Source organism: Python bivittatus, unplaced genomic scaffold (assembly GCF_059951505.1).
Source record: "Python bivittatus isolate LINGU-HERP-01145 unplaced genomic scaffold, Pbiv_v1 ctg000080_np1212, whole genome shotgun sequence".
Taxonomy (NCBI): Eukaryota; Metazoa; Chordata; class Lepidosauria; order Squamata; family Pythonidae; genus Python; species Python bivittatus.
This window is the reverse complement of record NW_028277035.1, coordinates 68,226,371-68,298,459: the sequence shown is the minus strand read 5'-3', so window position 1 is coordinate 68,298,459 and position 72,089 is coordinate 68,226,371. Positions and strand designations below refer to the sequence as shown.

Below are 72,089 nucleotides of genomic sequence, written 5' to 3'. Positions count from 1 at the left end.
TCTGCATAAACCTTGTGTTCATGCCCATTTCACCTCAATCCCTTGTCTCTGTGAAAAGCTTAAAAAACCATGGCTTAGTGACATAGATGATGAGAGAGAGAGAGAGAGAGAGGGAGAGGGAGAGAGAGAGAGAACAGGCAGAAAAAATCAGTCCTGAATTTATTAATTAAAAGATTTTTACTGCCACCCATCTTGTGAAACACAGCTCTAGGCAGCTAATAGCAATAATAACAACATAACAATAAGGCAAAGAAACAAGAAAAACCTAGCACCGCTCTAGAGCATCTATCCAACTGTATGACTGTTGATGTCAGACATAGTCTGCCTTAACTCAGGATGGCTAAGGTTATATTATAATGTAATCTGTATGTCTCACAAAAAGCATAAACCCCACCAGTGTCAGGTGTGTGCTATGCTGGTTGCAAGCACACTGGTAGCATCCTGCGTGAGTAGGTAACCCGCCATTTCCCAATCATCAATGCACCTAAAGGGGTATTAAAAGAGAGCACTAATGAAATGGGATTGAATTTTGGCCAGCAATCAATCTAAAGGTGGGGAAAGGCAATTTATGGCCTGAATGGAAAGCTTTTGTTCTGTTAGTGCCAGAGATTGTGCTGTTAGAATTTGGATCAAACTGGCAGTTGAAAGGAAGGAAAATGCTAGTGTGAATGGTTCAGGCTCTAATATACCTTAAAAAATAGAAGAGGGACCTGTATGCCATTCAGAACAGGAAGGGAAGGTCAGAACTTTCTACCCCGACTTGTTCCAATGAAATTGATCTATCAATTGACGCGATTTTATGCTGCTCAACTCCAACCAACTCTGGTAGCTATCATTTTGTCATGGATAAACCATTTTTAGATGAGCCTGAACATATCATTTGAGATGCACTTGAGTACCAGCCATTCTAGAGAATCACAATATCTCTAATCTAAAGCCATATAGGCAATAATAAGGCTGTCCAGATAGATTGGGAGAGACTGAGAAGCAGAACAGATGTACAGCCCTGTTTTATAGACGATAAGCTCCTTTGAAGCTAAACATCACCGAAACCTTATTGGGGTGCTGCAGGACTTGCCAAAGCTGAAAGTACTGTATTTCATCATAAAACCAGCAAAAATGTATTTCAGAAGCCTAGATTTCTGAGAGTTTTACCTCTTATGGAATTAGGAAGAAATGCTATTAGTTACCTAAATAAGTACCTCTAAGGTATTAGATGAGAATTTTCTGTCCTTTAACAACTTGTAATTCTGGATAAAAATGGATGTCTTTGATGTCAGGCATTATTAATATTTTTTTGCTTTGTATTAGGGGTATCTGCACCGTATGGTCAAAAAAGACAATGGTGGTGAGCCCAATGGTGCAACTGAAGCTCTATCTTTTTTAAAATATAACTTTATTAAGATTTTTTTTAATTACAATAGTAAAAACAAATACAAACTAAACTTAGAGAAAGAGAAGAGAAAAGAAGAACAAAAAGTGCAGGAAAAAAAGAAAAAGAAGAAAAAGAAAAGAGAGAATATAATAAAGAAAAAGAAAAGAAAATCGTTGCCTTTAAAACTCAGGCACCCCGAGTGGTGTGGAGCTGAAGACCTATTCCCTGAATGTGGGAGAGAAAAAAATTTTACCTTTGCAGAGGTGACTTCGTAGTCTACCTGAAGACACAAACCGCCCAGTAATTCAGGCAAAGCAAAAAGCGTTTATTAAGAGGGATCAGGTCTTTCTATAGGGTACAGAAACAAATGATACACACATTTGGCATATGTGATATGTCAGAAAGCAAGTCATCAAACAAAAGACCTTGATTACATGAGAAAATTGAACCACAGAAAACATTGGTTACAGGTAACATTCCACAAGTGGCAAATTTATAGGTTGCATCATTCTCTTTCCCAGCCAGGTTTGTATTTTTAAAACTTGCAAGTGTATTCAAGGACTCTTTTGTTTAGCTGCTGAAAAGGCAAGTTCTCAGATACCAAAAGAAATGGCCTTGGCCCAGAAGAAAAACATGCTTTCCTAAAGTTAGAAAAGAGACCTAGACTGCCATGTTGAGAATGCTAATGTCACCTTTATTAAAAAGCTAATAATGACGCCTAAAATTCCAGGTAACAAATAGATAAAGAAATTACTTCCTACCTTCATCACAACAAGTATAAACAAATTTAATACCTCTTCACCCCCATAAGGTTAAACAGGTATCTCTTCATCCCATAACCCATACCTGATCTATAAGCAAATCCTTAAACATCAACTTTTCAATCCTGGTGTCAGCAAAAAGTCCATAAAGTTCCCCTAGTGTCCAGTTTCTAAAATCATTACTTATCTTTTTTTATGACTTGCAATTGCCAGGATAACTAAAATAAGCCTGCTTCCCATGAGAAATTGTTTATTTTTAATACTTAATTCCAAAATCTTATAGTAAAAGTCAATATTTCAAAATGATCTGGACCCTTAATCTGTTTATAACTTTCTTAGATCAAAATCTTATGTAGTTTTTTGCTGTTTATTTCAAATTCTTTAAGTTCTTAAGCTTGGAATTAATTTTTCTTTCGTTCAGAGTTGAAGATAAACTCACCTGATAAAGAATGATTTTCAAACCTGTCATTCTGAAGGTCTCTAATAGCTTTAGAATGGTTAATTGACAATTTCTGAAAGTGATTAGAAAGGGAGGTTTGCAAACCTAGTGTGCTTTAAAAGGCTCCACTGTGATTGCAAGCAAAATAGCTGATCCTGTCATCTTCTGATGCTCAGACCCACAGAAGACCACTGTCCTGCGGTCTTCTCTCAAGGAGCAGCCCTTGGAACACATGTGGGCAATCTCCAGTCCTCTCCTTATCCAGAGAAGTTCCAAGGAACCGGTCTACTGATCTTTGCTACCATTCAGTTCATCATACCTCCCCCAAAAGCTGAAGCTCTATCTGTTTTATACATGTGTTGTACCCCTGCCTCCATAAAACCTTGTTATCTGTGCATGCCATACAACTGTAAAATGTGTGTGTAAGATGATCAGGCATTTAAGGAGGGACAGCATATTCCAAGGAAACATGCACATGTCCAGTCACCTGCCTACCTTCCAGCTGGACATCAAATAGTTATGCATAAATAGATGTAAATCCTAAGGGCCACCTGTACTGTGGCCTTTCCCCATTAAAAAAGTGCCTGTTGAAATGTTGGCACACTTAGGCTATAGCACACAATGTTTAGCTAACTAGCCTGTTAGCATCTTCTCTATCATGAATCTGTCCAGGCACAAAGATTTGAAGAGGGTCCTTCTGAAATTGATTTTTATCTCACATACAGCAGAAGGACTTCTCTTCGGAATTTGGTCCCCACTTCCTTTGCTGTTAGAAAAGTAGTTAAGACATATCTTTTGAGGCAAGTGTTAAATGTTGATAATTATATTATTTGTATTTATTTGCTTTAAAATGGAAGCTGCCATGAATGCTATATTTGAATAGGAAAGTGAGATATAGATAAAACAACACAGTAGGGCTATGCATTAATTTAAATATGTATGTTTGGGGGCAGTACCTAAAACATCTAGAGAAAAAGCTGTAACTAACCTGGGGATATGTATTACGAATTTGTTTTATAATAATGGAATTTCAAAAAGGCCATAACTAGGTTCTCTCCCTGTGTCCTTTGTATATTTTATATTAAACCTAATCTTAATTGTATAAGATCTTACCATCTCAATTTTCAAGCAGAAATAATTTGAAGGTTTTTATTTAAAAAGATGAACACATGCAGAAAATGTATTATTTTTATTTACTGAAAAGCTGCATGCGTGGAATAGAAAACACTAGAGTCACATTCAAGTAGAATCTTTTCAAAGAGAAAGACATGGAAATTCCTGGAAACACACTGCCCTGTAGATTGCCGGTTTTATTTTGAGTGTTTTGTTTTGCTATTTTTCTCTGCATTCACCTGCCTCATTGTTTATATCATAGATAGAAACTGAGTTTCAGGATGTTTCAAAAACATTGTAGCTGGCTTCAGTTGCAGGATTATGGTATTATAATGGAAATAACCTACCAAAATGTATTTCTTTCAGAATGAAAACGATAAAAATTCCTACAACATATAGACAAACGTAATAGCTGATCCCTAGAATATGTGATACTTTAATGAAGAATGGCTTCTTTATCAACCACTGATAAGCCTATAGAATAGAAGCTGTTGTGCAAATCTAAGGCATGTTCACCAAGGCTGGTTCTGGGGATCCTGGTTGACCTCAAATGAAAAGCTAATAAGGGAAAGAAGAACAAATTCATTCCGAATGAACAAAATATTGAGTGTATTTGCTAATACAGGTAGTCCTCATTTAGTGACTAGAGTTGGTACTGGGAACCTGGTCACTAAGTGAAGCAATTGCTAAGTGAACTGCAACTGTGCTTATAATCTTACTTCAACTTTCCTTTGCTTTACAGACCTGCAAAGGTCATAAATGCAAAGATTGGTCACAAAGTTACTTTTTCATCACCATCGTACCTGTGAACGGTTGCTAAACAAGGTAGTCACTAAATGAGGACTACCTATATAGAATCTTTACAAACCTTGTATTTTAGCTGTGCTTGCAAACTGATATTAATGTTGTTCAACAGCATTTTGGGAAATTTGCTTTCAGGAAAATCCACTGCTGATTCATTGATTGATTGATTGAAATTACATGGCTGGCTATCTTATCCACAATAATCCTAGAGGGCTCACAACAGAACCAATAAAATGGCAATAAAACAATTGTATCACGCTTACAAAGAAGCATCACACTGATAATGCATATCAAATTTTAAACATTAGAAAAAGGCATAAGGTTGGTGTTGTTACATTATGTAGATAGATAGAAACTACAATTTAAAACACAAGTAAAATGAATAGGATGTTGTTCATTTTGGGTGAACTAATAGATGCTAATTCTGAGCTCTCAGGAACACCTTCGCATCTGGTTTTATATTTAAATTATATAGTTCTATTCTTTTTAGTAACTTTCCTGTTACTGGGTCAAAACAAAAATGAATTTTTCCTCCATTTCTGCTCTGTGTAATGTTCACATTTTTAGACTGGGTTCATGCTAGACATTTATTCAATAAACCATGGTTAATCATAGCTTATGAAATGTCTTAATTGGCTGAGTTCACACAACACACTAATCTGAAAATCAAATAACTCACAAGCTTTTAGCCTTAGCGCAGTATAGAAACCCATTCAAAGGCAAAAGAAAAAGAAAAAGAAAAAGAAAAAGAAAAGAAAAGAAAAGAAAAGAAAAGAAAAGAAAAGAAAAGAAAAGAAAAGAAAAGAAAAGAAAAGAAAAGAAAAGAAAAGAAAAATCTATTTAGGCCATGAACAGTACTGCCTTATTAGTTCCTAAGTATAAAATCTGAAGTAGTAATTCCATAGTCAGGAACCATTTTATTTGTTTGTTGATTCACATTTCTAAGGCCACCCAGTTCATCAACAGTGGCAATGAGCAAGAAAGGAATTCAACAGAATGTACATGTCTTTCAACTACCGAACAGTAAATACGGTATCAGATAGTAACCCAGATTCAGTGTGTCTCAGTGGTGTCCATGGGGTGGGAGGCAGGACGTAAAAAACTCCTTAGGGTAATTGTGGCAGGGCAGGCAATGCCCTGCCCCTTTTGTATATGCGTGTTGTACATTCCAAACAGGTATAAATGGAAGGGGCTTTGATCACACTGCTGCAACTGCCATCTCATTGGTTAGTTACACCAGACATAGTTTCAGTTGCACAATGAAAGCATTATTATCATCATGTTGGAGATAAGGATCTAAGGTATGGGTTAGGATCCCTAAGAACACCACAGGAAAGTTGTGTTGTATTGTGTTGTGTTTTATCATGCCTGGCAATTAGATACTTGCCACCCTTTATGTTTTTAAACTCAAGACACTGAGTGAATCTATAAGATGTCAGACTGCTGCGAGCTGTTCAACCCACATTTTTAAAACCTGCATTCTGGGTCTTCCAATGTACAATAGTCCCAAAGCGTCTTTATGTTTGGAATCAGGGTGCAGTCTCGATTTTGATTAAGCAAATCTTTTTTGACTGAATCACTTTCCTTCCCCACCCCGCCTCAGATTCCTGGATGGTTATCTGTCATCTTGCAGAAAGAAAGTGGAAATGATTTTCTTTTTCAAATGTTTATTTTATTGCCATTTTTAAAAAGAGAGATACAGGAAAAACAGTACTCAGAAATAAATTAAAACAAAAAGAGTAATATCCAATGAATTACTTAGTTGTGAAATTATAATACCAAATGAAATTAAAAGAAAAATTAAACAGAAACACAGAAAAAGAACCCTAACAAATTAACATACTAAATTTATATCACGTACTCCCTCAATCATATAACAACTTATTAAATTGTACATTAAAATTGTCTACTTGTAAAATATGAAATCTATGCCAAAGTGAAATATACTGCATTAGTGGAAAATAATATTTTCAAAAATGGATGAATTACACATTTCTTGAACCCAATATTGATAAACAGGATAATAGCACTTTGCCAGCCTCTCAACCTAATTCTCTTGACTATTCCCCACTCCCAATATAACCAGTGCTCCTCAAAAATGGTCAGATTCCACAGTTTTGGAATATACTTTGAAATAACATTGACATTGTTAACCTGAAAACATTTTCTCAGACATCTACTTATTATATATGTTACAGCATTCTTCCAAAAAGACTCAGATATGACCAAATTGGAAATGATCTTCGGCACTGCAGGTTGTTAGGGCATTTTGTGATTGCCTTAGTTTTGAGAAATCAGTCACTGGATGTTGGATTGAGACCATCAAAAAAGATTTGAGTATAATCCTTCTCTGGGAAGAAGCAACAGAAGGACATTTACACCTGCTAACTATCTCTTCAATGTTATCAGTCTATTGCATCTATTTTTTGAAATAGGTCCAGGGATGCACCATGAAATGATGTTCTCCTGGAGTTATATTTTTAAAAGCCTAGTGGGAAATATGAAGATTAGAGAAAGAAAATAGTAATTTAAAAGGAAAAAAAGAAGCATTCTAACCACCATGCCACTGAAATAACAATGTAATACAGACAACAAAAGACCTTGATGAAACATTTTGAAAATGCAAGAAAGAAACTTATAAAGCTGGTTGTTGTGACTGCATACATGTGAATAATGGTGCTTTTGTATATATACATTTCATTACAACATAATTATAATTTCTTAATTAATGCATGAGTGTGTAATAAGGAGTGCCCACAGAAAGGAAAGCATTTGGCTCTTGGTGTCCTGGACAGAATGTTGGGAAGGCACAACAGCAGGACAATTGTGGCCAAGTTTGGACAACACTGGTCTAAGGAGAGGATGTGGTAGCCTCCAGTCTGGAATGAACCCTTTTCTGAATGTTCTCAAACCATCACAATCTGGGCAGGTTTTTCTTAAGATGGCTTAAATGTAAACTATCCTGAGCGCAGAACAGGAGCAGCTGAAAAGTACAGATTTTTAAAATCTTCATAAATAGGCATATTTAGTTTCATTAGCTATATGGCTTCCTAGTGGTTAAGGCAAATCATTAAACTGTTTTTGTTAATTGGCATCAGGGTCTCTTGGAAGACTTGTTCTGAATTGAGTAAGGTCCTTAGTGTGTAACTGCTGTTGAGTGATATTGCTGTTAACTACATGCAACTATACATTTCTTCCAATTGTATTCCTACAAACAGAATGATTCTCAAGAAATGGTAGTAGGTCTCTTAAAATCTCCACATCTACTGTATTTCCAGAATCCTCATCTCTCGCCATGCTGTCTGGACATGTCTGTAAATCTATGAGGGTTCAAGTTCACTTGGAGAGTGAGACCTATGGAAATAGACCTGTATCTTTTTCTATATAACAAAAATATGTGGAAATTTTAGCAAACTCCCATACATTGTTTAAAATAATCAGACTTATGGGAGACAAAGTCCAGACATAAGAATAGGAAAGACTAGTTAATAACAAATATCCTACAGAGGAATGGATTAAGAGTGAGACTGTATCATTTTTAACAAAACGATTGTATTATGTTTTGTCCACATGTAGAGATGATTTCTTCTAAAATTCCCTTAATGCTGCTCAGTTTGGGGATGGTATTCTGTAGATAAATAGACAATAAACCACGTATGCAGGAGAGGCAATATGGTCAAACATTTTCAATACAGTAGTCAATTCTGAAATAATTGAACTATCTAATTGCCAGGCTTAAAAATATATCTGCTGGAAATATCAGATTTTGTTTAAAAAAAGCTTAAATTATTTTCAGTATTCTTCACTAGGATAGGTCATTATCAGTGTTATAGACTGATTATTTCATTTTATGTATTGTTATAATGAAACCTATCTAGTAAGACTGTGTAGCATTTCAGATTCAGTCTCTAAAAATTGCATCATCAGCCTGCCTGAAAAATCTTAAAACTGCAGCCATGGTGTCTGTAGGAGTCACACGCATAAACGTCAGGGGCAAAGCTGGCATCACAATATTGTGATAGTGGTTTCTGAAGAAACGGTCCGATTCTGCAGATGCCTCTGGCAGCTGCGTCTTTTCTCAGGATCACCTTTTGGAGATCAAACCTAACGTGCTGCCCAGCCCCACTGTTTCATATGAAAGTAACACTACTTTCATCAACCCATAAAATGGCACACAAACCTATCAGCTAGAAAGCCTTTGGAAAGTCCATACGGTAACTTTTTTTATAGAAATCTGCAGGTAGTTCTACAAAGCCAAAACATTTACCAATGTTTTCTATTAACAATTATTGTTCTAAATACTGGAACTAGCTTTGTCAGAAGGAGGAGGCTGTCGGGACAAAGAATTCTTGTATGTGTGTCTATGCGTGCAAGTAAATGCTGCTGTGTACATGCTGCACACATATCTTTTCAGCACCTATCTTTCTCATCACACAGAGGAGATCCCATTATTAATCCCAGTTTTTATAAAAACTAGTACCACTCATTTCACAACCAGATCCCAACCTAGATAAAATAACAACCATCAGTACAGTCATCCCATGGGCTCTCCCATGCATTCCAACCCCGATGCCCAGTGACATAGCCAAGTCTTCAAGGCTTTACAAAAGGCCAACAGGTTTCAGGATAATCTAATCTCCAGGGAGATGATGTTCCAAAAAGCCAGTGACACCACAGAAAAGTCTGTCTCCCTGGGTCCCACCAGGTGGTACTCTTTAATAGATGGGAGCCACAGCATGTCTCTGCTGAGTTAATAGTTTTATTAGTATTTCTTTGAAAGTCTTACAGTATATTGCAGAAAGTCTGCCTGGTCCTGGAGATTTACTCACCTCTGTATAGTATTGCCTCTTTGGTCTCTTCTTCTGTAATTGGCTTATTAAGTACATCCTGTTGCTGATCTTCAAATGTTATGATTTGTATTGTCAAGGCCTGTGTTATCTTCTCTGAACCTAGTGCCTGCCTTCCATACAACTGAATAAAATATTGAACAAATTGATTTGTCATCTCATTTGCAGTCATGATTCTACTTACTCTTCTCTTTACTTGACAAGCATTGGATGATTTTTAGCTCATGAATCTCCATCTCTTTCTATACCAGCCACTGCTTGCCACTATTGAATAAATACTTCTTGGGCTGAAGTGGCAAAGACACTAAGGAAGTGGGAGACAAAGTAAACTGTTTGAAGTCCCGTACTGTTGAATTCATTCAGCATGATCAAAAACCAGTTCAACAGTGTATTCACATTCAACGGTCTAATCTACTTTATTCCTCCAACTGAGATGCTCAAAGCACCTAGCAACTAAAGCAAACTCAGTATTTTCACTATTAAAACAACTTAACACAACAAAGTAAATATCAAACAGATATCAGAACCACCGAGAGCATAAAAGTGAGCTCTCCAAAGCTTCCCTTCCCTACCTACTTGGATTCCAATGGAAATCAGTTCTTACCGTGCCAAAAAGCCAGATTCAACACATTTAATCAGAACTAGGTATGGCATATTCTGTGTAATCACTTTCCTCTGTAACACAAAAGAAGCTCTAGAAGAAGCAAGTCTCTTGCTCCAAGAACATAAAGATGCTCTGCAAATAAAAATGCCTGACAAGCAAAAGAGAAATATACCCAGTACTTTGCTCTAGTTGCTCATGCTCCTGTCCATATCTGCTGATTAATCTGTTCTTCTGTTTTGCTGCTCAGTGGATTTTATGCAATGACATAATGTAACATCCGTATCTCTCTGCTCTGAGAACTTAAGGGAAGGTGGACTGTATTTCTTCCCTTACCTACCTACCCAGATCTTAAAGTTTTCATCCAAGTCCATTTTTCCAGAAGTTCCATCAGATGACTTACAAGGAGTAACCACAAAAGAAACCTTTTCACAATGTGATCACTACATTTGTGAAATATCCTCCTCTAAGACACTTACCTGGAAACCTGAATTATGGTCTTTCCTGTGCCTGGTAACTAGTACTTTCTTCCAGGCAAGATTCTTATTGCTGTTAACACCTTCACACTAACTGTGGTTGTTGGATAGTTAAGAAGTATAATTGTAAGGAACTAAAAGAATAGAGTGACATATAAGAAATAGGTCTGCAATATAAAACAATACTCATTTTATCAGTGATACGGCCCTGAACACATATTTTATTGATTTGACTCACAAATAGTAGTAATTATATATTATATTTGCCTCCCTCCATTGTGCCTCTGGAGACGTTTTCCATATCACAGGATAGAAAAGCAGAAGGTTTTAGGTTGTCAGTCATGTTATAATTGTAAGGTTTGCCCCGTTCGACAGAGAAACTCTCGTGACACGTGTGGTTCACAAAGAAGGTTTACTCATGCGTAACGTAGTAGTCACAAGCAAAGCCAGGACTGGCTTGGTACAATTGCATCACTTGTTATATTCCCCCCTTCCCGCGCTTTTTTCCCGCCCCGCGATCACGTTGCAGCTGCGGATTATGGGCCCCCAATAATCCCCCTTGATTGTTCATGATGGCAGGATCGGTCAGGGTCCATTGTCCTTGATTGCCAGTCCCCCTCCGGCTGGGTTGGTTCCTCCCCGTTACGTGCAAGCCCGCGGGTTCTGTGCTGCGTTGCGATCTTGTTTCGCTGCCTGCGGCCCCGTTCATTGTTGGCTCGCGCCGTTATCAGTGTATAGTTAAAAGCTTCCGCTGCGGTTTTCCTGTTTGGCTGGGCGCAGGTGGCCCGTTAATTAGCGGCGCTTTCAGTTCCTCTTTTCCCCGCTAGCTACCGCCGGTGGATTCCGCGTGGTCTGGCTGCGAGCTTCCCTGAAGCCCCGTGCTGACCGAACCTGACAATAATGAGAAGTTGCAGTTCCTTCCTAAAACGAATTTGCAATACCAAAAGAAGAAGGAATGAAATGAATTTGCGATACCAAAAGAAGAAGGAATGAAATGACCCGAAAGTGGTTTTCCTTCCTTTCTCACTTGCTACCAGTTGGGAAATATTCTGTCCTGGCCCTGCCAATCCAATTGGAAGCTATTCTCAGCACTCTGAAACTGGACTCAATGCTGGCCAGCCTAGCACATACTTGTGGGTTAACCTTACTTTGACTTTCTGAATGACTGGCGCTTCAGGTTGAAATATCTCAGCAAAGAATAAATGATTACCAGGCCATCATTTACAGGCGTCAGCCCTGAAGGGGGTCTAAGGTTATGAATGCTGTTTTCTCTCTTCTTCTCTGTGGTCTGCCTAATCTTCTACCACTGTGCCTCAGTGCACCACCATGCTTCTACTGTCTCTGACAACTATCATAAGGTATTGCCAACAAGCTATAATCCTGGTACAATCCAGTCCTGATGGTGATGATAAAGAAGTCATTTCCAGGAGGGACCAAGTTTGCAATCACCTGTGCCAATCCTCCCCATGCCCCAGAAAATCCAAAGCTGCACTAGCCACAAGGAAAATCAGAGATCATTCTTCCAATTCCTGCCCAGATGAGTCCACACATTGCCCATATTCCATGCCCAGCCTGGCAACACACCAGAGCCAGTAATAAGGGGACCCTTCTCAGGAAGGGCCAAATCTACCAACCAGCCATGCCAAGCTTCTGGCATCTCAAAAAATCCAACGATCAGAGAGAGCAAAACATGTTAGCCTACAAGGGTAAGTCAGTGGCCACTTTTCAGTGACCTGTTAAGCCTGGCATCTCAGAAAGCAAACAGAAAAGCAGGATCTTCCTTTTTAAACATTTTTTGAAATGTTTTATTTTAAATCTGGGATAGGATACTTGCTGCATTGGTTCAGCACAACTTAGCCTCCTTGTTGGACAATTTAGAAACTGATGTACTGTCTTTTTCTCCTCCTGGCTACTGCTGCCTTAAAACAGGAGCAGGGAGGAGACATTTTGAAGTAAAATTCCTGAAGATATTGAAGGGCATTATTTTGATACACAATTTTATATTCTATATATACACAATTTTATATATTATATATATATATATATATATATATATATATATATATATATGCTTCACATAATGTATAACCATATCTGTAACAGTGCACTCTATTTTATTTCTAAAGGGTTAACTTGCTTTTGTTTTGTAAAGAGCACTGGTTCCCCCCCCCCCTTATCTCTTTGCTGAATGCCCGATTGTCTTCGAATAAGCAATTAGCCGAATACAAGCTCAATGTTATACCAAGCTTTTTGCAACAGTTGTGAGGCCCTACATTCTAGAGAAAGATAAGAAAAATCTGGTATGCCATTCCCTTGGTAACCAGAAAAAAAAGTTACATTTAAGTTTACCTTCCTAAGCCTATGGGCAGGTTGTTCTTAAATTCATGGTTTACCAATACAACCTGCCATCTAGATGTGACTAAAGTGTCTCTGAAACTGGAACGCTAGCATGATTTTGGGGGTGATGGAAGCCTAAAGAGTCTGCAGCCTAAGCTTTCAGAATGCTAAAGTTTGGATATTGACAAAAAGATGGCCTGTAGTCTGCCTGTCCAGATGCTGATTTGTTTCATTGATCACTTCTGCTGTCGTCAAAACACCTCAATTTAGGTCAAGCTAAGCTACAATCCAAGCACACACTTAGATATGCTTTTAAGTAAGGACATTTACTTAATGGATTTTGATCATAACCATTCAGAACTCAGTTACCATTGCATTTAATGGAATTTATTCATACTTAAGGGTAAATTTGCTGAAACACCATTCTTTTCCAGCCTAGCCTTTCCTAGATGCACTGAACTACAACTCACTAAAATTCCTAGCCAGCATGACCAGTTATGTGCTTAAGTAAAGTCTCACAGATCTGAATAGACGTGTTCAGGATTGCAGTACAATATGTTTCCATGGTTTACTATTCTCAGTTATTTGCTTACAATGAAACATAGCCTTTTTCTATTCACCAGTTTTCTTCTATGAGATTTGTTTCTAAGTAAACATGCAAAGGGTAGAAAACTTCACCCCAGCTAAACTGAGCTGCATTGCAGCAGGTGTTACAGCATTCCAGAGGACTGAAGTTTTCAGAAGCTCTTCAGAGGTAGACCCCAACGAAGTGCACTGCATTTATCCAAACTGTAGCTAAAGTATATATTGCCAAGCTAGATTCCCACAGGCTTGGGTGGAGTCGGTACACTCATAAGAGGTGCCTTTGCTGGACAAAGGTACAGTGGTACCTTGGGATATGAACTTAATCCGTTCCGTGACGCTGGCCGTATCCCGAGTTGGTCGTAACCCGACGCAAATTTCCCCATAGGGTTCAATGTAAATCCGGTTAATCCGTTCCGCCCTCCGAATTTGGTCGCACCCCGAAGCGAATTTTCCCATAAGGTTCAATGTAATTACTGTTAATCCGTTCTGGCACCCGCGGACCACGCGTCAGGGGCGGGAAAACGGCCAGGCGTGGCGCAGCGGGAAAACGGCCGGGCGCAGCGCGGCGCGGCACGACGGGAAAACGGCCGCGGACCACGTGTCAGGGGCGGGAAAATGGCCATGGACCACGTGTCAGGGTGGAAAAATGGCCGTACCCCGAGGCGGAGTTCGCACATCGAGGTAAATTTTTGTGGCCCGAGCTGGTCGTAACCCGAAAAGTTCGTTAGTAGAGGTGTTCGTATCCCGAGGTACCACTGTATACTTATGCAGAGCTTCAACCTGCTACTCCATCTGAAACAGATCACATTCCTGGAATCCATATCCTTCACAATGAGGAGCACCATCTTGTTGGATTAAGTCTTGATTTATCATTTATTATTTAACTTTTTTCAGCCTCTAAGCACTGGTTCAGAACTTTGTCAGCATCTTTGGTATTAAGCAGGAAAGAGAAAATGCTATCCAGTAGCATTGTCTTACTATTCCCAGGTCTCTGTGAAGCTGCAGTAGTGTGGAAGAAAAGGAGGAGTGCTATAGAACATTAAAGAGATTATTAGAATCACCACCCTACCCAGTCACAAATAAAGCACTCCGTTTGGGACTTTGGGCTGATCATTATTGTAAAACCAAGCAAGGGACAGAAGTAGCATGCATGCATGTTCTACATTTTTAATCCCAATTGAAGATTCAGACTTGATCCTCTCTGCATCTTTTGTTTTTCAGAGAGAGATTTGGTCTTAACTGGCCAGAACAAATGAAGTCTCAATCTAACACAATGGATGCCACTTCCGAATGTTGACACTTTATAAACAAAGATATGCTCAAATTCCATGGAATTTTTATAATACAGCATACAGTATAGTATAAATTAGCTGTATTGGGAAGCTATGTTTGGGGCTACTTTTTCTGCTTTGAGAAATGCCTTGGTATCTCAGAGGATATTGAGATTCCATAAACACAAACAAGTCTGATTAACAGAGAGTATGAATAGACTGCAGTTAATTTTGACCACAGATGGGTTTCATTGTAACAATTTTATGAATGGAAAATTAAGGTTGACACAGATTTCCTCAAGGTTCTGAAAGAGGGGAGTCCCAAGTTGACTTGTAATACTTGTACTGTTGACTTGTAACTTCCTTCTGCGCAGGAAGTAATAAAACACACATGCTGTTCAGGGATAGTATTATCTAGGCCAAACACATTGCTCTCTCCTTTGTCTGAACTAATAACCAGGAATGAAAAACAGGGTGTGTCTGAACTGATCCTTGTCTAGTTGTGTGCTCAAACTGGAGGAAAGATTTCTTTCTCCTACAAGCAGACTGATCATTTTGATGACTGAATAGTACAGTGTTGTCCAAACTTGGCCACTTTAAGATGGGTGGACTTCAACTCCCAGAATTCCCCAGCCAGCATGGGGAGTTGAAGTCCACTCATCTTAAAGTGGCCAAGTTTGGACAACACTGGAATAGCAGGAAGGCCCATTTCAAAAGAAGCCTACCGTACTGGTTTTGACAGGTATTCCATCCTTAATTTTCTAATTGCTGAAAATATTTACAATTTTATTTGAAAATATGATCTTCAGGTTTAAAAAAATCAGAATGATACTTTTCAATGTCAGTCTGAATGTATCTAAAGGAAAATATTTGCCTTTCCAGAAGTCCTGTCTTAAGCAATGATTTTAAGAAAATATTAGACTACCGTGATGCTGAAAACAAAACAAAAGCCGTAAGCATAAAGAACAAAAAAGAAACATTGGTGTTGTCGAAAAAAAGTCCAACTGGCATTGGCTTGTACTTATTTGCATTCCCAACATATGGAAATCGGCTTGAAACAAAATAAATCTCCACTTTAAATTACAGCAATGCATTAACATTCAGAACATCAGAGTTCTTTTTTCTTCCCAAAACAAGGTTACCACTATTATTTTAATTCTATTTTTAATTATCTTACTTATGGCTTACTTAAGAAATCAAAATAATTTAAGTAGCAGTTCAGCATATAGTATTTACTGCAGGCAAGATTCTTGCTTGTAGAAAGCTTTACAACGTTAGGAAGTTGTGATATTGATATAAAACATATAAGCTTAAAAACCTGTTGCTTTCTGCTTTACTTCTATGTAATGCTGAAATTTGTAATAGCTCTGGCATTCTTAAACAGGCTTTTGACTATCTAAAGAATATTGAATAAATCAAAGATGAGTAAGTGATTTCATACTACATTAATTCCAGTGTATAGCGGTTCCATCTAATTTCAGTCATGTTTACTCATTTACTCATCGTTCTGCTTTCTGCTGTTTCTAATGGACCACGATTTTCTTTCAAATGTCCAAATGAAGATAGATCTTTTGAAGTGAACCCTGGTTTGGGGGGAAGCCAGTGTCTGTTCATTCATATATGTGAAGGCATTTTTCCTGAAAACACTAGTGCTGATTTCACAAAGGTCTACTTTGAAGCCACTTGAGCAACCAACAAGGGGGATGCTTACCTGGACTGTAAGGCATGTAATGACTTCACAGGACTCCAGAGTTGTAAAGGTGAAATGGGTTATTTAGGCATTGACTCCGCCCCTTCTTTGGTGCAGAGATTCAGAGTAAACCATTGGTTGTCCACCTTTTGCTTGAACATATTCAGTGAAGAAAAGCTCATTACTTCTCTAGATCAGTGTTTCTCAACCTTGGCAACTTTAAGATGTGTGGACTTCAACACCCAGAAATCCCCAGCTAGACATACTGGCTGGGGAATCCTGGGATTTGAAGTCCATGCACCTTAAAGTTGCCATGGTTGAGAAACACTGTCTTAGAGGCTTATGCTATAGCTTAAAAACATCAATAAACATTATATACATTCTGAGTTAATTACAAATCAGCTGTCTTTGCCCCATTCCAATATGATCAATGCAACAAAATTGTAACACTGTTTGCAGGCATTACTTGGTATATTATACAATTGATTGTTTGCATGTTAAATAGTGAGTTAGCAAACAATTACTCAGATAATGACACGCAGGCAACATTTTCTGCTGGCAAGACTACTTAGCAAGAACAAGACTATAATCGTACTGCTTGCTAACCCATAATTTACTGAATTAAACAAATTGGGGATTTGCACAATACACTGTACCATAAACTAACTGTAGGAGCTAGTGGCTTTATACAACACAAACTAGCCAAAGCGTACCTTGTTTTGCAAAAGTCTCCTGATATTGTGGAAAACTCAGTATATTTTGCTAGATCTGAACTGATCACTATAAGTGCAGTTCCAGATGAATAAGTAAATGAAAAAAGAGGATTTCTTATAAACGAAGTCAAAATAGTTTACTTCATACTTAACTAAAACTAAGGGATATTTTTAATGTTACAGTTGAAAAAAATGTTCATAAAAATTACATAGATTTAACTGCAAATTAGTTATCTTGGCCTGTGGTCAACAAAATAAATTTATTTTCTCTGGAGTCCTTGGTGCTCTCTGAGCTTGGTTGTTTGCTTGCAGATGTTTCATTACCCAACTAGGTAACATCATTATTTTCTTCAGTTTCTTATTTGTTATATTTTACAGGAGTCGTTTTGCACAGTAAATAATGAATTAGTAATCAATTCCTTAGAAAGCCAGACACAAAGTTAGAGTACTTGTTAAGCCAAAGTCTGTTTGTCAAATGGAATAAATATTTATATGCTTTCAAAAAAGATTAGCAGCTTTCATAATTCCTATGAACATGGAGGGGACAGGGGGACAATAACTGAAACTTAAAATGAAGTCATATTGGTTGAAATGGTTCATAAATCATATGATAGAACAACACTCTTTACAGTAATTCTCCATATAGTCCCTACTTTCATTCCGGTAAATGTAACAGGAATATAATTTTTGATGCCATTTATATTCCTCCTTTAAGATCAGTGGCACCATGCTGGATGAAGTAACTGACCTGCTTACCTGTGGGTATTTTCTCTCCAAGGTCTAATCAGGGTGTGTACATATACACTGCATGTGTCTGTGTGCTTGTGCTTGTGCTCCCCCCAGGTACTACAGATGCATGTATATATGCATTTTTTCAAGGACTAATTATAGTATGCACATACGTATTGTCTGTGTGCGTGCGTACATGTATATTTGTGAGCCTTTGAGTATCTAATTATGCTGATGATACTCAATTATATCTTTCTTCTCCTGGCAAATTAAGTGATGCTGTGGATGTCCTGGCCCAGAGCCTGGAGGCTGTGGGGGTCTGAATGGGGAACAACAGGCTTCAACTGAACCCCGGCAGGATTGAATGGCTTTAGGTTTTAGGGCCTTCTGCATCTGGGACATTACCATCTTTGGTACTGGATGGGGTGGCACTGCCCCAGACAGACCCAGTTCGCAATCTGAGGGTCAACTCACGACCCCTGCTCAAGGAATAGGTGGCAGTCATGGTCAGGAGCTTAGCGCAACTTCATGTTGTGCGCCAGTTGCATTCATTCCTGGATTGTTAGGCTCTGCTCACAGTTACTCATGCCCTAGTCATCACCCACATAGACTATTGTAATGCGCTCTACATGGGGCTTCCCCTGAAGACTACCCCATTTCACCCAATTGAAGGTTACAAACAGACAGACACAAGAGTTTTAGTAATATATAGATTTATACAAGAAACACCCCAACTCTGACTGCCAATGTCTCTCTAGGGAAAAGGCTCCTTATTCGATCTTTTCCTGGGTGACCAGATGAATTCTCTGTCCATTATCTTTTCTCTGACTTGGAGAATTTGCTTGCAATTCACAGCCTCTTTGATTATCTTAGCTGGCAGACTATGGGACAGTATCATAAATTGTGAATGTCAGTTGGCTTATCCTTTTTTAGCCTTTTTATGTTCTCTCTCTAGCTGTGCAAACTGTTGTATTTTGCATTTTGTTATTCGTTATTATATTGTATAGTATCTGTCCCACTGATCAGGGGTGCTAATAAGGAATTGAACTTATTACTGTATTCCCATGTTGCAGAGAGGAATTTGGGCCTGCCCAGGACACAGCGCAGCCACATCCAGGCATGGTTACTCAAAAAATTGTTCCTTAGGCCCCCGCAGGGATGTATTGACCGCAGTCTGACAGAGGTCACAGATCAGGGAATTCCTCATTTCATAATCATATAATTAGCCCAAAGAAACAGATCTGCACATGAAAAAAATTAAAATGTACTTTAAAAAACCCTCCACCCCAAAAATGACTCCCCACACTTATCATGGCAATTATAAACAATTCCCTAATCTCTTCACCTCCTCTTAGTTAAGAAATATAAAATTCTTCATTTCTTTTCCACAAGCATATTTATTTAAAAAAAAAAAGTTTCAAAATCTTGATATTCCAAGTCCAAAACTCCCAACATTTTCTGAGCTCTTAAAACTTTCTATAACCAAAACCTTGTCTTACTTTTTGCTTTAAATACAGTTTTTGTATTTAAAACTGACTGATGCAAGTTATTGTTTTATCATTTCTGGATTTCTGCAAAATTAGGGACTTGCCAAGACAGGAAATAAGACTTACTACAAACACTGACATATTATTTCTACAATAATTTCTGCTAAACAAACTCAGGGCACTTTCTTGTCAACTGTCAGGATCAGAAAAGTCATAAGGCTGAAAAGTTTTGCAAAAGAAAGCATGATGAGATTGCAACATTTTTAGCTGGAAACATGCAAGGGTACAACAATGACTGGCCAAGGCAATGTGGGAGCTGAGGCCTGGTAAAGATAAAGCCTCTCTATAGTCAAGCTCAACTTTTGGTGACTTCGTATCACAGACTCCCCCCCCCCCCCAATTAGGTATGGATAACTGATGGCCCTTCAGATGCAGCTGAACCTTATCTCCTAGGAGGCCCAGCCAAAATGGTAAACTGGCAGATATGCTGGGAAACGTAGTTCAGCAAGCGTCCCCCTCCCACTCCTCCACCAATCTTTCCTTTTTTTTTTTCAAATAATTTTATTAACAGTTTCAAATAAAACAATTAAAAATACAGACTAAAAGAAAAAGAAATGAAAAAAATTAAAATGTACTTTAAAAAACCCTCCACCCCAAAAATGACTCCCCACACTCATCATGGCAATTATAAACAATTCCCTAATCTCTTCACCTCCTCTTAGTTAAGAAATATAAAATTCTTCATCCCATAACCCATTTCTTAACAATAGGCAAATCAAATAAGTAAAGTCTTCTTCAATCCAGTTACCAGCAAAAGATCCAAACAAAGCTCTAAGATTTTAACATTAATTAACATGTATAAAACTTAATATTCCACATCTCATCTCTTAACTATAACAAAATCCCATTTAAAAGTCATAAAATGGTCCCAATATCCTAATATAAACAAAATAAAATAAAAAAACCCAAGTTTAACCATGACAAAAACAGACAATTTCTTCTTTACGAAAGACAAGCCCCAATATGCTTCAAATAACAACTTATCCCATTCAAATATACATTGCATATCTCCACTTTATAAGCACATCTATATTTCACAAATATAAAATAATCCCAGTATCCTAATATAGACAAAAAACTGAAGTTTAACATAAGAGAAATAATTTCTCCTTTAAAAAAACAAATTCTCCAAACTTCCTTACTTTGAATAAAGAGAAACAATTAAATGTAAAGCCAATTTAAGTACTATAAAATTAGGATTACATAAAAGAACTATAGAGTAAATAAGCTTTTACATCATATTCAATATAGACAAATCCAGTACACCATATTTTCTAATTAAGATATCAATAAATCTAAAAAGAACCACCCAGAATAACAACATATCCCATTTTATTCCTGATCAAATAAACCAACTTTGTAGTCTTTTTTTCTTCTATACAGGGTAGTCTCTCTGTAATCCATTCATTGATCCTTGTTACAAATTTCATTAGCATGTTGAACAGTCTCTTTTGTAAATCCAACAAAGGGAAATTATTCCAATTGTTCTCTGAGATTACCATTTTTATTTCTTTCTTTATTTTTAGAACCTCATCCAGTTTTCTGTCTGTGTCTGGTAACAGTTTCTTATTCAAAGTCTATATTTTCCTCAAGTAAATTTTGCTGCATATCTCATTCTTTAACATCTCCATTTGGGAGCGAGCTTTCTCAAGAAGACACAACATAGCTGACATTTCATGACACAGGTCTCTACGCAGTTCTTCAAAGATGTCTCTAAATGCCATTATAAATTGCTTGTCTTATAACTCCAATCTCATATAAATTTTTTTCTTTTCCACAAGCATATTTATTTTTAAAAAAAAGTTTCAAAATCTTGATATTCCAAGTCCAAAACTCCCAACATTTTCTGAGCCCTTAAAACTTTCTATAATCAAAACCTTGTCTTACTTTTTGCTGTTTATTGTAAGTTCTTAAACATTATAAAAGTAGATCTTCATATTCTTATATTGAGGATTGAAAGCACTCACCCGGTGGTTCCAGCCTTGTCATTCTGAACATGTCTAACTTTTTAAAATCCATTAATAAGCAATTTCCAAAAATAGTAAGGGAAGTGTACAAACTTAGTGTCCTTTGAAAGGCTATGTTTGCAGCTGGAGCAAATATGGCAAATTCTCCTGTCTCCCAGCCTAAGACAGCCTTTTTTGGCTTTGGGGCATTCTTGGTAGTTATATATAGTCTTAGATGTAGGTACCATTTCATAAGCATAATTTTGAAGCAATAGGTATGGAAGAAGAGATTGTTCATTAATTTCCTTTGTAAATCCAAACAACAAATGGATCCTACAGGTTGTTCCCATGTCCAAGAACACCTCTGCAGCCTTTTCTAAAGGGCTGCACTTCCCTTAAAACTCAGATTAACTGTTTATATTGTGGCAGATTGCATGGTTAGGAAGCTGCAGCCTAGCTTTTGAAAGTGTTGAAGTCAGGGTATTCCTGAAATGCTCAGCTTTTTCACAGTCTAGTCTACCAGGACCTAATTTTTAAAAAAATATATATGTGCTGATTTTCCTGTGCTGATTTTTGATCACTGCTGCCACTAATAATGAGCTCAGGTCAAGCTGGGCCACAGTCTGTACACCCTTACCTGGAATATGGTGAGACAGTCTTTGAAGGGAGATCATGTAATGGTCAACTTCACACTGCAACGTACCTTTCAAAGTATCTGACCAGGATCAAGTGATTAAACTGCCCTTAGTTAGAATTTAAGCACTGATATTAGTTCTGAGAAAACTGCAAGAATAATAGATTTGAATGTCACATGTAATACCTTGAAATTGAAGGATCTGGTCACCTCTAGATAACCTTGAAAGTATGGCCCTATCCAACTGTTATATTAAAGATATTGTATCTTGGCAATTTTATTTCTTTTGCCAAGAGCAAATTGTTTGCTTCCAGAAAAAACTGTGTAGTTTTGTGGGATTTCAGAATGAGAATAAACCTCTGGTGGCAACACAATTAAAGTACATAGTTTTAAAGTAAATTAAAATATGCCTATTTATAAAATAGGATAGAAGGTTTGCAACCAATAAAGCAAGGTCATGTAGAGGCAACTGTTTGCTGAAGTTTTATCAATGCAGGAGCCACCAAGCAGGGAAATGACAAGGCTGGCTTTGATGCTCTCTTCAGAAGCAACAACTTGAGTTTTTGAGAAATAACCTAGGAAGCTTTGGGCATGTCTATCACTGTTTTAAGCAAGATTTCTATTGAGTCTGCTAATTTTTATCTTTTTGCTTCAAGAAAAATCTTAATGTTCACTCTCCAACCTCCTGATAGCTAAAGCCCCGCTTACTATTCATCCTAACTGCATCTGCCTTTTCAAAGGAAGTTTTTCTCCAAGTACAATCAAGGGAAAATTTCACTGCACACCTGTGAGAGTAGCATATTCTAGGCTTCCCATCAAGGGGGCACCCCCAAGAAATCCTCTCACATGAGAACTAAATTGGTGTGAGATCTTTTCTAAGCCTAACTGCAGCATCCAAAACAATTTATAAATCGAAGCAGTGCTTAAGTCTAACGGATGCACTGGAAGCAAATTTGCAGGTGAGTAGATGCACGCTAGATTCAGATTCATTCACCCCTGGAATTCAGTTCCTAGAATGCAGCTTGGAAGAATGGGAAAAGGTTCCCCATTACTGACCCAGTTTGCTTTCTTCTCACAGTAAGATCTTCCCTTCTTGTAGTATATATAACAGAAAGTTCATTGGGACTGAAGTAAGTCCCGCTAAGGCCCACTTAGCTTCCTCCAAAGGACTCTTCGAAGTAGGAAGAAGCCAGGGGCCGTAACGCTTTCAAAGTATCTGGAGCAACAATAGTACATTCGATTACAGAGCCAAATCCTGCAATATTTTACCCTTCAATTGCTATTTCTGTCAATATCCATTTCTATTTTATTTCACTAACACCATTTTTCTTTTCTTTTAGATAATCCATTTTGCTACTATACTTTTTGGGATAGGGCCATTCATCCACCATTTGAAAAAATTATATAGCTTTATAAAATCTTTATGAAATTATACAAGAAAATTTAAAACCTCATACCAGTATATCAGAGTGTTCATTTTTTTTTTACTGCAATATGTTTAGAATCACTACACTTTATTAGTTCCAATTTCAGGCCAGAAAGATTATAATACATAGTTATTAGGATATTTTTTTTTCTATTGGTAATCATGAAAGTAGGAATAAAGCCAATTAATATTACTCACATAGACTCCTATCAATGACATGTTAGAATAGTAATAAATTGAAGTGTTAACCAAGAACAAAATAGTTTAAAAGTTTCAGCCTCTACAAAGTCTCAGATGTAATAGGCAAAGTTTATGTCATTTTAGATAGTCCATTTTCTGATTTGTATTGAAAAAGTAGGTTAAAAAAAGAGAGGGTTAGGATTAACCCTACCAAAAGTTATTGATAGAAAAATCCAAAATTTGGATTATTCCTTGAGACAAACTATGAACACTTGTTATAACTAATATACCAACACAAGTATGTTTAACATTCAAGAGGAACAATAAACTATCAGTCGTACAAAAATTATGCGAAGTGTTTCAGTCCTTGAGATAATCCTCTTTGTCTTCTTTAAAGGCTAACAACTATTTATAATTCATCTGAGATATGTGAATTGAAAAAGAAAGAAATGAAAAAGCAGAAGAGTAGACGTAATGCAGGAATGATCAGGGTTTCTTTGTCAATGGTTGGAAGACCCATATATCATACAATAGTACAACACTTTTTAGGGTAATTTTTCGCATATACCTTGTGCTCATTCCCATAAACATAATAGGAATAGGATTTCTCATGCCATTCATATTCCACTTTGGTAAGAAATAACAGCTCTATTGTTTGTTTCTGCAAAAAAGACAAAAGACACAATTTTAATACTTAAAACAGCACACTCTTTAAGAAACAGATTGATTATAGTTTCACAACTACTATTTAGGGATGATCAACTTCCACAAACACAACTGGTATTAATCCCTTGGGGGGGAGGTCTCTTCCCCTTCCCATCCTTTGTTCTCATTCTGAGCACCCTTTTTTTTTATTTTTATCAGAAGACTACCAGGGAAGGAGCTACACTATATGATCCTCAACTGGCTCACAGAGAATTTTTGAAACCAAGCTGAGGAGTGTTCAAAAGTTAAGAGAGGGCTGAAGGGAGGAGGTCCGGGTTAAAGTCCCCATATAACTGTTGAGCTTCCTGGATTATTTTGGGCCAGACATTCATTCTCAACCCAACCTACTCTAAGGCAGGCTGTGTGCATAAAATGAGAGGAGATTCTCCCACCATTACCACAAGCACACCACTTTAGAGAAAAGGTGGAATAAAAATACATTCATACATAATGATACTCTGCAACCAAACCAACAATGGCCTGCTCCTATTTATTTGTTTTCTTAATCTTTCTGGCTTCTTTGAGCATTTGTTTATAATTTCAACGTCTAAGGCCGTCCCCGTATGCTGTGTATAACTAGAGTACATATTCCCCTGCATCCATCCATTGATTTATTTGATTTATATCCCACCTTTTGGGGGGGGGGGGTACAGCTCAAGGCAATATACATAGTGCTCCCCTCCCCCCCATCATATTTGCCCTGTCACTTAGGAAATTACCAGTGTTGGAAATAATTCCACAATATACTTGCTATCAGTGCCTGTAAAATATATCATTATTTTATGTCCTAGCTCTCTGGATCACTCCTCCCTCTGAAATGTGTGACGCACTTCCTAGTATGTCCTTTAGGTGCCTAGAAAGAACTTTTCTTGTAATCTAAGCCCCTTCAGTGTGAATGTTGTGAATATGCTAAGTTTGGTTTTGTTTTCTTTCCCCCTCAAACTTTGTAAGGAATATGTTTTATATTTTTAAGATTTATTAAACTGTAAATTGCTTTGCGATGTGACTACGTGGGAAGAAGTACAAAAGCTGATTAAAAAGGAAGGAAGATTGTCCCGGCGCTGAATCTTCCTTTTGACAGATACATTAATAAAAGCATAGAACAAGAAACTGGTAGATGCATTCTTTTGCCTACACAGGAAGAGTAACATCACAATACATGGCTCAGTTGCAGTAGAAACAGTGATCCTAGATTTATAACTCCAGTAAATAAGCATTTTTGACAATATATTAAAGTTGCAATGTGATCACAAAGTTGTACCCCTAGACTCTTGTCAATTTTGTTTTGGTGGTGGAAATGGCAGGGCCCTTCTCCCAGTTCAGCTCCTCTGCCCACACTCATAGATGTTTTATCTTTAAAAAGGACAGGCAGAAGCTTCACAATCTTACATCCATCTCTATCCCTAATCGATATGACTCTCACATGAAGCAGAAAAGGACACTGGGACACAAGAACATTGATATAACTATTAACGTTTAATATTTTAAATTTTGTTTTTAGCTGTTTGTATGCTACTTCAGAACTGTGAATCTCCCACATACTCCTGGTGTTTGGGCAGGAAGCTTTCCCATTTAACCACATTTAGAAGTGTTTCGATCTTGGTGACTCTGATTTAGACAAATATTTCTGTGCCAACTATCAAGCTTTGACTTTTTCTGATGACAGCTCTCCCCCCCCCACTACCCACTCTTGGATGCTCAGCCTTAAATAGGTGCTATGTAAGTCTTCAATTACAGGAACCAGAGGATTCCCTAACAGCATAGGTCTTAAATTTTAGGGATCTGAGGCCATATCAGTCCTTTGGATAATAGGCCAGAAACTGCATTTCAAAAGATGGACAGATACATTTCAATACCTAATTGAATTCAATACATTAATTCAATACAGCTAGTAGTTTTTTAGTTCCATTTCCTTAAGTAATAATCTGCATGCAGATTTTAGAGGGGACCTGAGAACCACACATTTGGGGGACATGTGTACATGACTTGCCCAGAGACACAAAGGAACAAATGAATAACAAACATGGAATAATTTTATTATGGCCTTTTGTGAGAAGGAACTCCATGCATAGAGACATTTCCTTTTGCTATCAGAAAGGACTATAAATCAGTTAATCCACAGCACTGTGGTAGACCAGCACCTTTATGAAGAGCACTCTGCCAGTGTCAATAGTTCTCACCTGTCTCAGTATCCGTGCACTGGATCCAAACTGAGCTCGATGTTGTTCGATGGCACGTCGGGAAATTTGATTGATGGCACTGTTAGGGAAGTTTATCACTGGAAAAACCTAGGGAAACAACATTTTTAGGAGATACAGAACTCTAGAACAATAAAAAGAATAGATGGGTAATACTTTCATTACCCTACACCAGTGTTGTCCAAACTTGGCCACTTTAAGATGAGTGGACTTCAACTCCCAGAATTCCCCAGCCAGCCATGGGGATTCCCCAGCCAGCCAACCAACCAGGAATTCTGGGAGTTGAAGTCCACTCATCTTAAAGTGGCCAAGTTTGGACAACACTGCCCTACACTAACACAAACCATAACTGATTGCTGGAAATGGAGTTAGATACAGCCCAGAAAGAGTTTCTGTAGCCAGGCAAGTACTATAGCCAGGCAAGTACAACAAAAAAAATTAGTCCACACTCTCTTTTATTCCAAAACTTTGGACTATTGCAATGCACTCTATACAGGGCTGCCCTTGAAGGCAACTTGGAAGCTACCGCTAGTCCAGAATACAGCAGTGCAAGTAGCTATAGGCGCACCTCAGTACACCCACGTAACACCACAACTGTGTGAGCTGCACTGGTTGCCAGTACATTTCCAGGTGCAACTCAAGATGCTGGTGGTCATCCATAATGTCCTACATAGCCTAGAGCCTGGATATTTCTGGAACTGCAATTATTTCTGCCTATCATACAAGATCCAACAGGGCTGGCATGCTCCAGATCCTAGCAATTAAACAGGATCATCTGATAGGACCCAGAAGGCATGCCTTCTCTGTTGCAGGACCTGCCCTGAGGAAATATCCCTCTCTGAGAGTTGCCTGGCCTTGACACTGCCAGCCTTTAAGAAAGCTTCTGTGATGGAATGAATCTATGAAGGGGGAGGTGGTATGATGGAGTGCAATAGAGAATCAGGTTCTCAGGAAGGAGGGAGCGCATTCCAGGAGGGGAGCAGGGTGGGTGGAGAGACGAGAGGCAGCCCAGCCCAGAGCAGGAGCACGGGAAGAGGAAGAGACTTAGGATAGCCACTCCCTAGAATCTCCCAGGGTATATCCACTAGGTTAGAGTAGTACAGTTTTAGTCTGGCAAGATTCTGTCTATATGGTATAAGCAATAAAGAACTGAACTTGGTTGGATTGTTTCCCTGTTGTTCTTGGGCTGAGCCCAACAGCCTCAAAGACCTGGTTCTTGCCCCAGGCACTGGGCTAGGTGATCATAGGAACCCACTGTAAGTATAAATTATTTGAGAATCATGTTTTGTGCCATACATGGCATGTATTTTATTTTTCTACTGTTGCTTTTGTGCTATGATGTTTTTAACATTGTTAGCTCCCCAGAGTTGCTAGGCCACCATATAAATTAAACAAACAAATTAAGTAACGAAGAAAGTAAGCAGAGACAGGAGGAAAATACATCCCTGTGAGTATATGGATGAATGCTTAATTAAATAAAACAATAAATAAAACAAAAAAAATGAAAAGTGGGATGCAGGTGCCTCTGGCTTGGTATTTTTCAAATGCACTGAATAGCACTGACAGAATTTACAGTGCACAAGAGGACTTCTGCAACGCACAGCCTCAGTACCACTAGAGAAGGATGTTCTAAATAAACAGCGGCTGGAACCAGATAAACCACATTTGTGAAGATATATAGGTTCACTGGTGAATGGAAGAGGGTATATTTGCCAGAATTTATTTATTTATTTATTCGTTCATTCAATTTATATGACTGCCCGTCTCAACAAGTGACTCTGGGCAGCAAACAAAATAAAATAAAGTTAAACAAAAATTACAAACATTGCAAAAATTAAAATACACAGCAGCCAAGAAACATCATAACCCAAATCACCAATATAACCAAGAAACAGGCCCTTCACACACTCAGGGCCCCAGGCCTGGGCACAGAACCAGGTCTTTAGGGCCTGACTAAAAGTCCATCAGAGTTGGGGCCATCCTGATCTCTGGAGGGAGAATGTTCCATAAGGTGGGCACTACGACAGAAAAGGCAAATATTTCATATTGTGCAGTTTTTAATGGTTATATGTTGCCCTGAGTGTTTGTGTAACATGGACACACATATATTCATTCATGCATAAATAAATGCATTCTAATCGCTTCTTTTCAGTCCTGCTAAGCACTGTGCTTCTGCCAGAAGTATTTAATTACCATATATTGCTCATCAAGCAACAGGTTCTCCCCTTTAACTGCTTTGAAGAGTTCAGTAGGAAACCCACTTCTTTCATCCACCACATGTTCAAAAATGTTATTCTTCCTGTGAAGGCAAACAACAAAAATTACAAAGAACCTCTGGTGCATGTTCTATTTTCATAGTAAATCAGATTCAGAAAAGCTCTATGTTGGGCGGTATAAGGTCAAATTACTTGCTGAAGCCTGTAATAAAGTTCAACAATGAGGCAGCCACGTGATTATGCTGTATTATGTCAAAAAGAGATAAAATGAAGTTAAAACCCCACCATTGTTTCTAAAATGATGGTTAATGGTGGCTCTGAAATAGAGGCCGATGCAATCATCTGGTCTTACATTGTGAAGTCCTTGGGGTTCTCTGAGCTTGGTTGTTTTCTTGCAAACATTTTGTTACCCAACTAGGTAACATCTTCAGTGCTAGAATGGAGTGGGGTTTGCTCTCTGTTTATATACAGTGGCTTGCCAAGTTAAGCAACAAGAGACTGCAAGCCCAGTTTTCAAGATTAAGCCATTATAACTCTTTTTGACATGAGTTGGGGGTCTTCCATCAAACATTTCTTACAAGCTCCAAGTTTGGAAAGTTCCAAGTGGTCACACTGAATTTCTTCCTTAAAGGAATCGCAGTTTAAACTATAGGAGTGCGCATCAGTAGCCAAAATAACTTCATACATGAAAAACAAGCCTGAAATTTTAATCTAACCTAGAAACTGTTTATGGAATATAATTCTGTACACAGCTTACTGCCACATCCAAGGTTTGGGTTCTCTTAAAGTAAGGGTTCTAACCTCTAACTATGATTATTTTTGATATATAGATCTCTCAGTTAATCTAAATTTTGATTTTAGTAATAGTTCAATACAGTGTAGCAGTTTTGAAAGTGATAAAACCTTCATCTGTTGTGAAACAATCTTTATATTTGTTTTTATCCCAGTTGATATACAAGAAAAAAAGTGACATATTTCTTCCAGTGGAATGGTTTCTCCTCTCTTTTAATTTTACTTTACATTCCTCTACAAACATTTCTAAATCATATCTGTAATTTGTAATTCCTATGTATTTTTCTTTTCTTTATGAAATATAAATAAATAACCCACCAACCAACCCAATGGACTCTGCATGAAAGTGGCTTGTAAATTGGATGTCTCTGAAAATGAATCAAAAAGTTATCTCAGGACAGGCCTATCAAGGACTACCAGATTTGATGTCTCTATGTTGATGTCTCTACTTCAGGATTGGGATCACTGTGGCTCCAAACCCGAGTTACAGGAGGGAAATAGCAGGAGATTGTTATGCCTCTGTCTCCTGCTTGGAAGCACCCACAGGCATCTGTGGGGCACTGAGAGAAACAAAGCCTGGAATGAGAAAGGCTATTCTTTACATAGGCTGCTAGAACTTGCCATTGAATTTGCAGTTCAATATACGTCAGCAACTGTCCTGTTCCTTCACACTCTGAACAAGTAGTTGTCCCCATGCCAGAACAAGCATTGCACCTGTAAAGGAAATGGGAGACAAGACATTGAGTGGAATGGAAATAACAGCATGATACCAGCAACGGTTAGTATAGAGAAATCTAACAAGAATAAATCTGTGAGTTCTTAACACCTTGGCTTAAAACTCACCATTTTGCAACATCTCTTTGAAGAAACTTCAGCTTATTTCTTCTGATGTAGTTTCATTCCATCCTCTTCTATAGTAATTTATTTAATTAGGCCAATAGAGGAAATTAATTCGTCTTTCTGTCTTTCCCTGCCAATTTCAGATAGTTTTTCTAATTTCTAGATTCTAAGAGGAGCCACTGAACCAAAAAGGCTGCTTTCAGGTGATACTGCTTTTAAAAAAAAGACAGAAAGAACCCTATACAGAATTGTTGTGAGGAACACAAATGGTTTTGCATTTAAATTTCCAAAAACTATGCCACAAATAGTAGGAAAAGGATGTGCCTGTTCAATTGCAGGATGTTTTCCTCAAGATATTGCTCTCAGATGGCATACAATTGAAATTCTACATGGAAACAAGTCAAAATGACTCAATAACTGGCACCATCCTAAAAGCTGAGTAAACCTTTTTAGCAGCATTTGCAAAAGCAGTTTAAAATACCCAGGATACTTTGAGTTTGGAATTCTGCAGCCTGCCAAAGGCTAACACTGCAGGATGGTTGGTGAACAGTTCCATACGAATTTTCTCCGTGTCAAGACATTCACCACACTTCTGAAGTCATTTTCCTAATAAGGAAGACAATCCCTGGGCAGATTAAGTTGCTGACATGCACATGTGGAAAGTGCAGAATGGGACAAAGGGACATTATTTATTTTATTTATCACTATATTTATTTCCCATCGTTCCTCTGGGCCCTTCTGTTGTCTTGCCAAGAAAACTATACGGATGTGTCCATGAAGTCACTGGAGTCAAGCTTGCTGAAAGACTATTTATTATTACTGACTTTCCTCTGGGAACTCAAGAGTAGCTTGTGTGTGTGTCACCTAATTTTATCCTCACAACAAGCTAAGAGAGAGTAGCCCAAAGTCATCCAGAGAGCTGTGAGTGCAGACTTCAGCCTGGATCTCTTAGTTGCAGCCTGGTAACTAAACCATCATGCCACATTAGTGACTCTGTATCAATTTCTTGGTCAATGCCCTGAATCCTGGGAAGAGAAACCAGTCCTTGTGCATGATGTTTCCTGATTATTTTCTTCCCTTCAAAGTACATTTTCAGCATTGAGCCAGTTTTTGATGCTAAGCACCTACTAACATTAATATGGGATGGTGGTTTGTATTAATTTCCTGCACTATTTAATGTTTCGTATTGTTTCTTGTTTTTAATATTTTATATAACTTTGTGATCTCCCTTGGGATCTCTGATGATCTGGGTGAATCAAAAATGCAATCATAATAAAAGTAATACATTTCTTCATCTCCCATCCTAGCAACAAACTTGTTACAATTAATCCCAGAAGCTATGGAATAAAATGAATTACAGTACAATTTTATTTATGAATCAAGGAGCCTAGAAGACTTTGGATAATCAATTCCCCAAGTGAATAATAGACAAGAAAGAAGATGCATGTAATAAGATACTAAAAAAAAAGTCTATGTGCTGTCTCCAAAATACAGGAAAAATAAACAGAATTGGCAAAAGAAGACCCTTAAATGTCTAAGGTACAATTTTTACAAGTATCTAGGTTCTTCTTTACTTCTTCTGTTTTCCAATGGCTTAGATATTAAAACTAATAGCAATTTCTTCCTCTATGGGTAGAACTGTCTGAATTCAAGAATACAGCTCCTTTTTCGTTCAGTTTTTCTGTTGGGTAATGGCACCATCTGCTGGATCTGGTGGCATATTAGAGTAAGACTTTTTCTTTTAGTTAGCAACAAAAAAAATATTGAGTCTATTTCAGACAGATGGTAATCTGACTGCTATTACTCTTACCAGCCTAGGGATCAGCAGCTTCTGGGGGGCAGGTGATACTGTATATCAGCATAGGCATCAAACAGTAATAATGGGGGGGGGGATTAAAACAAATTGAATAATTAAATTTGGCCAAAATCTCATGCATTTCATCAAAGAACTAAGAAATTGTGCAACATTAGGCTATTTCTTATAATCTTACTGATTAAAAAAAAATAAATGGAGATCAGTGGACACTAAGTGAATCATTGATACCACAGCACACATTGGTATTCTGTTAATGATCCAATACACTACATAAAAATCCTTTCTCTCTCTCACACACACACACACATATTGTGGCATACCCCAGAATTTGAGAGGTCTCTGACTAAGGGTCGATGTTTTATTTCTTTCTTTCATGCATTTCCCTATACATTGCACAAATATATTTTTGCACCAGTTGGGTTCTACATTGGAAAAAATACAGGAATTGCATAAGATTCCAGAATGTTTTGTTATTTATTTGTTGTCTTGATACATTGCCCTGTTCAGTAAGACTCCAGGTGGCTGGAATGTTCCAGGGAGTTTCCTGGATCGTTTGCCTTCAAACGGTGGTCCAGATGCTGTCCTCTCCCGTTATACCATGAGAAGGCGGGGGGCAAAAACTGTCCCACACTGAGGATCCCAACTCACCCACAAGCCTTCATACTGCACAAATCTACATGCAAAGGCTCCTGGCCATAGAAAACTGCACTATATTCATGAAGACCAGCTCTACGTTGACATCTCCAGGGCAACTTTACAGAACAAGAGGGGCTGCGCATCCTAGCTCACATGGTGACTTCCATATTTGTTTATCATGCCCAAACAGAACTGGAGAAGACACGCAATCCAAGCAAGGATCTCTTCTTGATTCATCTGAGATACATTCAATAGTCCATGCTGATGCAGCTTCTGAAAAGCAACTAAACATTTCTTTGAAATGCAGAACAGAACAAACCAGACTTATTTTTCTGTTTCTGGTTTCTCAGATAGCTGCATGTCAAAATGAGGACTGTTTTTCAAGCTACATTTCAATGAGCACAGGATTCTAGTTCTTTCAACAAAAATATTAGCGTTTCTATTGCACCTTCATATGTTGTTTCCCTAAAAAATGTTCTTACTTCTCTAAGGACATTCAAAATTATGCTTCCTCTTATTTTGCACCTAAAGACTTTTAGACAGTCTTAGTAAGTTCATATTAAAAATGAGATCTGAACCAGGGAGCTCCTTGTCTATGGATTCAAGTCCAAGTAATGATGTGACAGACAAATAACCACTTTTGTATGCACACTTACTCAGGAGACCCATGCAAAGACTCATAGGGACTCTTTGCTTTGATTGAGGCCCCTTCAATGCAGGTCTACAAAGCAAAGCAACCCTGCCTTCTAGGCAGTACCTTCCCAGGGTGGTCTGCACATGCACAGAAGACAGCTGTGCTGAAGCAAAGCAGCCAAGCAAACTGGCCCACCTCAGGGCTTTCAACTGGAGCCACCAAGGTAGAGAGTCTTACTTTTCAATGAGGCATCACTCCAAAGCACCACTGCAGTGATTGGGGATGAGGCAACTGTACAAAGTGAAGTAGCATGTTACCTCGCACAACTCTAATAGTCAGTATGTAAATTTTATGCCAATATTTGCACACATGTATGTGTAATGGGCCAAAGGAATAACCCTGAGGAACAAGAGGAAAAGTCACAACCAAGATAAAGGCCAGATAAAAGAAATCTGAGTCCAGGGCAGAAATGTTATTTGAAAAAGCATCTCAGACAGAACCTCCCTAGTTCTCATGAAGATGGAGGGAGGGAGGGAGGGAGGGAGGGAGGGAGGGAGGAGGCGTCTTCAGACTTGCAAGATTCTGCTACTGTAACCTTATAATAAAAGTAGAACTAGCTTAAAAGGCTGACTTCATGTAGGAGAATCCATCCCCAGATTATTTACAGTATATCACCTAGACTTACAGAACATAAATGAGCTTGATCATTTTCTCACATTCAAGCCTAGACTGCAAATACAAAGGAAGTACACCAACTCACGTACACGGTTGTTCCAACTCCAGCACACGTAGAGCATCTCTGACTGCCGACCTGGATTCCTGTTCCATTACATACCCAACATTGCTTCTGTTGACACATAACATTAAATAGAAAAGAACTAAATTAACTGGATTTCCACCAACAAAATTTTCATTAGTCAAAAGCAGATCTCTGTGCTCCTCTTTAAAAAAACAACATTCTATACAGAGTGGCTTTAAGACTATGTAGGATTGTGAATGTGCCTAGGAAGATGTCTCATTACGAAATTCCTTTCCTCTAAAAATTCTTCTTTCCATGTAAACTTCCATCAGTTTGTACAGTTCCTTTCCCAAGGGTTGATAGAATAGTAAACAAAATAACCCGAGCTGCTGGTATGAGGGGAGAGATGCCCAGCCATTAACGTCATTATTCTTTCTGTAAATAAATTCACACTGAAAACTGTGGACATAGTGTGCAGCCAGGTGCTATTTGCAACAGCGGCAACCATTGCTGAATATCCTCTATGACTAAGTGCATCACCACTTACAATGGAACCAGAAGCTCTGCATGGCAGCTTCTTGGCATGACACTGTAAGGACAATGATTGGTGATTTCCTCTAGCTAAAATACGAAGGTCACCAACTACAGAAAAAGCTGCTACCAATCCCCATAAAAACCGTATGCTGTGGTGGCCTTTGTAAGGTCCTTTGTAAATGTCCAGATTGACATTTTCCCAAAGGATTGTCAATCTATTAAACTAATGACCACTAGATGGCAAAAAAGTTAAGAGTCTTAACTGCAGAAGAATGGTCACCTGGATTTGTGCAGCTGAGATGAAGCTGCTGCTAAGCCTTCTTGTGGATGGAGTTCAAGAAAGGGGTTTGGTGTGGTGAGAAACATATCCAACTGTGGGGTGCTCCTGAGTACATCCACATAATTTATCCAAAATGGCCAGTTGACCAGTCAACCTATTATTGACTACTAGGTGGTTAAATAGAGGTCTTTAAGATTTTTTTATCCTGCCTTTATTATATTTAAAAATAACTCAAGGCAGTGTACCTAATACTCCTTCCTCCTTCTATTTTCCTCTCTTTGATGTCTCTTTGTTTTGGTTTTTTTTTGTTTTGTTCTGTCTCTCTTGGCTGCCATCCAGCAGTCATACAGATTTGTGCAACTAAGGTCCAGGTGCTGGATAAGTGTTCTTGAAGAGCTGGAGTCTGAGAAATACTTTCCTGATTCTTGTGTCAAATTACAGCAAATTACAGTTCTGGACATCCCAAAGGGAAGGAGAGGAAAAACGTGGCTCCATGTTGAAGCCATATCTGTACCAGGTTTCATTCTACAATAGAATGATCCTTTTAAAAAGAACATTGTGTGAGGGGCAAGGTGGTTCTCTGCCAGCTACAGAAGTATAAGAGCCCAGTCCTTTCAACTACATTTTCAACTACAGGCAAGTCAGTTTCAGAGCTGTGCAATCTCTAGGTCTACCAGTGGACCTGTTTAAGAAAGAAAAGGGAGTGCTGTGAAAGCTGAGTTTGCAATCTTCTTCACAACCAAACAGGGACAACAGGGACTGGACAGAAGGAGGAAGTTCCAAACTAGAACTCCTGGGCCAGTTGTAAGCAAGTAGATGTTTGCTCCAACCAGATCACCTCAAGCCTCTTCTGTGCACCATGGAATGTCCAGGTGGGAGAGCTTCTTTCATTTTCCTGTCGAAAACACTCCTCCATGCTTGAATATCTTGAATGGGCTTCAGTCTGCCTCCGCAGAAGATTACCAATGAAATGGAGACTCTGTTGTGAGGACATATCCTCAAAAAATGGTACGTTGGGCATCTTTGGTAAGCAGGTTGCATGAATGACCCATCAGATATCAGATAAGAACTCTTTCCGCTGGCAAGCTTTTCAACCATTATACTTTCATTAGTACTACTGCCAGCTTTTTATCATTTATATCAGCCCAATTTGCAAACTGCTCCAAAGACATCATCTTTTCCATTTTTTAAAACTTTTCTTCAAGGGAAAAAACCTGAAGAACTATACCAAGCAAGATATTTCTCTTACTTAGAAGTACATACCCTCGTGAGGCAATGGCACTGGTTGCAGGGACATCTGCCAATACTCCTACATATTGGACATCCCTTCAAATAAAAACAGTGTTAAAATGCAGTCGTTCACTTTTACTGTAAGTGACTCTACTTTGACAAGAAATACAAAACGATTCATCAGAGCCAGAAAGTGATTTTCCATTTCTCTTTCCTTATTTTCCCCAGGGTGTTTCCAACCTCTCCACCAACATTGCCTTATTCTCACACTGTAATGGCCTTTCTAAGGCTTCTAGAGGGGTTTCTCTTCTTTGTCGTCATATATTAATTTATCATAAATTTCTGCAGAACAGCCAACCACATCATTCTTATATTTTTTTGTTTTCATAGCCAATTATAGCCCTCACCTTATTAGCCCTAAAGAGCACCATCCCTCTCCACAGTTCCCTCTTGGAAATCCTTACCACAGCCCCCCCCCCAAAAAAAGTCAGAGGTGGAAATGGTTGCTTCAAAGCACTCTGAATTTATGATTTCTGTAACAGCAGCAACAGTATTATGTGCTTGGCAAAGTTCTGCACCAACAATAAAAGAAATGGTATACTATATTTAGTTGTTCATAATCATATTATAAATGTACATACAATCATTTACTTTTGTATATCTCATAACAATAATCCTCAGTTTCCAAAGGATCTTTAGGGTTTTTCTACTGTGCTGTTTTTCATTCTTCCTTGAATAGCAAGAGATTCCAAACATTAAGAAGAGTCCTATAAATAAACTACTACCCAGTAATATATGCAAGGCAATAGACTTGCTTTCCCAGAAAATCTCTCCAAAACCAGTCCCAGTTGGTTTCATTTGCTTAAATCATCAAGAGTCCACATCTCTACTCCCCATCCTATCAGAGTGAGTCTGCATCACAGTCTAACAGTGAGGACAAAACGAGGCACAGTTTGTACATTATGTTTACCTAAGCTTATATTTAAGCCTCAAACATGTCCATCTCTGCCTACTGGCATCTCCCATGAACAGCATGTTTAATACATCTCTCTGGTCATGGTTTGTTTAAAAGGCAGCATGTCTGAATGCAGAACGTGTGCAACATTTAATTATCTGCCTCTTCTCTAAGCTAGAAAGAAAACTGGGGCTGGTCATTTAGGAAAAATGGCTACTAAAGCACACTCAGCACTCCCCCTAAAAAACCCAGTCTCCACACAGGAAAGGTGGACAGGACTGCCTTGACACTAAGTAGCTAAGGTGCTCTGAATGCTTTCTTCAATCAGCCCCAAAGAAATCCCCATTAATGTTCCACTGTGGCAGAAATTTGAGCAAAAGTGCAAAGTCAGTGATCGCTGACCTTCTTTCAAGAAATAGCAAGAGCTCAGGAATTTAGGCTGCAATCATGTGCACATTACACCTCCCAAACCGAGCTCTGCCTAATGCAATGCAGTTTAAATTGTCCAAATAAATAAATAATGTAAAGCAAAGAAAGGGATTGTACTGAAGAGAGAGAGCAGGGTCTTGGAAACCAGAATTTTGTCACATTTTTGCTTTCTGTACCTTTACTGATGATGTGTGAGGCACTTTAACTCTTGCGATATTGTCTTTGAATATTTCAGGAACTTCTACTCTCAGTTCCCAGGGAGAAGGAGCTCCACCATACATAGCAGAATCTATAGGTTCTCCTGATAGAAGGCAAGGATGATCGGACAGTGTCATGATATTCTATCTTATACATGAACATTTCGGCAGCACAGCTTGGGATATGTATTTTTAATTCCAATAGAAGAGAATATCTGTAGCTCAGGGTTGAACTGTGGAGTCCTTGGTGCTCTCTGAGCTTGGTTGTTTGCTTTCAGACATTTCATTACTAACTAGGGTAATGAAATATCTGCAAGCAAACAACCAAGCTCAGAGAACACCAAAGACTCCATATATCTTTAATACAGCTTTCCCTAAGCTGGATGCTCTCCATTTGTGGACTTCAACTCCCCAAATTCTCAGCAATGCCCGTGTTGGCTAGAGAATTCTGAGAGTTGAAGTTCTCACCTTTTTTTTTTCAGCTGTGTTTGTTTTCTTAAAATAGTTCCTTAGGGCTGAAAGACAGAGTATGAAATGGTAATAACATAATAGCAAAAAAAAAAAAAAAAAAGCTCTACTTTTCTCAGAAAGCAGATAGTCTGAATGTCATGCAGCTCATATATTTCATCCTATCTATACAAGTGGGTTAATATTTAAGGCTGGCCATTTAAAAATCTCCCTTCCAAGGAATTGAACAAATTATACAGTTCATCATACTAGTGGAATTCTTAAGCAATGCTATGGCTGCATAAATCACAAAATGCATTACCATGTCCAAATTAATAAATTCTTGTAGTGATGTAAATAGATCATTAATTTCCTGAGCTCACATTAATCCTGAACTAGTGCTGTAAAGCCACATCCATCATCCGTCCTCTTGGCAGAAATGAACATCTCAAGGCTGAGAGTGAGGACAAGCATGCTAGTTTCATCCTACAAATTTGCTATTCTCACCACCTTCCACAAATTGAGGGTTAGGGTTTGCAGCAGAGTCTTTTATATCCATGGTTTTTCATTGTACTGAATCAAACACAGAGCCCAGGTATATAGAAGACTCCAAGAATAGAGAAGTTATCCTCACATACATACTTATCAGATGCAGTATGTCTCTACCCTCCACACTGCTTCCACTCAAAAAAGAATGTATACACAGGTCTGAATTTTAGAACAAAATTAAATATGACAAGACACAATGAAAAGTAATGATAAGAGAAGCAAGATGTCTCCAGCATGGAATCTGAATCCCACAAGAAGCTTAATATAATCCACTGCCATCCTCATGACTTCCCCAATTACTACCAGAAGGGAGACAAATTTCAAGACAAGTCTACAGTATACTGGAGCAACAAACTCAAAATTCTACTTACCTCTGTATGGTTTTGTTTTCCATGATGAAGACCTTGATTCAGTGAAAGTCTCCAAGTGATACTAAAAAATAATTTTCAGTAAATAAAAACAACTAGAGTTTAGTCTCAAAGAAGTAGCGGATTAACAGAAATCTCTAAGAAGGCAGCCATGGAGTGCAGAAAAGACCATTATCTTTATATATAATAAAGCAACAGCTTATCATAATGATCAAAACTGCCAGTTTAAGATTCTGAGTTAACTAAAGCTTTATTCCACTTGGTTCACAAAACCAGGATACCGAGATACTGATGATGTTGGCTTCTTGGAGCTCTGTGAGCTTGCAGACACTTCATTACAAGGCTAGGTAATATCATCAGTGGGAAGGGAGGGTGGAGTTTGCTGTTTGTTTATATAGTCACTTCTTGTGAGATGGACGGCCATATAAGATTGATTGATTGATTGATTGATTGATTGATTGATTGATAGACAGAAAGAAGCTTGCCCTGCCAGCTAGAGTATTGTTTCCTCCTTGATTGTTTTCTCCTTGATTGTTTCCTCCTTGATTGTTTGCCTGGTACTGTTTCCTGCTTATCTGAGCTTGATTGCTGGAAGGGACGTGTTTTAGGCTGTTTGTTTCCTTCCTGGATTTTTGATTGTATCTTTTACATAGTATGTAAACAGAGTTTATCTCAATGCGTCTATTGGTAACTGATTTGTCTGAATGCCAAGCTTCCAGATTTGCCATTTTAACACAAGAAAGTATAAATTATGGCCCCCAAGCTGCCAACAATGAAGGACTGTCTATAGGATTAGGGCTTATTGTTGCTGTTTTTACTATTACTATTTAGGGTGAATGTGGCCCATATCCACTGATTTTAATTCAGCCCACCAATCAGATTCAACAAAATGTAAATTATGTCCTGTATTACAAAATCACAAATTTAATTTATCCAAAATTATACTAAGGGTTACAAAAGCCGGCGAGTTAACTGCTTTTGTGAAGTTTTTGTTTCTCTTTCCTTCATGTCTCTTAAGCATATACAACTGAGGAACACTCTGTACATAAGACACTGAGTAACAGATGACTTTCTCAGCCCAACTGGGCATCTCATGCATCTTCTTGTGTTCCCACAGGTAGAGTTACAGTGAATTATCAAGCTGCCAGTTTCTATTCCCTTTCCAATCACTTATTTCTGGGTTGAAAGGTTTTAATTCCACCACTGATACTTTACTAAAAAAAAGGTAAAAAGGTAAGGAAAGCAACAAGGGGAAAAAAAGGAAAAAAGCCGCACACCAGAGAAGAAACACAAACCATATCTGAACAAAATAGTGATAGTCCACTTAACACTGATGCACTGCTGAATAGTCAAAACACAGTACTTTCTCCCCATGCCTCCAATTTTCTTTACAGTTATCACTACAGTAAGTCAGTATTATTCTCCCAGCTTTACAGACAGGTGTCCATTTCTCTCCATGATGCCAAAATGACAAAAAAGTGCAATGTGACACAGTGTTTGCATTACAATGTATGTTTTGTCACCTGCCTACTCCCCCCACCCCCCACAATCCCTCACAGACAACTTTGGTTACAGATCAGAAGATGAAAGTTTAATTGTGGCCTTGTCTAAGGCCACTGAATGAATTTGTGGAGAAAGAAGCGTCCCATCAATTGCTATCTCCCAGGTGAATATACTCAAGTATTGTAACCCTCCTTGGACACCCATATGCCATGCTGTCCTCAGTAATGTGGGTAGTAACTTGAAAAAGAATCTGCTCTGCTTTAGCTCCTAATTTAATTCTTCTTCTTCTGTTGGATTCACTCCAGGGAGACTACGCTATACTGTGGCACCTTGAAACAGGGAAAACTATATACTTGCCATGGTTTCTACATGTTATTTCTTAAGCTATTTTATCCTGAAACTGGATATTGTTTTGTATGAACTGCTGACATTATTACTTTTAAATATTCAGTGTGAATTCCCTTATATTCCTAAAGAATCCAGTAAGCTATAAATCTTTCTGAACATCTTCAGATTAACAGAGCACAATGCAAGTACTTGCAGGAAAACTGTATGTACCAAAATCAAGAACAACATGGGGCCTTTTTGGTTCGCAGTTTAATGAACAGATCAAACTGCCTTATTGGAGATCAAGCAATTGGCACTAGGTCTTCAAAGCTTTAGGAATAGATCTTTCCTGGCACATATTTGCTGAAATCCTCTTGTTGAAAAAAAGTTGGGGCTGAAGTTGTTACTTTATACATGTGCACTCTTCTACTACTAAATATCATCCATCTCAGCAAAATTTCCCCGTAATTACACCTCTTCTGAGTTTACAAGCTCATGTGGAGAGATAATTTGGGCATCTATAAAGTTCATGTGATTTACACAAATAATTTTAGTTGATAATCTTATATCATCTGAAAATAAATCTGAGTTCAGTAAGAATGATTTTGGAATATATATATTATATATAGATATACTAAGATATTATCTTATTATCTCTCTCTCTCTCATATAATATATAAATTGCATGATCAATTACTTTAATGCATGCTCCATAATGTCTTTCTGAGAGCTAGAAGAGAACATATTGCTTATTAATTATTTAAGCTTGTGACCCATGTTTCTAATCAAGGCCCTCATGCAGCTCATAGTCCAAATGCAATACATAACTCAAGTCTGTTGCATACACACACTTGCAAACACTGTATTCTGCTTACTCTGAAGGCATTGAGTGCTAGGAGATCCTGAAACACCATCTCCCTGGCTGGAGCTTTGCTGTAGCAGCACTTGCGTGTAGCATATTGGATAAAAGCTTCTTTGGCTTCATCTTCTGAAATAGCAGGAATACTGTGGAAAGCAAAGCAATCCGGACAATAAGTATAAACCATAGTCCTCTAGGACAGGGACACGCTATCTTTTGGGCTGCTGGGCACATTCAGAATTTTTAGAGTGTCTATGGATTCTCCCACAAAACGGCAGCACACCGGTGGGCACACTCAGTTACAAAGCCTCATTTATCCGATGACAAAATGGTGAGGCTGCTGTTGACTTAGGATTCTCATCACCTCTCCCAGTGACTTTGGGTTTTCATATTTTTTCTCCTTCTGGCCAGAAGGGCATATTTCCCAACAAAGCACTGAACTGCAACCACCCATCATTTTTATATTCTAACAAAGCCTTGGGGAAAGAATGTTGATGCTGAAAATAAGCAAATTAAAGCCATGTGAGTCAAAAGCCTACTGGGTGCTGAGAAAGTCACCCTAGGGCACCAGCTGCTTACCCTGCAGTAGGACGTAAGATCTGCCACTTTAGAAAACCATGTTTTGTAATAAACAAGCAGCTCTTATCTCCTGCCTGATCTACTTCACTATGCACTTTCACTTTCTCTTCCCCCAGATAAGCAGAGTATAACAGTTTGTGGCAAAGGAAAAACAAAAATGGATTATTAGAAGATTTAAAAGAACAGTAGCCATCTTACTTCCAGTTTGTCTGAGCTGGCAACGGCTCACCCCCCTGATAGGGAAGCAAGTCAGATGGAGGAGGGAAAAATTTCCCTGCTGTAAAAGAAGAAAATAAGGATGAGAAAAGAGGTTGCTAGTTAAACAGCTGCCAGTGGTCTGTGGTTGAAGGAGAATGAAGCTGGTTTTTCCCCTTCAATACTCTTAGTAACAGTGGAAATTCCAGGCAGTTTCATCAGCTTGCAGTATCCCTCAGTTGCCATCATATGGCAACTCCTTTAAAAAGGGGGAAGGGAGAATTAGGTAGGCAGGAAAACGATGTTGCATGGCTCCTTTTATGAAACTAAACTGCAGTGAACCCCCACTTCGTGTCCTCCCCTTCCTCTAACCTTTCAGAAGCTTTCATTTTCCTTTCTATTGGGGTGCAGCTTGTGCAAACTGATTCAACTAACTAAAGTTAAGATCCTTTGGAATTCAGATGAAACTCTGAATGACTAGAGCAAAACAGAAATTTTATCTCCTACTTTGGTCCATGCCAGAGGAAAGAACAGGAGTACATGAAGCAGAGGCTCTTCACACTAAACTATGGCTTACGATAACATTCCTCAACTTGGCACCCTCTAATCATGTTGGGACTATAACTCCCAACATTCCCCAGCCAGTCTGGAAGTTGCAATCCCAAAATATCTGGGGCCAGGATGGAGAAGTCTGGCTCAGTATTATGATGGGAAGGAGTCACTGCCAAGGGCTTCATCCTTCTGGAATGCTGACCATCACACTGCAGCTTATCTTTATTTATATTCTCCCAGGCATTTGGGCCATGAGGTTAGGCCTGCTCTGCTGGTGATGTGGCTTTTTGACTGGGGGTTGCTCTTTTCACCAGGGTGTCACGGGTTACATGTTGTGGTGGTGGTTTTAACCTTTGTACATCACCAAAATCAGTGTTGTGAGATAGGCAGCTCTATAAATCATTTATATAATATAATATAATATAAAATAAAATAAAATAAAATAAAATAAAATAAAATAAAATAAAATAAAATAAAATAAAATAATATAATATAATATAATAAACATCCCTCCCTCCATACAAAGCAATTTTCACTGGCCTTATCAGTGATACAGCTGTGTAAAGGACCTTTAATCAAAAAATTTTTATTCAGAATAACACATATCATATTTAACCATAAGGCAAACAACCCTGAATTGAGCACAACCTTACAAAAAAACCACGCACATACATACAAACTCTTTTCGGCTCCCTAATCTTATAAACTAGGATTGCCACTTCCAGCTGACATTTCCCCCTCCATCCACAAATGCGTGCAAGGGATACACTCGTATATATACTTATTTATTCAATTTATACCTCTGTCCATCTTACACAAGCAACTCTGGGTGGTGAACAGAAATAAAAACATCAATATAATAATAAATAAAATTACAGAGCAAAAAATAAAAATAAATAAAACATGGTGGCCAGGACTATCAACACTAATAACAATAACTCACAGGCTTACCTAACCTCCCAAACCCCATGCCTGGGAGAACATACTCACTGAATAATGGCTACACTTCAAAAAAAAAAAAAGGCTACGTCAGGATGAAACACTTATTTAATATTAGCTGATTTAGCAATCAAAGATGTGTGAAATGAGAATATCCTTCTGATTCAAGACAATCCACTTCCAGATATATGCAAACCTAGAAAGCTGAGTTTGGCTTATTCTGGGGGTGGGGGAAACAGGACGTTTTGGAGTTGGATTGTTCCAGCTTGAACTGTTTTGCAAATAACTATTAATAACTACTGATTGAAATGTAATTGCCTGTAAAATCAGGCACCTCATTGGCAGAACTAATTTATTCACTATTTCATGTACATACACAAACCATTCTCTCACACAAACTATCCACAGACACATACAGAGAGTGCATGCTTTCAGAAAGCTGAGCTCAGTCAGCTTGAATTTATGTATGCTTATTCTGTAATTAGTCATTCCAAGTTCAAGGTTCTTACTCCCAGGTAAATATCCTGTTATGCTCAGGATGCATCTGTCTGCAGTACTTGGTACAATCTGTTTCCTTATAGCATGCTGGCTGGGGAATTCTGGGAGTTGAAGTCCATACATCTTAAAGTTGCCAAGGTTGCAAAACACTGCTTTATAGACTGAAACAAGTACAAGCAACAGGTGTTGGTAGAAACTGGGCTTGGGATCATTTGAGTAGTGGAAAAAAGCTCTACTTTTTCCTTCTGTTTGCAAAAGAGGAAACCTATCCACTTCTCCTCTGTTGTAAGTCCCACTCCCACCCACTCTAGTAGGTAAGTATCCTTAGGATTCTAGTCCTATACTAACAGGACCCATCTCTTGTTGCCTTCCATGTTAGGGGTGAAAATCTGCAAGGGAATGCCTCTAAGTCCATGTAAGTTCTGTGTGTGACTGATTTTGGAGTCCTCACCCTCTGAAGAATGTCCAAAACCTGGGCGGCTTTCCATTGTAGACTTTCACTCTGTTCACCTGCATGGCGGTAAGAGCAGGACAGGGTGAGCAAGCTTATCCTTGTTTCCCTCAAAGCAATGGGAGCAGTCTCTCCTGTCTCTGTTCCAGCCATTCACTGTCATTATTTGCAATGGAGTGTTTCCACATCCAACCCATTCATTCCTTTTCTACACCATCTGCCTCTATTACCACAGTAATGTAAGTTAATCTCTCATTTGCAATGTAATTATTGGGGTGGGGGGTGGGGAGAGAGAGAGAGAGAGACAGAGAATCTTCCTTTCAGGTAAATACAGTAATTCAAAAAAAAGTGGCAAATTTAATTCCCACAAAATTTAATTGCCACAAAATCAACACAGGACCCTTGTAACATGTTAGCGACCAGTATATTATAGTGTAAATGTCAACATTTGCATCACTTCTACACTATACTTGCCATTGTCCCCAATTGTTGTGCCTTCATAGCCAGACACACTGTTTACATCAAAGGCAGGAGGAGCAGAAGGTACTTCAGCTATCATATCAGGAGAGATGACACCTGCAACATGCAACAAACAAACATTAATACTGTCAGCATATAAGCATTTAACAAACCATATGAAACACAATATCTAATACAGTGTTTGTCAACCTTGGCAACTTGAAGACGTGTGGACTTCCACTCCCAGAATTCCCCAGCCAGCATGATCTAATATATTCTCTTTATTTCATGAGTCCCATGATGCATACATTGGAAGAAAAGTCTAACATGTATTTCTCCCAAGAAAGATGGTCACTTGGTACAACCACCACATCCATGCATCTCAGTACAGACCTTGTCTTTGGAAAACTTTAAGGCAGAGGTGGGCAATCTATCACCCGTGGGCCACAGGCAGCTTCCTTAGAACCCCATTTGCAGCCCTCAAATTCCCAGAGAGACCACAGCCCAACGTTTCAGATGTATCATTTCATTTGGAAGAATATTTTTACAGAAGCTTAAGGTACCCTTTGTACCCTTCAGAAATCCTGAGAACCCCAGACACTGAGTTACTTTTTCCATTTTCAGGGCTTTTAAGAGGAAAAATGGACAAAATCTCTGAAAGCTTAAGGTACCAATTTTGTCCCTTAAGCTCCCCAAAAATGGGGGGAGTGGCTGTTTTCAAACTCTCAGCCATAACACACCAGACATTAAATCACCACTGGCCTGGGGATTATGCCCAGTAGGGCAGAAAGATGGAGGGAGCCTACCATACCTAAAAAATTGCTCCCTGTAGGCCAGTTTTTCAAACTTGGCAACTTTAAGATATGTGGACTTCAACTCCCAGAATTCCCCAGAAGGCTGGGGAATTCTGGAGTTGAAGTCCACACATCTCAGAGTTGGCAAGTTTGAAAAACACTGCTGGGGCTATGCTTGCTCTTCCTGAAGTGCAATCAACTCCAGATCAAATTACAGCTAGTGATCTTGAAACCGCTAATACCGAAAGCAGAAATTGGCATAAAGCCAGTTTCATCTACTCTACAATTCAGAGTGCATAAAAATAACAGGGCCTGTTCGACATGATATTTATATTTCATAATGTGTGTATAAACCAACTGCACAAGAAGCCAGATTTTCATTTAAATATATAGCCCACTTATCCTGAGACTCAGATCGAAGAACATTCTTGATAACTATTTATATAACTTAAAGGGTTATATTATTACTCAGTTTATATCATCTGTCAATGCAGTGTAATAGATGGAGAAATACAATTTCATACTTCTCTGTGCCATAAAATCCAATGGAATAAACTCTGTTAATCATCTTTCAACCTAACTTACCCCAAGGGGTATTATGAGAATTCAGTGGGAAGTGAATGATACAAAGAGCTTTTTAGAGAAAAAGTAAATAAGATACAAATAGATAAACTTGGATTACTTATACTTTAGCAGGTCACCCTGCTTACGGATAGAACGTTAAGTCTATTTTCTCCCACTCTTTAAAGGATAATAAAGATATATTGTCATTGTGTACTGAGTGTAAAAAAGCGGGATGATAAGGCATCTATTTATCCTAGAATTCAAAAGTAAGATTTTATATATGCAATAAAAACAACTAATTTATTATCTTAGATCAGCAGGATGGCAATTTAACTCCAGAACCTTAAACATTAAAATAAAACATTTCTCTTAAGTCTTTTTAATGACCTACAGTATATTAACTGTGAGTCCCGTGCTGCTTACTGTAGTAATTAGAGGCTAAGCCCCATAAGGTTTGTGAACTGCATAGAACCTGGAAGGCTACGATAGCTGGAAAACCCGTATAAAACTGCTGGTCTGCGGCGTCTCTTCTCACCTCATACACAAGCCACGTCAAACTGCCAAGCAAGTAGGAAACCATAACAATAGCAAGGCCCACATTCCTTACTATATAACTTCCTCCCTGTGTCTAAAGGAAGCTTTGAAATGCATGTCAGGTGTCCTTTGCTGATGTTGATTTACTCAAGGATAAAGATAATAAATTCATTTAGACTTTCCTAAGTTTAGGAAACAAGAAGAGTCATTAACACTGTTACAATGACTTGAAGAGGTAATCGGCAGGGTATCCAGGCCTTTGGTAAGCTAACGCCTATGTGAAGTGATCCCTCTTCCCCAGAGAAGCAGACTTCCCCTCTTCCAAAGATAACCAATCCTTATCTTGATGACTATAGGCTAATTATTAATCATCCGATATTTCTTAGAATTTGGTGTAAATCATATAAGATCAAGAGCCAGCTTGGTGTTCTGGTTAAGGCATCAGGCTAGAAACCAGGAGATCGTGAGTTCTAGTCCTGCCTTAGGCACAAAGCCAGCTGGGTGACCTTGGGCCAGTCACTCTCTCTCAGCCCTAGGAAGGAGGCAAGGGCAAAACACTTCTGAAATCTTGCCAATAAAATTGCAGGGACTTGTCCAGCCAGTCGCCAGGAGTCAAAAACTGACTCAAAGGCACAAATAAATAAATAATCAGTGTCAACCCCACACAAACACAAGCATAACTCCTGCTTTAAAAGAATTTACACCCAGATCAGAGGACACAGATTACTTTCCGAATGCCATAGTAGGCATACTTCTCCTGGGCATCAACCAGAAGCAGCCAGGCTGCAGGGTCCACTGGCCTCGGCCTATCCATTAGCTGAAGTCTCCTCAGGCAGCAACAGGACTTTCCCCAGCTGGCAAACAATTTCCTTAGTGCAGAGTGCAAGGGTTCCTGCTGCTCTGCACACTTTCCCTGATTCTCCACTTTCATTCTTTGCACTCCATGTTCTTTTTCTCTTTAAGGTAGGGTTTTCCAAACTGTGCTCTATGGAACCCTAGACAAAGGGCAAAAAAACAAACAAAAAAACCCAAAAAAACCTTCACTTGACTGCAGCCAGGAGCATCCATAGCAAGTGGAAAGGGGTGGGGGTGGGAATCTGCTGTGAAAAAATGCCACAGCTGCCATTTTGTGGATTGGAATTCTGGGATTATTATTTTTTTAACCAACGGGTTCTGTGGCCTGAAAAAGGCAGAAGAATGGTCGGAAGAAGTTTCCACCAATGCTGATTAGGAAGGAAAGAGTAACCACGGTTCTGTTGTCAGCAGCACAGGCATGGCTTTCTGGGGATTTTGTGTGTGTGTGTGTGCACATGCATGCTTTCAAGTCAGTCTTGACTCCTGGTGACTACCTGAATTAGTCCTTGTAGTTTTCTTGGCAACATTTTTAGAAGTGGTTTGCCGTTGCCTCCTTCTTCCTAGAGCTGAGAGACAGTGACGGGCCCAAAGTTAGCCAGCTGGCTTCCATATCTAAAACTTAACAGTCTCCTGATTTCTAGCCTGGTTCCTTAAACCACTACACCAAACTGGCTCTCTTCCATGGCCTTTAGCTAGTTTAAAGTGGTCCCCAAACTGCTTCAATGTAATGAAAAGTAACGGCAGCAAGATTATTCTATGCACAAAGATGGAAGACTATTGAAATTCCTATAATGGAGTAATGGATCGTAAAAATGTCAGAACTAGCGGAAATGGCAGAACTGACCTGTCTGGTCAGGCAGAAAACAACAAGTGCTTTTTAAAAAGACTGGAAATCTTTTATAGACTATTTGCTAAAAGAAGAAAAAAGTGAAATGATGATTTATGGATTTAATGATTGAAACAGATGAGAATTAAATAAGGGGTTGAAGGGACTTCTGGAAGAGTTAGAGGGAGGGGAGATGATAGGTTTATTAATATCTGTTGAAGAGAATGTCGGAAGTCATTGTATTTCATAACTTTAGGGGTTTTTTTTCTTTTTTCTTTTCTTGCACCTCTTTATTTCCTCTTTTTTCTTTCTTTTCAATCTTGTTCTTTAGATTTGTCTTTTACTCTGTGTAAAATCCTCAATAAATATAAATAATAATAATAAACCTCAATGTAATCAAAAATAACATTTATGGTTAATCAGTGTCCACTGAGGACCAAGGTGAACAGCAGCAAGTAATAGCCAAAAGTGCCTGCTAAATCAATGCTTGCAGCTCACTGTGATTCACCTGCATTTTAGAAAGTCTGTTTGGACTTGTTCCGGGTGGTACATCTGAGCCAAAGCAGGTGTATGACAGGCTGACAGTTCAATCAGAGCAGCCAGGAAGCTTGTTCTTCCACACGAGAGACGAAGTTGCTCAGAACGGGTCAGCACGTCCCAGAGAGACAGAGACAATCAGAATGGAATGTGACCAATTATTTTGCAGAGCTCTAGTTTTAATCCACTCCTGATGAAGAATGTCCTATTTGGCTTTTTATATTCTAAAACTCTCAATATATTGCGCAAGGCTTTGCTGCACTGCTCAAGGCTGTTACTGAGCCTCAATTTAGGAAAACGAATGTCAAGCAAGAAACGAAAGTCATCTGTGATTAAAAGCCAAAAAGGGAAGGTTATGAAAGCCAGCCACTTTATACTACTCCTAGTGTTGTAAGTCATGCTGCAACCTGGTTCTTTTGGTACAACAGAAAGTAATTTTATTATTAATAGGGAGGCTACTTGCTTTTGCATAGGACTGCGTTCTGAAAACAGAATTTAGCCAGTTCACAGAAAGAATAAGTTTCGTTATTTTGATGCTTTTATTATTTTTTTTAATAGCCAGAACTCTCCGTGAGTAAGCATGCATGCATTTGTGAAGAAGATTTCTTCTTTCTGAGAAAGCTGATCCTGAATTATTCTTGTACAGCAGCTTTCTGAACTTGTTCCAGAGGAAGGCTGACTGAACTCAATGGAACTTATTTCTGAGTAAGTCTGATAGGGACTGGAAATCTTTTTTGGCTGGTGGGCATGTTTTGAATTCAGAGGAACAAAAAACTGGCTGCCATGGGGATTGTTCATAATAATCCCCCAAGTACTCACTATTACAAGCCAAGAAGTCACTAGGTGAGAAATTAAAGGCCAACTAAAAACCTCTGTAAGGGAACAAACCATCTTTATAGCGTGCTACAAGAATTAGATTAATTGGGACTTCCGGTGAGATGGCGATGCAGAAGCCTGCATGTATGTGAGCACCACCTGATCAATTTTAATTTTATTTTATTAACATTGGGAAGGAGCTTAAGTGAAGTATACAGCTTTAATATCAGTTGTGGCTTCACTGAGACAAGCCAAGTTTTTAAAGAAGTGTGGTATGCTGATAACAAAGAATGTAAACTAAAAGTGGAATTCAAAGCGTCCTATCCCAGCATGCTACAAAAATCTCTACTTGTGTGCTGTGCACTGAGAGAGAAATATTCCTTATATTCTTGTAGCCGTTGTAGGAGGGGAACCACATCAGTCTACAGTACCCGAAATCAGAAGGAGCCTAGTAGTACCTTTTCCAACTAAGAGTTTTATTAAAAGACAACAGCTTTCATGAGCTGCAGTTCCTTCCATCAGATGCACGCAGCTCCCAAAAGCTTTTATTAAAAATGTTTTAGTCAGAAAGGTACTACCTGATTTTTATATTCCTGGGTCAATGTTTTTTAAAAAAAAACAAAACCCAAGAGCTGGGGATTGTGAAGAAAAAAACAGAGGGGAGAGAAATGGAAGAACAGTGGAAAGGAGGAGAAAGGGAAGAGGAAGGAAAAACATCACAGGGGAAGCAAACAGATACCAGTCTGGAAGATATGAAGCTGCGAGCAACTAACCCACCAAGGCCTGTCTGAACTGTGGACCAGAAGGATGACCTTCTTTCCTGCTGGTCTCATTAGCATAAAGGAGAAACTAAGAAAGGAATGTTTCTCAATTCTGTAGATTTCACTTCCTTTTCTATTCCAGGAAATGACACCAACAGACATGCAAGTGCCTGAAACAGTCCAGCCCTGTTACTCGTTTGGTCTTGCTGAGCCCCAGATATGGCAAAGAAGAGTGGGAGGAATCAGCAAGATTTAGGCTGTAGAAGAGATGTGAGCAGCAACAGAGAAGCGGGCAGGGAATTGTGGCTGCCAGTCTTGGCACTCTCTCACACCCACCCGCAGCAAAACCTCTTCCCCCCTTCATCCTCCAGCAGATTCAGACAATCCACTTTGCAAATCTCCCCTCCCCTCTGAACACTCTAGTTTCCAGTTTACAGCAAAATAGACTGCAATCATACGTGGGAATGGCATGGAGGAAAAATTCATTGCAACAAGTAACATTTTTCTCCAGAATGAATTTGGACAAGGCTGCAACTTTCTCACACCTACTGAAGGCAGTGGAAGAGCATCCTTTTGTCTGCTTCTGGGAAAGGGGGCACAATCCCAGTTCTGCTTCTGGTCAAGCAACAAGCAGGAGTCCAGTCAGGCTCGCACTCTACCAGAGAAACGTGGCTGGGGTGTGGGAGGATCCTGCAAGCATTGTCTGGAAGGATGCCCAACACCAACCACACAGGCTGAGCCTGCACTAGTCTAAAACATGCTACTTTCTGGCTCAAAGTACTGTAAGAACACAATCAGTCTTAAAATCTACAGCCCCATTTTTTTAAGGGTCTCTCCCACAGGATTCCTCTCCCCTAAAAGACAGTGCTTTGTGGGGTCTTTTTGTAGGCTTCCTCTCCCCCAAATCCAGCTTACCTGTCTCTCAGTTGTCTGATATCTCCCAGGCTTTCCAAAGCTGTTCTTGCTCTCCCTGCCAAGTGCTCTGTTGTGTGCCTGTGATCTTATATCCGATTAGTTGTTCCCCTCTCCACCCTCCCAATGAGCTTACCAATGGGGGGCCAGTAGAAGCCAGTTACTGTTACTTCACCAAAGCAGGTTTCACTTTTGAATAAATACCGTTCAGCTCTTATCTACAGCAGTAAGCTACCAGATCTACAGTGCAAAAATCACGACAACCACAAGGCACAAAAAAGTCATGGTTTTCTACATCTTTTTCCCATCTCCTGGTTGCCTGGATCCTCGAATTCCAGATCAGATAGTCCTACGGCACACGACTGCTGTTTTTGTGTCCCTAGCTCTGCATTTGGGACTGGTAAAAATAGCCACCACCTACTATAGGTCTTTCTCCATGTCCGTTTGGATGGAGGAGGATCAAGGAGGCTGGGGAGGCAACAGTGAGGGGAAAACTTTGCTGATGCCAGAGAACACACTGGTATCTGTGGATAGAATGTGCCAACCTAGGATTCACAGGGTAACATTAAGAAGTGGATCAGGAGGAGAAAGAGCAAAAACCTTGCGCCTGGAGTTCTTCAATCTTAGAAGAAGAAGAAAAAAACTATGTTTAAATAAGCTTTGAAATCTCCTTAAGCAAAACAAATCAAAATAAAACAAAAAACAAATCAGGATGTAACAATTTACATTTTGTAGTAAAAAGATAAATCCTGTCAAAAATTGGAGGGAGGGGGGAAGTGGAGGGAAATCTTGGGCTTTAAGAAATAATTTTAAGGGAAAAAAAATACCTGTATTATAAGACATGATTTTCCTATTGGGGGTAAATACATCTGTGTCCAAAGTAATTTGGGGATGAAAAAAGAAACTCCTGCAGTGTTATTATACTGAAATGAAAGAAAGGTGGTTGTTCCTTAGGAAAAAAAACCCTAGAATTTGTTTCACTCTCTACGGCATTCAGGTCATTGGTTATGGTGAGAACCACAGCTTGCCAACTCCAGCTGTTTCCTGGGAAGATACTGCAATTTCCTGTCACTAGTAATTGACAAGTAGGGATTTGCAGGGCTTTGGATCTGAAGCCGAGAAGTGGGGTATGCCATAACTGTGGGCATCTCCTTAAAGATGCCGTGTATTCTCCGGCCTTGCATGGTAACAATGTGCTCTCAGGGACAAGACATGTTTGAATAAACGAAGAGCTTCCTGAAGACAAACGTATCTTCCTGAGGACTGCACAGCTGCCATGCAAGGCCAGGAAAAGACCCAGCTTCTTTAAGGAGATGTTGACCAGTACAGCATGTACTGAAGCCACTTTTTAGCTTCAGATCCAAAGCTCTTCTAGCACATCTCTAGAAGTGAGGCGGATGCAGTTAGGCCAGCTTGAGATCTGCTCCAACAGTTCTCATGGACACCAGACAGCACACAGAAGTCCCATGAAACCCAGTAGGGTTGCAATGTTAAAGGAGTAAATTAGATCAACTGATGCAGTCACAATTGTTTTTTATCTGATTACATTTAACGTATCTCAGGGAGGGTTTATGATAATAAAGCCTAATTTTATTGTGTCGCAGGGTTCACTTGCAATCTTTAGGATACTTGCTGTCAGTGATGCTTAATTCTCCTACCAAATGTCTCTTGAGCAGGCATCTGATCAATACTTCCATAATACTTATGAGCTGATACGTTGCTATAGGAAGAGAAAGAAAGAGAAGATGCTGTAAAATAACACAATTATTTATTTAGTTTATTTCTATCTTTTCTTTTCTCTTGAAAGCCCCATCCATTTGATCCTCAAACAATCCTATCAGGTAGGCTGGGCTGAAAAAGACTAATTTGTCCAAAGTCTCCCAGCCAGCTCCAGGGTTAAGTGGGGACACAAAGCCAGATTTCCCTGGTCCAAATCCAACCTGTTTACCATTGTACTACAAGGGTGAACTTTCATAGATAGAAACTGAGGACAAGTGCCTACCCTTTTCAATGATTTTGTAAGTTCTCAAGCACCCAATATTTAACACTGAGGAAAACGTAGCCATTTAATAATTCAAATATAACCAAGCTAGGTCTAATAAAACAGGAAGACTACAGTACCAGATGGCAGAAGAGAGATAATGAAAACTCTCTTTGTGGCTATCTAATAGCTGTCTGCATTTCTGCTGTCCACATATGATTTGCCCTAAATGAGGCTAAATTCCTGTGACCATTTGTTTTTCTTGTCCCAAAGCAGTAGATTTCTAATTTTTCCAGGACTTGTGGTTAATTTGAAATGAAGAGGAACCCTGACAAAGGGTGACCATTATGCTAATGGGAAAGCTAACATCACTCAGGGGCTATGACTGTGTTGACACAAGATCCAGAGTCAAGCATGGCCTAACCACAGTTTACTGCAGGGGTGGACAATCTTTTGGTGGCCCCAGGGCACACTTACATTTTTCAAAGGCTGAGGGCCACAAACTGGCTTGGTCTAGAATTTTTTGATAAATTACAGATTTTATGTGTGCCCCCAACTCAAAACTGCCAAAAAAAAAAAATGCTATAAACTTTCAGCACTCATGGTCAAAGGAGTTTCTGAGAGCCCCCAAAAAATAAACCCAGGCACCTCTTGCAACCCTGAGTCCACAGGCTGACCATCACAACTCTAATTCCTAAAGGACTGCTTATAAATCACAATAGGTACACAACATCTTACACAAATAAACCAGTGTCTTAGTGTATCATGTGAATGCAGCCATAATGTGGCTAGTTATTGCATATGGATGAACCCAGCCACTGCAGTTTGTAAACCAGAGGTTATGGCTTACCATGTTGTGTGAACTCAGATAATTGTGGTTTATGCAATAAACTATGATTAAATAAACTATGAGCAAAGCCTGAGCCCACTATGTATGCCAGATTAAATGGACAGCCTCATGATTCAGTGTCAGGTCTGATGTTCTTAATGAAGAAGCTGGAGCACCTTCAAAAGAAGGTTCGGTTTTGTGGTCCCCAGAGCTGCTGCAAATACTCTGTTTACTATGTCAAAGGCAACAGGGGTTTTCTTTTGAGAAGAAAACCACAGTTCAGTTTTCTGAACCGACCCACTTAGCAACCGACCGTGCTGTGCGAACCGAGTCCCTGTGATCGGCTTACGGCTCCATGTGCCATGAGAACCTGGAAAATCAGATTCGTTGGATAAACCGTGGTTTCTACCAGCAAACCCAGCTAGGCTCAGTCCTTAGCTGGAGACTGGGTGCGGCTTCGTTAGAGCGCGTTCCCAGTCTGCAGAAAGAGGCGAGCTGACGTTCTCCGAGGCGCGGAGGTTTATAATCCGCGGGCAGCTCAGCTCCCCCCTTTTCCCTAGTTGCGGAGCGTCACCGAAATACTTAGAGCTTTGGGGGTCCTGCCAAGGAAGCGGAAGGCTAAAAGGTTCTCACCGGGTCGGTTGGTTTGCGTGGGCCATGGCTGCTAAGAAGCGAGGAGCGAACCGCACGCCTGCCTTACTGACCTCCCCTTTACTTTCTCTTTCTTTTCTCTGCAACCTATAACCCGGCCCCAGTCTCTCCGCCCGACGGACTAACTTCCTGGATTGTGAAAGTCTCCGGGCTGGAATCGGGGAGGAAAACGAGAAAGAGGGAAGGGTCCCTTGAGTGCTCGCGCTCTGCCGGATGAGCGACAGAAGAGTCTTTGCTTCGGCGGGGGCGGAGGGGCAGGGCTCTTGCTCGGGGATGCTTTGGGGTCAGGGCTGGAGACGTGTTTGTGCCTCCTCGAGTTTGCCCAAGTACGTAGCGCCCGCTCGACAAGCCTTTGGGGGTGCTGTAAGCGCCACTGAAAAAACCCAAAGATTCCGGAGCAAAACGGCACGCGCACATTTACCGAGTGGTTTCACGTGGCTTTTCTACCGGACTTTTTACAACTCCGGGATGTCTTGATGGACCGCCATCCCAGTACTAACCGGCTCCATCCCTGCCTAACTTGCTTTGGGATCGCCCTGAGTCCGTTAAATGCTGCCCCATTCTGTAGGTATGTTTACTTGGAACAGAATTCAAAGGGATATTTCCCCAGGTAAGCTTCAAACATGCCAGCCCCTGACTGCAATGGTGGGAGCTTGACTGATAAATAGGCCTGGTTTATATCACCATCTATCCTACTGTCGTTCAGATTTGGGACACACCTATGTGATAGAAATGGTTGTGATGGTGCTGACCCAGGTTCAAAAATCTCAGTCCCTGAAACTGGGCAGCGGCAGTGGACAAATCACTACCTCTCCGCTTAACCCAGTGTTGTCCAAACTTGGCCACTTTAAGATGAGTGGACTTCAACTCCCAGAATTCCCCAGCCAGCATGGCTGGCTGGGGAATTCTGGGAGTTGAAGTCCACTCATCTTAAAGTGGCCAAGTTTGGACAACACCAGCCTAACCTATCTCATTGTTGTGTTGTAAGGATCTGGGGGAAAGAAGAAGCCATAGTTGCTATACCAGGCTCCTGAAGATTTGTTCAATAAATGCGGAAGAAGGCAAATCTAAGCATGTAATTTTCCATGAGCTGGTGAACGGCATGCTGGCATGCTAAATTTATGTGACCTTTCAGTTTAAGGAGAAAGAGAATGTGTATGTGAGTCATTCCCAAAGTGGCTTCAGTGAGAGGCTGGATCATGTGCATTGTTGACCTTATGCCCTACTTGTGATCTTCTCAAAGTCTCTGCTTTGCTCTGTGGCTAGACCTTTGACTTCATCTAGTAGAATTCCCCTTTGGTCATTAGAGCAAATAAACTCTTCTACCAAGCAAGAGGGACAGTCTGAGTAGAAATGACACCAGCAAAATATCTCAAGCATAAAAAGAATTAGATTGCATTCACAAAGGATTCTGGTTCAGTTTCAAACTTTTGCTTTTTTGCCTAAAGCACCCTATTATGTTATACTTACAGGTAAAAATCTGATATTCCACTGGCCAACCTTCCCCAACCTGATATTTTCCAGGTACTAGATAGCAATTCCCAAAATTCCAGTGGCCATGGGAACTCTGGGAAATGCAACCACTATACATCTGGATGGCGCCCAGTTGACAAACACTGCCTAAACCAGGGTTAGGGTTCTATTTTTTTAATATTTTGATAACTCTATTTGAGGCTCATTGATTTCCTTTGTAATACAATTTCTAGTTATGTAAATAATTTTTTTTCTGAGAAGGGAGTCTGTAGGTTTCACCAGATTCTCAAAGGGGTCCATGGCACAAAAGATTAAGAACCCCTGGTCTAGACAATTAATCTGCAAGTGAGCCAGAATCCATTATGGATCACAACTTTATATGGTTGCCACATACACTAGCACTGTTAGAACCCTAATAGACAAAAGGTATATTTGGACTAAAAGTGGATCCCAGGTCTGAAAAGATAAATTGTATGAGATCCTTCAGAATAGATTCATCTGAGTAAGCCTTATCTATGACAAATCTTTTTTCTTAAGGAAAAAAGTAAAAACAAAGCAACCTTCTATTCCCAGTGGATTTTCTTCCAGATTAGGCCATATATAAAACATGCTTAAATCTGTGTTGAGTTAAATAACAGAAAATGAAAAAAGGGTGAGATAATTCACTAAAAATTAAAAATCTGAATCAGATACAAAATCCAGCAAAAATCTGCCATGAATAAAGTACTCTGAAAAGCAGTCTTTTTTTCTTCACGGCAAGCAAAGTAAGGCAAGTGAACATCTAAAATTTTCCCATAGGTTAGCAGGCCTATTAAAATTGTATTTTTGCTTTCAAAGACATTCATGGAAGCTACAATATTACAGGAAGATTAAAAAGTGGTAAACTATCATTGGAGCTTCAGTTGTTTCTCCCTTTTTGTCAGATGACCAAAAGTTCAAAAAATTGAAATCTGGTGAGCTGGCGAGCACCTTTGAACAACCTGCTGATGTTCTGCTTTCTCTGCCATAAAGTCTCTCCAACAAGTTCAACCCTTGGTGACTTCATGAACATGTCCAGGAAGTTGTCTTGATAATAGCATGGAAGTGGCTTGCCACTACTTTCCTCTGGGATGCTTCTGTTTTGTTTCCAGCTTAGCCAGCAGTTCTGGGGCCTCCCAAATGTCTTTTATACAAGTCTTAATCAGGTCTGACTCTGCTTAGTTCATTGAGAGCAACCATGTTGATTAAAATGCATCTTATCCCAAGAGTTCAGAACAGTATCTCTCTCAGTTCTTCAAGATGAGCAGCGCCTATCAAGGCTTCCAGCAATTTCTGAGGAAATAGGCAGCGGAGGAAATACCACTGTAACTTCACAAGCACAGTGCCTCTTATATATCCCACATTAATATCTCACATTTCCTTTGGAGTTCAAGTGGTTTCCTCTCATTCTCCAATAACAATCCTATGAGGTAGATTGGGCTGAAAGAAAGTGACTGACTTAAATCATCCAATGAGGCCTGTGGTTGATGGAAGTTTAAATCTGGGTCTCTCCTGTCCAAGTCTGCCCTGTTAATTTAAGAGCACAAGTATTCAGTGTAAGGTTTAAAATTTTATTTTTGTGTAGTTTTTGCCCTGAAGAGGGCAGTAAGCAAATTATTCATATATTATCATTTTTTTATATTTGTACAACAGATTCTCTCTAGTATGTTAAATAGTTGAGGACCTGCAGGACCACTTACTCCAGCCAGGATCAATCTGAGCTACCAGATCTTCCAGGGAGAAACTACACTTAGTTCCTCACTTCTGGGAAGTGAAGGGAGCTGAAGCCAGGATCTGCTGCATTTCAAGGGCAGCACCAGTTCCGTGGAACAGCCCCCAGGGGAGATCAGGCCAGCCCCCTCCGTGATGGCATTCAGGAAGGTCCTGAAAACCTAGCTGTTCCACAGAGCATTCTAGTTAATGTTAGTTAATCTTGGCCATTTTTGCCTTTTGTTTTACATTATTTGATTATTTGGTTTTTGTAATTCTTCATTTTAAATGGTTTTTAAGAGTTACTGTGGATGCTTTAACCCGCAGCAAGGTGGATAGACTCAGTTACAGTAGTGATAATACCGTAGCACTAAGAGCTGAAGGGACAGGTTAGGGACAGATCATCATAGAGAAAATCTATGGCTGGTGTGGGTCTTCCGGGCTGTGTGGCCATGTTCTGGAAGTTTTGTTTCCTAACATTTCGCCAGCATCTGTGACCGGCATCTTCAGAGAGCAGGAGCACAGACAGGAGCAGTTCTCTTCAGAGAGCAGGGGCACAGAGAGAACTGCTCCTGTCTGTGCTCCTGCTCTCTGAAGATGCCGGTCACAGATGCTGGTGAAACATTAGGAAACAAAACTTCCAGAACACGGCCACACAGCCCGGAAGACCCACACCAGCCATCGTATTCCGGCTGTGAAAGCTTTCGACAATACATAGAGAAAATCTGTCTGTGTGGTCGCTGAGAGTCAACAACGGCTTGATGGCACGTAATCATCATGATCAAGCTGCTGAGAGTTGCTGAATTGCAGTGGGATACAAATTGAATAAATAAATACATGTTTTGTGTCATTTTTCCTCACTTGCCTTTATTTATAATATTTATTTATGAAGCTTGGCTGCTATATTTTTCATTTTATGTTATCTATTTTATTGTTTTTATCCATTTTATTGTAAACTGCCCAGAGCCACTTATGTGAGATGGGTGGCTATATAAATCAAATAAATAAATAAGATTATTAAGTTGCAGTGCATGGAACTCACTTCTGAAGGAAATCTCTGAGGAAAAGGGAGCATAGGAATCAATGACTTGTAATATATGTTTGCAGATAGTTTCATTGTGGGGTCCAGTCATTCAGTGGCACTGATCAGAGTAGCATCAGGATGGAGTTCTTGGGATACTTCAAGACTATCATGAAATATTTTGTTGCAGGAGCCTCAGCACAAGATGGCTCCCTCTTCCCCTTCTGCATGCAGGCGTTGGACTTACTAGCAGTTGGATCTTCAGCACTGGTGATAGGATATCGTCCTTCACTGCACCTAAGGCTGCAAACAAATTAAAGGGCTTGGAACAAGTTTTGTGTCATTCACTGCTCAACAGAGGGGAACAACCAGTGGTTTAGAAAGAAGAGCTAGAATGCTGACAACGCTGCCTTCTCCAGCATCTCCCACCTGAGACAACTGCCTCCCATTGTCTAATAGTAGGACAGGCCCTGTCTGACTTATTTGTGCTCTAAATTTTCCATGACAGTTTGAGGCTGCTTCAAAGAAGTCTTTTTCACATTGAAACCAAGTACCCATGATCCTCTCTCCCTGTGTTTCACAGACATTTTTAAACGTTAGGAGACGTAGTTTAAACTTAGTAAGCTAGACAGATTTTCCATGCTGCCTTCTTGAATACAAGAGAAAACAAAAAACATTTTAATAAAATGTAATTAAAATGTCATAACTCCTTTAAGAACTGTTGAAAATATTTTACTGTGTTTATTATGATCAAGGCACCACCATGTGGCTAAAATGTGAACTGTTAACCTCTGGAATCACTGTTGTCTTCTTGATTAAATGTTATGGTTTAAAATAAATGTCAGCTAGCTGTCGTCCCAGCATTAATTAGAAAACCATTTCATAACTAGATATTTGAACTTCATTATGATTTTCATTGTGAGTTGCTGAATATATTCTGTCATTATTTGCCTTTATAGAATAAATAACTAACTAATCAACTGCCACCTTTGTAAATCGATATGCCGCCTTTGGCTAATTATACCCTTTAAAACATATTGCTGGTTTAATGGGAAATTTCATAAAAGAGTTTATGTAAGTATGTATTGATTATATTCTAAGGTAGAACTTTAGTTTTAAAAGATCTGTGACAGTATGTAGAAGCAAAAGGTGGGCATATTTTCTCTAAATGTACTCTAACATTCTCAAAACCTACCAGAAAATAATCACATTGAATCCAGTGGCAATTATTCCCAGGCAAACTAATTTAATCCTTCAGATTATGGGGACTGCAATCATCAGGCAATAACCCTCTGAGTGCCCACAGAGACCTCACTTGGTGCCAGCCAGCGTCTCTGTCCCACTCAACAGAAGAGTGAATTGCTGCAATCCCACACTTAATCTGTGGTACCCATCTACCACAGCTTGAGGTGGGGGACAGAGAAGATGGCAAGAAGCAATCTAACCAAAGGTTGTCAGTTACTTTGTGACTGACAGGCCACTATGGAAGCCATTTTATTAATGGGCAAGGCTCACTGTGTTGGTCATCTTGTAAGAACACCATGACATTCTCAAAATTATCCCTCAAGCACTCCTAGAGAAATAATTTCATTGATTTATAGCCAAAAAAGAAAAAGAGTGAGGAATCTAAACTGGCAAATGATGTTTTATTTAAAATAGTATCTTTACAATAGAAGCCAAAGACATTAATAACCAACTTTCTTTCCAAAGCAATTGTTACTTCAAATGTACATAAGTGATTATGAAAGTAGCCACTAATTATTCTAGGGTTAATTAAATCTCCGAAAGATTTACCAATACACTTCTTGAATTTTTAGTTAACTATCATCTTTGCATTTGTAAGATACTCTGTGTCCTAACATGTTACAATATATACAGATGTATAATTATTTTGATGTTTCTTCTATGAGGAAAGTCAGCAAATACTCCATTCTAGAAATACATCTAAATCCAAACACTATGAAGTAGCCTTTTCATATAATATGACACATATTTTTAAATCTCAGAAATCAGCACCTGATGTTGAAAAGATGGAATTCTTTCAAAGTCATGAATATCAGTTTGATCTACAGCTTAATCCTTCACATACCAACTCAGAAGAAAATGCCTCTGATTTCAGCAAGGCTAGTTTTGTGTAATAATTTTATATGTGATTGCATCTTCATTGAAAGTACAAGCATTTGGAAAATGCTGGCAAATTCGGTTGTTCCACCACAAGTGGGGTGGGAATCTTCCTTGCTGTTTCATCAGATAACCAGCCTTGGGCCATCCACTTATTTTGTATGTGGGGAGGGGGGTCTTCGAGTCAGGCAACTCGAGTTGACTCTAGGCAATTTCCTGGACGAGTCCCTGCAGCTTTCTTGGCAAGATTTTGGAAGTGGTTTGTTCTTGTCTCCTTCTTCCTAGGGCTGAGAGAGTTACTGGCCCAAGGTCACCTAGCTGGCTTTGGGCCTAAGGCAGAACTAGAACTCACAGTCTCCTGGTTTCTAGCCTGATGTGTTAACCACTACACCAAACTGGCTGCTTCAAGAAAAAAAGGAAGAAAAGTCTAATTCATACAGAATGCATATCTGTAGATGACATTTTCCCCATGCCTTAGCTCAAGGAAACGGTACATCCACAGATGATGGATGATGAGACAGCCTGCAGATAAGCAGAACAGATTCTGATGCATAAGCAGCCACAGGCCGTGAGCAGGAATGTCAACAGGATGTGGTTATCTGCAGGGGAGGGCACAGCTCTATAAAATCCCACAGAACTCTACAGATGGCTTCGTGATATGGCAAGTAAAGACCACCTGTAAAGTCCAACCTCATCTTCCTGTTTGCAGGCAGAATCAGTCCTGGCATAGGGTCCATATAGCTAATATTAGGTGGATAGACCGTGATATTTCAATTACCACAACAGTTAGTATGGCCAGCTTAATTATCTTCCCTGATATGACACATGGATGTGAGAGATAGACTTCGTGTAACACCAAGATAAAAAATATTGGCTCCTTTTGAACTATGGAGAAAGCTGCTTTGCATTTCTTAGGTAGCCAAGAAAGCCAAATCTTCAATGCTAGAGGAATCAAGCAAGATGGCTCATTGAAAGCAAGGATCGGGAAACCAAAGCAAAAACGACTGTACTTTGGACACATCCTGAAAGCTAATGCACCAATGGAAAAGACGATAATGCTGGGCAAGTTGGATGGAAGGAAAAGAGGCTGAGAGTGCATGAAACAGGGAGAAGGAAGCCACAGGAATGCACCTGCGAGAACTGCGCCCAGCAACAACATTCAGCTTGGACAGCTTTTAGCCATGGGGTCACCAGGAGTCAGTTGTGACTTGACGGAACATAACAGCCGCAGCAAGTTGTAATTTACATAGACAAATAACTAAACATTCCAATAAGTCACAAGATCGTTTTACATGGAGTAAAACAGCACATAACAGCAGTTTTGGATCTCGGCTATCAAGATGCAGCATAATGGATGAAAGGTGAAGGAATGAAAAGGGTCATTCAGTTCTGGGTTCTCTTGTAAACCATTGGGAACATCATGTATCTTTTCATTAGTCACCTAATATGCAGTGATAGTTAAATCCCTTGGGTTGCTCTTTTCTTCACATTTTCCAGTTTTACCATAGTTTAAGGCTACCAATAAAATAATTACTATTTGTTTATTATTCAGACTGTGCAGCACAGTCTGGGGAAGAGACAGGGCTGCAGACAGGAACAATGTCTACAGCTGTGCACATGCTCAATCTTTTTTTCTTTTCTTTTTTTGCCTTTAAATCTGAAGCACTGTTTCAGCCTATTATTTATAATATTCATATTTCACACTTTCACTTTAAGGAATCTCAAAGTAAAGGCACAATTCAGTTAAAATACAGATTTCACTTAACTCAAATAGTAAAAAATGTTATTATTGTAAAAGTCTATGAAGGCAGAACAATAATTGACTAGACAGAAACACAAAAGCACACCATTTTAGCAAAGAGCTATTTTTTCTATATTTCTAAAGGGAAGAAATTCTACAGCCATGACCCTTGTATCAAAATGACCTCCTTGAGGTCATGGCATAGCAAATCCCAAGTAGTTGCAGTATTCTCCAGAGCAGTGTTCCTCAACCTTGGCTGCTTTAAGCTATGTGGACTTCAACTCCCAGAATTACCCAGCCAGCCATGCTGGTTGGGGAATTCTGGGAGTTGAAGTCCACACAGCTTAAAGCCACCAAGGTTGAGGAACACTGCTCCAGGGGGTTTCCCCACCACCTTAGTTGATGGGCAGATACATAATGAAGCAGGTCTTCCATTAGATCTTTTTCACCCATTTTTTGACTCTGTGAGTCCGTTTCCAGATTCACCTAGTGAATCCTCGACCCTCAGTCTTTGCTCCTAAACCTTAGTGATTGCTGGATTCTTTATGCTATTAAGGTCACATTCCTTCCTTTAAAAAAAAAATGGCTGTTCAGAAGAAGCAGAGACATGTGGGCAAGAAAATCCATTTCATTCTGTTTCAACAACTAGAGTTCCTCCCAGCACTTAGTGAAATGCTACTTTACATTGCTACCTAGACACATTTACTTTAATAGCAGCCTTTGTCGCTGCCAGAGTCTAGAAAGATTTCATACAATCTGTATAGTTCAAGAACAGCTGAATCCTGATTTGATGGCATTCATTGCTTGTTATTCTCCTCCCCATTAACCATCAACAAAGCAAGATGTGATAAGGCAAAATAGAATGCTACCAGGCAGAGACAGTTAGGAAAGGAAATTGCAGATCAAGTACTGGAACTACTGTAAGTTATCAGTAACTTTAAACCCACCATAATCCTTCATTAAGTTACCTGAAAACAACAGCTGTTAGAAGTAATATTGTCCAAAAGTACAACCACAAGTGTTACTAAATAATGTTAGCATTCCATTCTTTAAAAACTATGCAATAATTTTAAGCTTTGCCAAGCTGCATAAAGATTATTCTCAATTACAGAAAATAGTATGCACAATTGATGTGAAAGTAATCCAACAGGCTAACTTCTTAGTTGAAACATCTAGTTATGCCAAATGGATGTTGATTGATCAACTATGTGCCATCAAGTTGTTGTTGACGCTTAGTGACCACATAGATATTCTCCATGATAATCTGTCCCTAACCTGGACTTTCAGGTCTTCCAATGGTGCACTCATTGCCACTGTAACTGAGTCCATCCACCTTGCTGCCAGTCATCCTCTTCTTCTCTTTCCTTCCACCTTTCCCAGCATTAGAACCTTTTCCAGAGATCTAGGTCTTCACATAATGTGTCTGAAGTAGGATCATTTGACCCAGGTCATTTTACCTTGAGTGAGAACTCTGAGTTATTCGTTCATTGGTCCATTTGTTTGTTTCTATGGTATTCTCAAGAATAGTCTCCAACACCAAAGTTCAAAAGCATCAACCTATCCTGCTTCTTCAAAGTCAAACTTTCACTTCCATAGAGTGTCATAGGGAATACCATGGCTTGCATGATTCTGATCTTTGTAGATATAGACACATCACAGCAGTTGAATATCTTTTCCAAGGCCTTCATGGCTGCTTTACCAAGTGCCAGTCTGTGGTGTATTTCTTGACAGCTTGTTCTTTTACTGTTGATGATTGAGCCTAAAAGGCAAAAGCTGTCCACCATTTTGATATCTTCACTGTCAGTTCTAAGGCTAGTTGTTCTACCTATTGTCATTAGTCTGGTCTTCTTCTTTTAGTTTTAGTCCCATTTTTTTCTCTGTGCTCCTTGACTTTTATTACTAGAGCTTGCAGATTCTTTGCATTTTTGGCTAAGAGTAGCATCATCAGCATAGCACAGGTTAATGATGTTTCTTCCTCCAGCCTTAAAACTGTGCTCATCTTCTTCCAGTCCAGGTTCCCTTCATCTATATTCAGCATATACAATAGGTTGCTGAAGGAGAGAGTATACAGCCTCTCAAATGACTCGTGTCAGGGTATATTAAATGCCTACTTTTTTTCCATTTGTTACTCTTTTATGAATGAACTAACATATCAACAATGAAAGTTGAATAATGAATAATTTGTTGCATGCAGACACAGTAACAAACGTGGTTTGTTGTTGACTAGTAATAACTTTCCTGATCTCCTTCCTTTGATTCTGGTGGATCAAAGAAAAAGAAAAGGAAATATATGTGAGCTCAAGGCTCAGAGCTCTTTATCATATAATTCAGATCATAGTTTTCTGCTATATTTTAATGAAGTTACTTCCTTTGGCATTTTCTTTGGCACTGAAGACACTGAGATAATTACCATAACAATTATTTGAATGCAGCTATAATGTCATAATGAGCACATGTCCATGTATCACTTTTTGGCTCTGAAGAATTTGATGTAATTACTCTATGTATTAATTACATTTACTAATAGTAATTACGTATCTATTAATGGTCTTCATATATACTACTAGTGAACAATGTTTTCTTGCTTCCTTATCCTTAGGTCACCATCCATGCATAATAAGGAGAAATCAGACTTGAGGGAATGCCAACTTTTATAAACATTTAACCCTCCCCTCCCAAAGTGGGGATTCTCAAATTTTGGATGCTGTAACTCCCTAAAATGGTTAATGAAATTATGTGACAACTCCCCACCACCACACACACACAAACACAAATAAAGCTAATGATTTCACTGGGCAGGAAATAAATATACCTTTTACTTTTAAGAATACCTTTTTTGGGTCAAGACCTTCCAGGAGGTGGCATGTGGTTGGTCCAAACAGTGGGAATTGCCTCCTTGTGGGAGAGAGTGGTTCAATAGCCTTGAAGGAATTTGTGGTACATCCCTTCCTCGAGAAGCCATCCTTGGATCCAACAGCATTCAAGATTGGTCCAATCTCCAACTTTTCCTTTTCAGGGAAGGTTATTGAGAAGTAGCTGGCACTCAGCTTCAGAGGTCCCTGGAGGAACTAGATTTTCTGGACCCTAGGTGGAAACCTAGGGAGGAGGAGGGAAAATGGATTGCAGTTGTTGAAAACCTGAAGAGGAGCACCCAACATTGCAACAAGTGTTACAGTCCCACTTTGTACTTACTGCTGATTCAGTGACATGACAGACATAAACAATATTGTATCTAGAAGTAGGAAGTAGGAAAACCATATTTGTTTAAACTCATTATTTTGAGCATTAGCAGATAAAATAGCCTTGCTGGTTATATTTTCTGCTTTACTTTTGATTATCCTGTTTACTGCTTGGAGAAATACTAACTCCAAGGTATTGCCTCCACATTATTTATCCATTATTTGAAGCCTCTTACTCCTATCAGGGTCCAGCTATATGTTACTTGACTGCACATCTATCTGTCACCACTACTACTCTATTTCCTCCTTCTCCTCCTTTCTCTCTCTTACTTCTATAACCTGTATAAAGAAAGGAGAGGAAGAAGGATAATTCCTAAGGAAGCATGCTGCTCGGGTCTCAGCTCCCTAGCTTGTAGAAGGAGATTCACAGGAAGATGTCAGTTTCCTACAGCCAGGCCCACTTTATTTTTGCAGCAACTCCATGACTGGCAGATGTTTGCCCCACTGGCAGGTGATATGCAGGAGAGAAGAGTGAAACCATTGGGTTTATTGTGACATTTGCATTGACAAGAAAAGAAAAGGTTAATTAGAATATAAACATAATATTTGCTCATTTAAATTGCAGGTGCAAGGAGCCTGATCAAGATTAAAATTTGAGCAGGAAAAAAGTGTTGCAGGCCTGGTTCTTCCACTCTTCCACATTTGATAACCCCTTATTGGATGGTTTCCTGAAATAAAAACAAAACACAATCCAGAAAATCATTACATGAATGAGCTCCAACAACAGTTGGAGTTCATTACTTATCTCACATTTCCTTGTTTCTAATCTCCTATTACATCAAAATTGACCACATCCTTGGTTACCTTAAAAATATCACTGCTGGTTTGGGCAGTTTCAATCTCAGTTAGTGCCACAGAAATGTGGCCAAAAGAAACAGAATTACAGGAAACAAAACAAACAAACGTCAGCTTGTGTCTAGCACCTTGCTAGGAATCATTGAAGGAATCAATGGGGGTGGGGGTGAGGGGATTAAAAGCAATTTCTCAAAATAGCTAGTCCTCCTTCTGGGAAAAGAAATCATCAGAGCTACTCATCAGAATCACTCAATTCACAGATTATTGGAGCCCAAAATGCTACCTGCCATAGAAGACTAGATTTTTACTCAAGCTGATTACTTTTCTACCTAGGGCAAAGCTGTTTACATAATCTATTACTTTCAGCAGAATTCTGCACTTTCTAACAGAAAATTAAGTATGGTATTTGGTTACGTTAATCTAGTGCATATAACCTCCAAGGATTACTTATGCTGGGACTTCTTGAGATATTTAAATTTTTATGACAGAACAAATGTCATGCTTAAAATTTATTAGAAATACTTAAAGCAGAAAAAAGGATTTATGGTTTTGAACATTGTAAGACTAAGCTTGCAATAGAATTGTGCACAAATGAACATGTAATTGCTAAAACGTATAAACTTTTATTGAAATTTGAAACAGAAGAAGTGAAAGAATGTATGATAAAGTGGGCTAAAAATTGTGTTTATAATATACACATGGAAAAATGGGAAAATATGTGCTGAAAGGATTGAAATTTACACTACGTTATAATCTTAAAGAGAATTTTTATAAAATTACATACCATCGGTCTGTGTCACCAGAGAAATGGTCTCGGATGTATAAAGGCACTTCAAATTTATGTTGGAAATGTGAACAACAAGAAGGGACATTTTATCATGTTTGGTGGACATATAAAAAAGCTAGAAAATTCTGGATTCAAATAGATACACTTATCCAGGGATTTTATTTATTTATTTATCAATCAAATTTATAGGGCTGCCCATCTCACAAAAAGTGACTCTGGGTATTTTAAAGATTAACATGCAATTGAGACCAGAGGTTTTTCTTTTGGGATTGATGGACAAACAGTTGGAAAAAAGTTATGGAACTTTGTTTTTGTACATGATAACTGGAACGAGATTATTGTATGCACAAAGATGGAAAGATTTGGCATTACCCACAATGGAGGAACGGTTGGTGAAGATGATGGAACTTGCTGAGATGGCTAAATTGACTTCTTTGATCAGAGAAAAGACGATATCTACGTTTATTGCTAACCGGAAACCCCTTATAGACTTCTTGTGTGAAACAGAAAAAAATGAACTTATGATTTATGATATTGATGATTAGGCAGGATAGATTATAGAAAGAAGAGGGTTACATGGTAACCATAGAGTAAGAGGTAAATTTATAATTGTACTTATAACTGCTGTAAAGAGGAAGCTACTTCTTTGTATCTTTTTTCTTTCTTTTCTATTTTTCTTTTACTTTTTTCCTTTCTTGCACTTTTAGCATTCTCTTTGATTTCTTTCGTTTTCGTTTTCGTTTCCTTTTCTTATTTTATATTAGTTTGTATTAGTTTTTATCTTCCTTTTAAAAAATCTTTAATAAAAATTATATGAAAAAACAAATGTCATGCTTAAAATTCAGTAGTAGTGGAATGCAGGCAAACTGTTCTTAATATTTTTTTAAACCTCTTTTAAATATTAGCAGCTTTGTTAGTGCTTCTTTGAGATCTACCACTTATTTATCCAGAATACTTGCAGACCTTTTTTCAACTTTGTCACTTTTCCCTAGGAATTTGTACAGTAACAACCATACCAATCTGTTATATTGCTTTTCTTTAAAAAAAAAAAAATGGGGAGGGAGGAATATGATTGTCTTTGTCCAGCTTCAGAACTGATGGTTTAATTGTGATAGTTTTTTTTTTTAATGGTATTATTTTCTTGTAAATTTATCTGAAGAAAAGGTGGTATAGAAATTAAAATAAATAAATAAACATAGTGATACTCTTTCAGAAGTCTAGCAAGATTTTAAAATATACCTCATGATTCAGTAAGCAAAATAAATTTAATCAGTGTGATCTCAAAAAGAAAAAAAAGCAAAACAAAACCAGCCATTTCCAGCATTTCATGTTCTTAAGAACTGCATATTTTTGAGACTGCTATATACATATGTACAAGCCCACCATTCCATTTTCTTTTTTGGAAGCAGAATTAAGCAAAGCACAGAAAGAGAGTGATGAGTTGTGAGCAAAATATATTACAGGAAGGAGAAGAGACCTGAAAAGGAAATCTAAGGAAATCTAAGATACACCAACAGCATTGTCTACAACCCCCCCCCCCCAAATCCTACAATACCTTGTGAACCATCCTCGCCTCTACCACATCCATATATCAAAAGCTTCACACACTTTTATTCTTTAAACTTCTTGCCTTTTTTTTTTCTTTTTTTAGGATCTCATGAAGTCCATGAAACTGCAGCTTCCTAGCCTTCCCATTTCACCTGATCCATTCATTCTTTATATATTTGATTTGTGATTCAATCTTCATGCATTCTCTCTATACGCTCAAATCACTTCAATGTACTTCTGTTGTACTGGTCACTCAATTTGGTATCCAGTCCACCTTCATTCTGCTCCCATCCTTTCTTGACCACATCTCTTCTTCTTTTACCATACACACGTCTTATGCATACATTCTCAATGCATTCAACTTACTTTTATGATTCTCGTGCCATACCCAACTCTAACTTCCCAGAACAAAGAAAGGAACGTTCAAAACTGAGTGAATAACTGACTACTTAATCCCCTGTTTGTCTGCTCTGAGAAGCCATAATTGAAAGTCGACTTGCTTAAATTGCCCTTCAAGAGACAAATTGAAAGCATGTGTGAACTTTGAAACTCTGATCTATGTCTTGGCTTATAAAGAGTCATCTCTCAACAGGAGGTCAATAATTTTGATTGACAATAGAGCCATCCAGTTGTAGCTTTTTAAAAAATACAATGTTCAGAAATCTAACATGGTAGCCATTTAAAATGGGAGAGAGAACATTCGGATGAATAATTTTTTGGGTGCCTTATTATGTAAAATGCCACTGTTCCTAAGGACTGCTGTGAAATGAGAGTAAGTTTACGGCTTTGAGATTGTCTTCAATATTTTTCTTTTCTTTAATGTCAGTGATAAAAGTCAAGAAGGCAAGCACAGACTGCATTGCTCTTTGGGTTTCTACTAGAACTTTAGAAATTTGTTCTATGTTTTCTAATACAAGAATTTCCTTTATGGAACTATTTTTGGATTTTGCCTTACCTTAACCCCCTCCCTTTTTTTTTCTTTTTTGCCTAGCATTGTATTATCCTCTGATCTCTATTGCCAGTTTGGTTTTTCTTCTTCCCTTTCCCTATGGAAAAAAAATGGTAAAAGAAAAAATGTTAACAAACAGATCCTCTCTTACATTATAACAAGTATATCCTAGAATCAGGAGGGAAAAGGCATCAAACAATAGATTTGCCTATAATGACCATGGGAATACCTTCCCTTCTCCTCCCTCAGATCGAATCTCAGTGCTGGGTATTGCCACACATGAAAGGAATTAATCTCTTCCCCATCTGCATATATTAACTTTCTTTTTCTAGCATAGACACCAGACAAAAACATATATCTATACTTCCAGCAGAAAGAGCAAAAGAAATAAAAAGGGCGGGGGGACAGAATGGGGAAAAGATCTAAATGCCCTAGAAAAAGTAGGTAAAAGAAAACTGGATGCAGGTGAAGTAAGAAGGAAACTGGAAAGGAAAGGAAAATGAGAGAAGTCCTGACTAGCACTGACCTCCTCACAAGCAACAGCTGATCTTTGAAAGGATCCAAACTTGCACCTGCAGGTCTAACAACCACTGGCACCACTTCCTTTTTCTTTGTTGCACAAACTTCTTCTACTCTTCTATTCTTACAAACCAATGTAAGGTGACCTGTTATCCCTTTTCTTTGTGTGGTTCTTGACCTTTAACATGTAAGCCTTCCAGAGCTGTCTGGAGTTAAGCAGCCTTGAAATTTAATAAAATAAAAATAAAATAAAATTTGGGGGAAAAACATATTATATATGAAATTCAGATCTAAAAAGGATAAGATTTTGATTCCCAGTTACCTGTTTGCAGGGCTGGTTAATAACAGCTTTGCCTCTGCCACCTACCTTTCCCTATGTGTTGAAACATCATAGAGCTTATATGTTAACCTAATTAAAAGCTGAACATTATCCTCGGTGCTAATGATAGGCAAATCTCAGAACATCACATTTGAGCAATGTTTCTGCCCTTGTGCGACTGCCAAGATGAAGACAGTGAACCAGGTTCTTCCAGGCTGTGCTTTTTATAAAAATATTCATGGAACTTTTATTATACTCTTCTTAAAGAGTTTTCCAGGCAGTGAGTCCAAATTTCATCTGTCAAACAAGAATTTGGGCAATTCCAGGAGTGCGTCATTGCCTACTTCCAACATCATCTGCTGGTTTGCACCGTTTAAAGGGTCCAGCA

The 72,089-nt window shown here is 38.9% G+C and overlaps 1 protein-coding gene across 4 annotated transcripts; it reads right to left on the bottom strand.

Annotated features, from left to right (window-relative positions):
* Positions 1 to 19,060: 19,060 nt before the first annotated feature.
* Positions 19,061 to 55,563, bottom strand: LOC103055245 (protein SSUH2 homolog). Of its 4 annotated transcripts, none has more exons than XM_088134314.1 (13): positions 55,444 to 55,559; positions 53,634 to 53,720; positions 45,417 to 45,518; positions 42,506 to 42,584; positions 41,745 to 41,874; positions 39,043 to 39,103; positions 37,655 to 37,779; positions 36,128 to 36,190; positions 34,076 to 34,158; positions 30,003 to 30,099; positions 28,571 to 28,672; positions 26,360 to 26,467; positions 19,061 to 24,135 (listed from the first exon to the last, which is right to left on the bottom strand). In XM_088134314.1, exons 2-13 carry the CDS (start codon positions 53,695 to 53,697, stop codon positions 23,998 to 24,000), a joined length of 1,152 nt encoding a protein of 383 aa, XP_087990440.1. In that variant the 5' UTR covers positions 53,698 to 53,720; positions 55,444 to 55,559; the 3' UTR covers positions 19,061 to 23,997. The 4 variants fall into 4 exon arrangements, with proteins under 4 accessions (XP_087990440.1, XP_087990439.1, XP_087990441.1 ...); XM_088134313.1 differs by having other exon boundaries at positions 19,062 to 24,135; positions 53,659 to 53,720; positions 55,444 to 55,563; XM_088134315.1 differs by having other exon boundaries at positions 19,062 to 24,135; positions 52,004 to 53,720; positions 55,444 to 55,505.
* Between the last annotated feature and the right edge of the window lie 16,526 nt (positions 55,564 to 72,089).

Bases quoted from the DNA above. Each gene is read 5' to 3' on its own strand.
- LOC103055245 (XM_088134313.1), bottom strand. From the start codon at position 55,469: ATGGCCCACGCAAACCAACCGACCCG. The intron at 30,100-34,075 runs GTACGTGAGTTG...TTTCCTTTACAG, and splicing joins GCTGGAGTTGGAACAACCGT to GTGCAATGCTTGTTCTGGCA. The intron at 26,468-28,570 runs GTAATTAAATAC...TTGTTTCCCTAG, and splicing joins TGCTTGATGAGCAATATATG to GTTTTTCCAGTGATAAACTT.